The sequence below is a fragment of the Gadus macrocephalus genome, chromosome 23, assembly GCF_031168955.1.
Source record: "Gadus macrocephalus chromosome 23, ASM3116895v1".
Taxonomy (NCBI): Eukaryota; Metazoa; Chordata; class Actinopteri; order Gadiformes; family Gadidae; genus Gadus; species Gadus macrocephalus.
Window position 1 is genome coordinate 6,723,022 of NC_082404.1, and position 72,089 is coordinate 6,795,110.

Here is a 72,089-nt window from a genome sequence, read left to right on the forward strand (position 1 = left end):
AAAGGTTGCGCTGCAGGAGGCTGTGACACCGATCCCATGTGACCCACATCCTGTTCCAGGTGGATTTAGATTCTTGTGTTTCAAAATTGTGTTTTAATGTATTTTCCGTCTCTCTCTATCTCTCTTGATTCATATCTCCTTCTCTTTCTCTCTCTTGCTCTCCCCCTCTTTTCCCTTCTCTCCCGCTCCCTCTCCTGCCTAATGCCTTTCTGTCCACTCGCCCCTGTGTGTCTCTCTCGCTGTTTCTCCACTCTCTCCTTATGTCTCTCTCTCTCTCTCTCTCTCTCTACTCTCTCTCTCCACTCTACCCCTATGTCTCTCTCCCCTCCAGGTTCACACTGGCTTCAGAGCTCCATCCAGACTGGATGCTGCTGCTGTTCTTCACCCACACCCACCTCACCGTCACGGTCACGCTAGGCCTGCTGCTTGTCCCCAAGGTACTCCTCCTCCACCAGCACCCCCACGCAGAGTAACAGCTCCCCCTTCACTCACCTGCTCTTCTAAGGCCAGCCTCACTTCATCAAATGTGGGCACACCTTCGCACAGACAACTCAACTTTTTTGCTCTGAAAATACTGTATAAGATATATGTTTTAGATATTCTATTTACTTCATTGAATAACCAGACAGGTCCCACGTTCAGAAAGTTGTCCTGCTATTGACTATTTGGTAATTTAGTAGACACTTTTATCCAAAGCAACTAACAGAGATTTATTTTAGATCCATTCCATTCAGGGAGTGTGAGGGGGTAGCTGGCTCTAGGATGCCTACATGTAGACCGCAGACTTTACGGTGTGAACCCAGAAACCCTTCAGCCTCTCATCCATCATGTCTCCTCCTCTCAGTTCCTGTTCACCGTGAGCCACCTGAGAGACGACATCGCCTCTGAGGCCTACGAGGACGAGATGGACATGGGTCGCTCCGGGTCCTACCTCAACAGCAGCATCACGTCGGCCTGGAGCGAGCACAGCCTGGACCCCGAGGACATACGGGTAAGCATCCCCAACCCCTCACCCCCATCATTCCTGACCCCCCCTCGTACCCCCTGATCCTTTACCCATGTCTTGTCGACTACCCTTTCCGATGTATAACCCTTTGGTGATAACCTCACTTCACGGCTGTGAGGCCCACAATGCACTTTTTTCGATTGCAGACGCCGGACGAACCGGTCCATCTCAGTGCTATTATTGGCTGTGGTGGTGGTGGTGGTGGAGGTGGTGGTGGTGGTGGTGGTGGGGGCGTAAGGTCTTGCGACAGGCATTGGGAAAAGCGTACCAACGTGAGCGGACGTGTCTGTTTGTCTGTTCAGCGCTGAACAAGTCTCTCTCTACCCTCAGAAAGTTTTGCCGAGGTTATGCCCGAGGCTTCTTTCACTTTGTTTACCTGAAGGACTGATTAGATGAGTCCATAAACTGCACAATCTTATGAGCGGGCGAGGGACGCTAAAAAGAGGATAAATGAAGTAGCAGAGCTATGAGGCTGTTTCAGACCTAATGTGAACGTTAACCCACACTCACGTTTCCTTATTTTGACGCTGTTCCAGAACCGTCTTGTCTGTCCTTGGCTTTCGATATACCGCCCATGCCGCATCATCGAGTCACTCTTGCAGTCATACACATGCTGCATGTCTCTGTGCAATCAATGTGGGCTTTTTTTGTATTAATGTGTATTGTTTATAAACATGCATCTCAAACATCTCAAAGAAGATTCATCTATCCTCAATTGATCAATGACCACACTGTTTCTGCTTACTATCCTCTATCCCATCCCCTGCTATTTCTCCCCCACCCCCCCAAAAAAATATCAAGGAGGAGCTGAAGAAGCTGTACTCCCAGTTGGAGATCTACAAGCGGAAGAAGATGCTGGCCAACAACCCTCACCTGCAGAAGAAGCGGAGCTCCAAGAAGGGTCTGGGCCGCTCCCTGATGCGGCGCATCACCGAGATCCCCGAGTCGGTGCACCGGCAGTGCAGCCGCGACGACAAGGAGTCGGGGGAGCATGGCAGCAACCGCAACAGCATCTGCCAGCTGAGGAAGAACCCCTTCGACCCGGCTCTCCAGCCGGGCAAGACCACCCAAGTCAAGGAGGAGCCCCTGAAGAACAAGGTCTTCTCCCTGAAGAAGTCCCACAGCAGCTATGACCACGTCCGGGACCCCGGCGAGGACTCCAACGGCTCCGCCATGGACAAGATGGAGGTCTCCGAGGCCGAAGGCTCGCTCCTGGACACCCTCATGGGCAAGAAGCTGGTCCGGAAGAATTCTGACGAGAAAGTGGACGCCGCCAGTGAATCCACCGAGTCGGTTCCTTTGGTGTGCAAGTCGGCCAGTGCGCATAACCTAACGGCGGACAAGAAGCCACTCCACCCGAGGACGTCCATGCTGCAGAAGTCACTAAGTGTCATCGCGAGTGCCAAGGAAAAGACGATGGGCTTGGCGGGGAAGAGTGTGGAGGACAGCAGCAAGAGGAGCCAGCCAAAGAGCAAAGACACAAAGACGTCGGCCCTCGACCCGGAGGACGAGTGTCAGCCCAAGATGATCAACAGCCAATCGGTGGAGTACAAGCAGACGACGGCCAAAGGCGGCATCATGAAGCAGCAGGTAAGCGGCAGCCAGCCGTCCATCTGCTCCGACCCGACCAAGAGCAAGGAGCTCTACGACCTGTCCGAGGTGTGTCCCTGGGAGGTGGAGGACCTCCCAACCCCGTCTGAGAACAAGGTGCAGAAGCACGTGTCCATTGCGCCGAAGGAGACCACAACGCACCATGGCGCAGGAACCAAAGCGGTGAAGCCCCAGCAGCAGCAGAAGCAGCAGAAGGCTTCGGACCTGTCCCCGTCCAACCCCAGGAACTCTAAAGAAATCCCCAGAAATACTGTGGAACGAGCCGATGTATGTCCATGGGAAGAAGGGGTTGGAGGTGAGGTTGGCCATTCGGAAGAATCAAAACCCTCTGGTCAGACTAGAAAGCCTGGACAGCCTGCCCCGAGCCCTCAACCTCAAACCTCTCGGGTGGATGTTTGCCCCTGGGACGCTGAGGAAGCTCAAGTCCCAGACGATTCGGCGCACCCGCAGGACACATCAAAACAGAGGAAGTCCACGACGCAAGCCGATGGGGGCAAGGGTAAAAGTGGCCATTTGGACCCCTCCAAAACAGCCAGCTCTCTGCAGACCTCGATAGCAAGAGCTGATGTTTGTCCCTGGGATTCGACGGCAAGAGCAGACGTGTGTCCCTGGGAATCTGACGCCGATCCCTCCGAGTCTGTGAATACCGAGAGGCCGGCGAGGTCGCCAACGGCTCCCATGGTTACGGAATCCCCTTTAAGTAAGAAGCTCCCAGCGGCGTCTTCAAGAACGGCAGAGACAGACAGGGCGAGGGAGAGGTCGAAATACCCAGACGACGAGAGAATCCGAACGAAAGCCAAGGAAAAAGGCAAATCCTCTTTGGAGAAACACGCGAGCAAGCCGAAGGTGGTTGAGGTTTGTCCATGGGAAGCGGAGGTGCAGCAATCACAAGCAGTGGAGAAACTGAGAAGCGTCAACATTGGCGCGGCAACGGTGAAACCGGCTGAAGTCTGCCCATGGGACTTTGATGAGGCGGCCGGTCAGAAAGACTTGAGCGATCCAACAGCGAGGAAGACCAGCCCGAAGTCCAGAGGGAAGGTGTCAGGCAGCCCAAAGAAGGCAGATGTTTGTCCTTGGGACTTTGAGGACGGCACAGCGTGACCTTCAAACCGAAATGGACGATTGAACATGTAGTTCTTGTGTGTCTGTTTACTTTTTTTTTTTTTACTTCTGAATCCCAAAATATTAATTTTTACAATTAGTAGGATGACTTGGAAGAAAAAGATTATGAAACTCCACAAGTTGCCTTCCTTTCTGTGGTTTTGGATTGAAGTTGTTGTCTATTTTGAGAGAAAAAAGGGTCAATATAAAAGAAAAATATAACAATAAGCATTCCAGTTTATAGTATCGATGGAGGTGGTTCGTAGTCTATACTTATGCAACTTTCCATCCATCAAATTTTTATTTGACAGTCAATGCCCAAAAACATTTCTATATTGTCAACCGTTTCTTTCTTTTTTTACATTTCCAAGACCATCCAAGCTTGGTTTGGAACATGACACGAAAACAATGAAAGGAAAGTGGATTTTTTTTCCATGTATAACCAGAAACGACAGCAAAATACTGCTAATATGCGGGTTGGGGTGGGGGGAGGGAAACTCCAAAGCGCCAAAGAAAAGAGGTAAAGAGGAAAGAGCGTTGTGTCCGCTCAGATGGACTCTGGTCGGGGAGTCGATGGTTTATCCAGCAGTGCGCACTGTTTTGTAGAGGAAGCGGCCTCTAGCACTTTAGCAACACCTGCTAAACGGTATTGAGTGTAGGCGGGGGATAGCATCACCTAGCAGTTAGATCATCCTGATTGCTCTCTGTTGCATCCTTAGCATGACATTACCCGTTGTGAAAATCGACGTGGGAAATGGTTTTGTCTTTTGAGTTCAACCTAATTTAACTGTATTTCTCAACTAATGCTTCCAAGTCTGCAGAGATGTACTTCTGTATGTGCCTACCTAACTAGAAAGGTCTTGTAATCGGTCTGTTTGTACAGTAGTCCGGGCTAGTAGAGGGTATATACACAGCATGCAGAGCCCGGCAGCCAGAGAAGTCCTACTGCTTGCTCAGCTCAGACTTAGTACTCCATGCTTTGACGAATGCGTTCACATGTGTATTCTAACCAATTCTAATCACTTTCACTTCCTCATGCCTGTAAAATCATCCTTTGCTTCTTGTTCCCATATCACTAAAGACTTGTTTGGTCCGGGTGGGCGAATATATTTCTTACATGGGGACAGTGCACTGTAATGGCAATCCGTCGCAGTACACGCTCAGTAAAAAGAGTCACCTACGTCACTTTTGTACATGAATCCAACGTAGAGTGTCTGTGTGTGAGTGTGTGTGTGGGGGGGGGGGGGTTGTGTGTGTGTATGAAATGCGTGTACATGTCTTTCTGTGTACTCTACATTAAGATGTTGTCAATCTCTGGTAACGTGTGTTAGGCTGCACTAGGTGCAGTCTTCGCTGTTTGCTGTTCCCGTACTCAAGATGTCATGCATGGTAGCTGTAAGAGCCATGTTCTAATCCAGCAGAGGGGTTCTAGTTAACCAAAATATCTAGTTTCCGAACTATTTGTGGAGTTTGTCGGTACACTAATATTTGAATAATATGAGTTGTGTAACAACTAGCACTAAGCCTAGTCCCCGATCTTCACCCGACTAGAATCTTAATCGTGTAGCTTTCAACTTAACCCTAATGTTTACCCAACCATACTACAAACGTTTACCCCCAGCCGAAGCTCAAAAGCAACAACACAATCACATACATCAATATAACATTCCGATATATTTCATTTAAATCTTTGAGACAAACAAACCCCATCCAAACGTTTTGTAGTCTTCAATTTGGGCTTAACCAAATAATAAATAAGCACATAAAAATAGTACAAAAAGGAAGAAAGTAACATACATACACAGGTCAATATATCCGCCATGGCGACGCTAAACATGATTTAGAGGTTGCGAGTAATGGCCGCTGCAGCTGAGTTATTTGTCCTATTGACCCAGCGAGGATGCTGGGAAATATTTCATACTTGGCAGCAGTGGCCCTTAAGACTGCCACATTTGTCTCGGCTCCTGGAGTATGAGCCCCTGGGGGACGGGGGTCCGCGGCAGCGCAGCTCCCTGCCTGGATGATATATATGCTCCAGACCGGTCACATGCATTGTGACGGCGGAGGGTCCCCTAGCGTCCAATATTAAGACAACGCAGCCACTCCCCCTCCTCCACTCTTAACATGACCCCCCCATCGACTCAGGAATTGGCTCTTCTTAGTTCTGGCCTTAATGTTGGATCAATAAAGGACCATAAACATATCTCATAATGTTTTGAACCAAATCACATCAATGTTTACCTATTTAGTGCTCAGTTAAGATAATAACCTACCAAGGGCCTACCAAGGCAATTACATAATATAGATTTATACATACATGAAGAAAACAGAATTATTTTCCTCCATAATTTTTTTCCTGATTAGGCCACAAAGGGCCAGATAGATGAATACAAACAATCCATGATATATATCTACTAAACTTCAGAAAAATGGATCTTACTTTTACCAATACAATTATGAGTCAATGGTTTACTTAAATAAATGACCCCTGGTTCTAAAGCCTTTCACCCAGTCTCTCGGTGTGCGGCTGTCTCCCTGTTGAATAGTGTGTACACAGCGATACGCGTCTTTGTCTGTCTCTCTGTACCTCATCGTACTTTGCTCGAGTCATAAGCGAAAACATGTAAAAAAACAGTTATTACTGTTTTTCCGACTGTACAGCAACAATTCTGTGCCCGTTGCTCATTCTCCAAACCAGTCGTTTACTGTCTGATTTTTCATGCTGAGTGACCAACTTTGTATTTCAATAATCAATCTAAAACCTGACAACTCTGGAGTCAAATTACATCAAGTACTACGACCAATATAACTAGTACCACTAATTGTACTACTATTACTGCTACTTCTATTACTAACAGGTACCACTAACGTTACTACAATACTACTTAATGCTGTTAAGTTGTTGCTCTTGTGGCTTCTGCATGATTTGAAGAAATTAGTAGGACTGATGTTTCACTGCCCTTGACTGAACAAAGACAGAAAAAGTTTAAAAGAGAAAAAAAGAAATACGAAAAAAAATACACAGACCGAATCTTTTATGGACTGTTACAAGTTGTATAGTGTGTGATACTGTACCTAACCCACTGTATTGCGTGCTTGTTAAACCTACTGCTTAATAACAGAGCAACTAACTAACATATATGAATATTTGTTAGATTTATATATTGTGTTATATTGTGTTAGCATGTACATAAAACATACCTCCACTGCAATAAATATTTATATGAAATGGACCAAACCAGTTATTTGATTTGATATTCCAAAACATTCAAACAATTACACATGTGAACCCACTGAATGAATATGTGATCATATTTTGTTAAAACCAAAGTATTATCTCCCCATGCAGCACTTGCTGGGTGTTAACTTAAACATTTAAAGCTTTAGTTAAACTGACATGTCAGTAACAGTATGGTGTGATCTGTGGTAAAGCAGTGCATCATGGGAAAGAAACGGAAAGTGCCAGAACAAAGCATGTGCACCCCCCCCCCCCCCCCCCCCCCCCCCGCTCTGTGTTGGGTGGGTTGCCTGGCGTTGTTTCAGGTCGGTCGAGTTACTGTTGTCTCGCTGCAGACTCTCAGATGGGGAAAATGGGCGCCTCCTAAAAGCTCCCTGATTCATAACCACTTTAGGACGTGCGCCTTGGCTCCAATCCTGAAATGCTTTTTACGGCTTGTTGTGCTCCTGGACAGAAATCATTGGCAGCCACGCAGAAAACAAGACAAAAGATGGTATCAATGCTAGCTAGCCCTGATGCAGCAAAAAAGACACATAAAACCTAATATTTTTTTAATAATTCCTGAAGCTAGTGGCTATTAGCTAAGCAAACGCATGACTTTGAGGGCCTAATGCTTATTACCTTGAATGGCTTTGATTATTTAACCCACATAACAAAGTAACCCCACAAATACCAAATGATGAGTTCATTTTTTAAGGAAGAACATATATTGCAATGCACCGTAGACAATGTATGGGGACTTTAATTAGGCCACTGCTCAGTGCTCGGGCCTGTAAGCATAGTAGTCAGGGAACTATTATGTAAACAACACATGTTAGCATTAATTACTATTTTGAAGAGCAATTTTGGAGACGATCAGGAGATCGATAAAGGCCAATGCAGAGAACCAAAATAGAAACATGTCAGGGAAGGAAACCGAGAAATGAAACCCATGTGAGAAATTAGCTTATGATCCGATACTTATTGATTTCCTGTTGATTTTAAATAACAATGGGCTGCTACAGAGGTTGAGTAAACAAAATATGTCATGTTTGCTATTAAGAGAGAACCGTTTTTGAATATTAACCTTTGAGATTTGATGTATCACATATTTTAACTAACCTAAACTGTATATCAATACCATGTATCATCTTGAGATTACAGATAAATAGCTGAACATTTTGGATAGAGCCAGTATTCCAATCTTTATAATATAAATATTATTATATATATCATATTGATATTATTATATTTGACAATTTTATCAATGCATCTTACGGGGATACGTCAATAATGAGCAGGTAGGTGTCAGGGAATCTTGTTCTACTATGCTACATGTAGACGGCCGAATTTGGGGATCAAACCCAGTAACTATAGGTAAACACAGCAATAAAATAAAATTGATTATTGTTAGCCTAGAGAATGTTAATGGAGCGCTACTTGTATTGATCCGACAACAATATCAAACAACTTCCAATAGTTGATTATCTCACTATCTCTTTCAGAGATAAAATAACAAAAAAGAGCTGTCCGCCTGTAGAGGAACCAAGTGCTCTGTGATTGGTTAATTTATTAACCCTGTCATCACCTAATCAGAGAGGTGATACAGGTTAGCTGACCTCAACTGGTCAATAGGCTGGGAGGATTTTTAATCATATTCTATCACATTATAAACGGTCATAGTCCTATAATAGTGTATCATGGGCAGATGAGTCTAGTCTAGTGGCTAGCTCAAAATGTTCTGGGTTCAAAGTCTACCTGTATAGTTAGGCATCTTGGGCATCTGTAAAGAGAAATACGCCTTATCCCTGATGTCAGATACAGTCGTCCTACTGGGGGAAGATTGCTGAGTGCCTGGAGGGTGAAACGCCCTATTCACCCAGATTTGTCTGCTTAGTGAGACCCTAACCCCTACCTTCTTCTTACTGACGTGTATCTCAGGGGCCACTCACACTAGGGCCGTTTGCCTGTCCCGTGCTGCAGGAAGATTCATCACGATTCCCCCCCTCCCCACTCCCCCCGCTGGCCCGTGGTCACTGGTCACACTGCTCCCAAAGGCCGTGGCCTGGGCACGATTGCTCCTTTATACGTACATCATCACGTCGTAATACGATAAATACATCATCACCAAGCGTCCTCGCCGCCATAACAACAATGGAGAACAACAACGTGAATGCTGTCGTCGGCCCAAATTTCAAGTAAACCCTCGACTTCACTATCGCACCAACGTAAACCCACTCGTGAACCGCTTGCCGCCATTGTTTAAAATGATTGTTGTGGGGAAGAAGGGCATTGACCTATAAAGAAAGAAGGGTCGCGCAAGGACTACGTCATCCCGCTCACGTTGCGTAGCCGCGCGTGTGCGCGTGTCATCTCATTAGCATCTGTACATTAGCCACGGCACACCTCTCCCAAGTGTGCCGTGGCCAAGGGGCTGTTCCGTGCTGGAATACGGATGGCGTGGTCACACTAGACAAACGTTCTCGACTTTAGTATGCAAATGAGCTCGGGCACGGGGCCGTGGCCCGAGCGTGTGTGGCCCCTCAATTCAAGTCAGTCACTTTGAATTGAACCATATGCTACATCAGTTATGGTGGAATATTAGTCATGAAAAAGCACTGATCTACACGACAATGAATTGATTTCCATCTGTAGAAAGTAGCCCAGGTTTGCTGGATGAATGGATAAAAGCGTCTAAACTAAATGACAGTAAGTAATTGCATCATACTGTGATCCCCAGACTGCATGTCGTAGCTGGTCTCCACAGGGTGCCAGATGTTCTCCCGGTTCTCCCTGGGGCTATTTATAAACCTCCCCGCCCCCAGCTGCACCCGTTGGTGGGGGAGACTGAGCTGGGCGGTGTGTGTGTGTGTGTGGTATGTGTATGAAGTTGTGCTTCTGTGTGTCTTACACTTCCACCAGTCTCTTGTTCTCATCTAGTCCTAGTTCCAATATCCTCACAAACAGAGGCAAACAAGGCCAGAGAGAGAGAGGGAGACAGAGAGAGATAGCATTATGAAATCAGTCTGTGATGCAACACATTCCACCGGACCAAAGTGCCGGTTGATAGGCGGGGAGTCTGAAGACTCAGGGGGGGCAGGGGTCACACCCTGGATCACCTGGAGCTCCTGTTCACCTCCTCCTCCTCCTCCTCATCACAGGTTCACCTCCTCCTGCACCTCCTCATCACAGGTTCACCTCCTCCTCCTCCTCATCACAGGTTCACCTCCTCCTCCTCATCACAGGTTCACCTCCTCCTGCACCTCCTCATCACAGCTTCACCTCCTCCTCCTCCTCATCACAGGTTCACCTCCTCCTCCTCCTGCACCTCCTCATCACAGGTTCCTTTCCTCCTGCACCTCCTCATCACAGGTTCACCTCTTCCTCCTCCTCCTCCTGCACCTCCTCATCACAGGTTCACCTCCTCCTCCTGCACCTCCTCATCACAGGTTCACCTCTTCCTCCTCCTCCTCCTGCACCTCCTCATCACAGGTTCACCTCCTCCTCCTCCTGCACCTCCTCATCACAGGTTCACCTCCTCCTCCTGCACCTCCTCATCACTGGCTCCTTTCCCCCTGCACCTCCTCATCAGATGTCCTCCTCCACCTCCTTGTGGCTCAGTAGCACATAAACTCACACACATAGATACATCATGCATACACAAAAACACAAATAACAGACCTACAAACACATAACACACGCAACATAAACACACACCGAAAGAAATATGTAATAATTCCATGCATGGCTTGGCTATGGCGTCTTCACTGAGTGATGGATTTATAGCGTGATGACTTATTTCAATAACACCTTATTAATGCATGAATAAATTCCGATCACTGTCATTCATATCGTAGCTACAACATTCGGTAACCTTGGCTCTTCTTACATGTCTGTAGGCCCAGGTTTATTTTAGGTGAGCTGTTATGAACCCATCAGAGGAGGAGGAGGCGCATGGATTGTGAGTTGAGTTTCAGTTTGAAACCGACACCGCTCTAAAAGCCACGCTACGCTAACAAATGAACTGCTTATTGGTAATCAATGTCATGATTAGAGATTCTGAAACCCGAGGCGCGCTTAATCCCACGGCGACTCCCAGGCAGTCCAGAGGACCGCCGTTACTTATTTATGAGAGCAAGAAGATCCGTCTGCAACGGCTTTAATCAAATGATTAAACCTGGAAACACACGCTCCTCCGTTCAGACTTCATTGTTATATTTGTATGCTAATTGGCGTCGGAGAATCTTTTGTTTTTCCCTGCTCCAGATAATCAGTCTTCTTCGACTCTCCCAGCATCTCTCTGCAGCTGTGATTAAGTGAAGCACTGCCATGACACTTCTCTCCCAATTAGAGGAGCCCTTCGGCTTCTCCTTCCTACGGCGTCCACTGTGACCGTTTATCTAAGAAGTCCCCTTTCTTTGTTTCCCTGTTTTAAAGATGCATTGTCTGCCTGGTTGTGTGTGTGTGTGTGTGTGTGTGTGTGTGTGTGTGTGTGTGTGTGTGTGTGTGTGTGTGTGTGTGTGTGTGTGTGTGTGTGTGTGTGTGTGTGTGTGTGTGTGTGTGTGTGTGTGTGTGTGTGTGTGTGTGTGTGTGCGTGTGTCTGTTTGTGTGTGTGTCTGAGAGTGTGTGAGAGGATGGAGTTATAGGTCCATGCTGTTGTTCAGCCCTCGCAGCTCACCACTGCCCCCTCGTGGCCAGAGCAAGCAATGCTCTTAATTACGCGACATATAGGGTCATTCCTGTTAAGTTTATGGCGTCGGTCGTATTAAACTAGTAACTCCGTCTCTTCTCTCTGAGTCACCTTTCATATAGTTGCTATTTGAAAGGTGACAGAGAGGTAGGAGTGTCTCTTGCTGTATCAATTGTTCTGTGTCTTTCTCTCTCTCTCTACCCCTCTCTGTCTCCCTCTCTCTCTCTACTCCTCTCTGTCTAGCTCCCTCTCTACCCCTCTCTACTTCTCTCTCTACCCCCTTCTGTCTGCCTCTCTCTCTCTACCCCCTCTCTGTCTACTCCTCTCTCTCTACCCCTCTCTACTTCTCTCTCTACCCCCTTCTGTCTGCCTCTCTCTCTCTACTTCTCTCTCTCTACCCCCTCTCTGTCTACTCCTCTCTCTACCCTTCTGTCTCCCTCTCTCTCTCTACTCCTCTCTGTCTAGCTCCCTCTCTCTACCCCTCTCTACTTCTCTCTCTACCCCCTTCTGTCTGCCTCTCTCTCTCTACTTCTCTCTCTCTACCCCCTCTCTGTCTACTCCTCTCTCTCCACCCCTCTCTGTCTACCTCTCTCTATCATGTATAGGACGTTTCCAGATCTTGTCCCAAGCTCTCAGCGCCCAGCAGGACCATCTGTTGCGAGTTTAGGAGAACGTTGACTTTGAATCCTTTGAATTAATTCACACTAGAACAGGAAGTCGCCAGGTGTTGAATGGTCATGTGACTTCGGGGTAGGAGATGTGCGACTTGGAGAAGAGGTAGAAGAGGAGTATGTCTACAACCTTGTCAGATCCGAACGCCAGATGGCTACAGCCCGGTCCTCTTACCCAGAATGCCTTGCAAGCCCGCCTATGGTTACAGCAACAGGAATACTAAATATGGCCCTCTAAACGTGGACCCTATACGTGTTAGTGACCCGTTAATGTATGCAATGTGTCAAGATTAACTCATTGTAAATATATAATTTAATGTCCTAGTCGACGACACCATAGATGCCTGTATGGATCGTCTCAGTATCATAACGAAACCCATTACCACGATATATGTGTTGTGTTGGGTAGATATCCCCTCCGGTTACTATTAGAAACTATTTTTAAAAACACAACGGGTCTTTCAGTGGCGCCTGAAAACATCATAGGTGTAGCTGAATCTATGCTATATGATTTACTATCCAAAACCTATGTTATGGATAAATTGGACGAGATAAGCAGAAAGTATGTGGCCCCTGAACACCAGAGTAAGATAATTGAAGCAACACGGTTGTGGCGTCGTACATTGGAGTGGCGTTGTGCGTTACAAGCTGTAATTTACAATAATATGATTTATTTTGCTTATGATGTGTTTAGTGAGTCTGTTTCGATGTATAGTAAAGTAGAAAATGATGCTTTTATCAATCATAATACTCAGACGTGTGTATAAGGATTGCAATGAGTTGGTCATAAAATTCTCATATGATATGCCCTCAGATTTAATGTTATCTGCTTTAACCGTTCCTCTGGTGGTAGGTGTTTTACCGTCGCTCATGTCATGTGTGTGTGTGTGCATTTGTATCTGATGTCTTAAAGTTAAATAAGGATAAAAAAGCAGTGTCTAAGGACGACTCGAATTGTATCTGGTAAAATGGTCCAGAAAAATAAAACTGTCTGCAAGTTGTATCTCGACATTGTCAAGAGAAGGTGGAAGTTTTAAATCAAAAAGGTGTAAACTCACACTGATCAGTGTGTCAGTATTCAGTTTGTCACCGGCAGACGATATGGATATACTGCTTTCTAAAACTTATTATGACCCCGCCGGACCTGGGGGTTACGGAGGGATTAATAAACTGCGAACGGCCCTCAGGCATAGTGAGCAGATAGACGGAGCATTGGCTGCTGGGACGCGAGAAATACGGCCGCCATCTTGGAGTGGTCAACCGGGAGCAGCAACAGCAGCAGAAACAGGATGCCGGGCTGTTGTTCAGCGTATTCCTGCTCAAATCGGCGGACAATCCATAATAGGAATCGGGGGATTACTTTTCACAAGCAAGATTTAACATTACCGTACTATTGCTATAATTAGTATCGAATAATAAAACACGCCAAACCATGTGGCCTTTATCATAGCTACACGTATGACAAAAAACGCATGAAAATCAGTGGTATTCAGTGAGGTATGATTAATTAAATGCGCTGACAGTTCATTGCTCCAGCCAAACGGATTACACTGAGTGGAGCGGATGACCACTCCAAGATGGCGGCCCCGCGTCTCGTCAGCGCCAGTAGGCGGTAGCATTCGATGCTCCGTCTATCATATAAGATGTCTATGATAGTGAGGGGCAGGTACAAAATATTGCTAAGTTCTTCAGGGAAAGAGGGGTCGAATCCAAAGGAATAGCTTTAAAGAGACTTTATTTGTATAAAGTATTTTCGGTATGGTAAACTGATGCTCTGAAGTAAAGAGAGATTGAAGATGTGCCTTAGCACGTGCAAGAGTATTCTCCCAGCTGATCCAAAACATAAACCCACGTATGTCCTATCGCTGCCTGGAGAGTTCTGAAGTCAATGTGGGTCTGTAGGCTGTTATGATCTGATCAGCGCGGTCCGGAAGTAGTGGGGGGAACCGATGTGAGATAATCTTCGGTATTTTCTCGCCTGGTCTGTGATGCTGCCTTCTGTGGCTAAAGTATTTATTACAGTCTTCAGTAGGGTCTTGCTCCCCTTGTGGCTATGTATGGTATTTACGGCTTATATGTTTGGTCCTGCATCATTGGAGCTATGTGTAGGTAGCTTAGATTCTTAAAATACGTAACAATATGTAAAGAAATGGCTGCTGAAGCTGAAGCAGGACGCATATACCCTGCACACTCCGGCTCCGATACATTTCCGTAGAAATAGAGTGTTGGTTAGTGGAATAGTTCCAGGCTGAACTAGGAGACATGGTCGAGTACTCGCCGAAAACGACGGCGTGCGTTTTCTGTTGACGTGTATCGATGTGTTTTCAAAATACGCATGGCTTCGCTCTATATACCATCCAAGAGTGCTATCGACGTCAGTACAGCTTTTGGAGATATTATCAATGATGGCAACCCCCGAGAAACTTCAGACTGACGCTGGACAATTATTTAACACCAAGAACTTTCAGCGTCTGTTAGAGCGGCACGATATTAAACATTTCTCTACATCTAACGAGACCAAGGCCAGTATAGTGTATATTGTGTTCCAATATCCATACTATTCATACTTACTAGCCTTAGTTTGAGTACGTAGGGCGTTCCAATTCAGATCGGCCGAAAATAAGTGTACTGAAAACGGTCAAATCGCGAAGGGTGTGGCGATGTACACTTTTCGTACTCAACGGCAGCCATCGTACGTAGCGGAAGAGGGCGGAGCCAGGCTGAGCCAAAGTCGGCGCATTTTCCACATAACCTGCATTAATAGTAATTTTGTAGTTTTTATAGCTTTTTATAGCTGCTAGGCGTAAAGAGTTCACCATTCAAAGCGGGATGTTTATTGCGGAAAAGCCGCAAATTGTGTGGTAAAATTTTTAATTGCACACTGCATTCGTTTAATCGATGAAAAATGTACGTAATCGACAAAATTCTTAACGATCAATTAGTCGATCGTCGATTAATCATACCCATCCCTAATGACCATGCCGCTGCCACACGGACCGTGGCAGAAAATAGGAGCACATATTTGCAAACAAGCTGGTAAACAATATCTTGTAGTGGTGGATTATTATTCACGGGACATTGAAATTGCACATCTGCCTACCATGAGTAGCCAGCAAGTTATTTCTCGGTTAAAGAGCATGTTTGTCAGGTGGGGGATCCCACTCGAGCTGGTATCAGATAACGGTACCCAGTTCACTTCGGCAGAGTTCAGGCAATTCAGCGAAATGTATAACTTTGGGCATGTAACATCCAGCCCCCACTATCCACAGTTTAATGGGGCGGCGGAAAGGGCTGTTGCCACAGCTAAAAGAATCCTGCGTCAGCCTGATCCTCACCTGGCTCTGATGAGCTACCGAGCCACCCCCGATCACTGCAACAGGTCTGAGCCCTGCCCAACTTATGAGCAGTCGTAAGATCAGGACGACAGTCCCCATGCTGCCTAAGCAGTTGCATCCAAGTCCTATTGACCACGAAGCTGTTGAACTCAGAGATGAGCAGACAAAGAATGCCTATCGCTTCTTCTACAGCAGGCGTCACTCAGCACGACCTTTGGCTACTCTCCAGCCGGGTCAGAGTGTCAACGTCAAACTGGATGGAGAAGAAGCCTGGAAGACTCCGGCTAGAGTCATTGGAAAAGCACCGGAGCCCAGGTCCTACTACGTGCGAACTGAGGAGGGCACGGTCGCCCGCAGGAACAGGAGACATATCCAGGAGGTCCCACAGTCATAAGTGCCATTTACATCACAAGGGACTAGTGACCTAAACCATGACTCTTCTTGTGACACGGGTTCCACTCCCACGTCTCCTGTTGCCCCTGACACACAGCTACGGTAGTACCCATCAGCCCGCGGTTTTCTCCTAGGAGAACCTTTGCAGGGAGAGAGGTTAAGGAACCTGTCCGGTTCAAGGACTATGTTTCAAAGTAGAGACGTTATCTCCTTTGTTGTGAATGTGCAGCATGTTGACATTTTTTTTTCTCCGGTTTAATGCAACACCCTCTTAAGAAAAAAAAAAAAAGGAGGAAAGTGAGGGGTGTGAGAGACAATATTGGTTATAAGAAATACGGAAAATAATACAGTTGTAAAGCAATACATGATGTAATTGTGTTTAAACATTGCAACGATTTCCAATTGTTATTACACTTGACTTATGTTAAGAAGTGGCATCATTATGTTTGTTATTAAGCCTGTTGGGCAAACTAACTAAGGGGGGAGATGAAATGGCTATTTCTATGTTAGCCACTAGAGGGTGCTACAGCCTCGTGGATGGGAGTTCAAAGGTTAGTGACCTACGTGTTGGAGTCACATGATGTAGCTCAGTATGCAATGTCCGTGTATGACTTTGAACCGAAATATTAAACAGTCAACTCTTCAGCATGAGTTCCTGAGTTAATCATAACCACAGAGTTAGGACTCATGACATTATCCAAGTATTCTGACTTTATTATCAGAATGCTGAATTTTATCTCACAATTCAGACTTTATTAGCCTATTCGATTTCTGAATTAAAATTCTTCTGATGAATAATCTACATTTGTTCAGTCGATGTGCAGCACTCTAATTCCCGTTAACTTTTTTTTCTAACACCAGCACTTCCACAACTATGCCCATGTTCCTGACTGCTATATATAAATCCTATTTTTCGGCTGGGTAGCGATAGTCGCCCTAAATGCAGCTTTAATGTGGGCTCTGATTCTGAATGAATGCCGCTGCTGAACTGTGTGAATAAATAAAGGGAACTGAAATCTAAAGAAGACACATGGTTTTGATGTACCGGTGAATTCCAGCTAAAAGTGGAACATTGCTGCCAATATGGGAAATTAATGTAGCCTAGGCCGATTGTAAGTAGCTTTCAATTCCTTGTTCCTTTGTTGAACTTATCCATTTGGACAATATAAACTGAATATTTCTTCATGTGGAGAACCGCTCTAGATTCCCCCACCCCCACACAGATTTTGTCCTGTAGAAACCTATGGTGGACCGATACGCCCTCTCAACCACAAAATGTTGGGATACCATGTGGGGTCATTTCAGACTCCTTCGCTTGCTAAGACCTTGTGAGTTCCCTGGGTACACCAGCTGATGGGTCTGTGTTTGGGCATTTGATTCTCGTTTCAGAAACAGAAATATATTAAACGAGTGGTAATTATGATTTGTTTTAACATTCAAAAAGGTATATACACTGTGTTTTTCTTCTAAAGTAAAAAAGGGGCAAACTGATCTAAAATAATGATTGTTAAACGTATAGAGAATCATCAGGGGATTAGTAACTTATACTTCCATGGTCGGTAAACAATGCGACTGCGATCGCTCAGACCTCTCGCTTATAATGCTACAATGCTAACGATGCTAAAAAACAAGAATATTTCTGCATCCGGTACGCCCTATGAAGTGGCTAGGCTCCCGAGATGCGGAAGAATATCTCTCCTTGATGTTACCCTGCGCCATTGAGCAGTTTACATTGGAATAAATGGGCGCCATTTTGGAATCCGTTGTCCATTTTATAATATGTCCATGGAGGCCCCCGGCCTACTTAAGCCTGCCGGTGGCTACTGTGCAGAGTTTGGGAGCTGGTAGCACGTTAAAGACAGTAAGTGGCATCTGTACGAACCTAGTGGATTGTATGAAGACAGCTTGGGTGTGAAGGACTTCAAAGCGGATAAACTCACTATAGCCATTGTATTGATATCAACCAAGTCCCAGAGTAGGATAGTTTAATTCTATCTTTGGGCCCATTTGTCCTGGGTTCAAACTTCTCGCCTTCCTTATCTTATCTGCACCTCATTTGTAAACATCCATAAACATCCTGGTTGTAGAACTTGCTCCTGAATGACATATCTGCTCCTGAATGACCTGCTCCTTAAAGATCTGTATCTCCTCCTCTGTGACCTATATCTGCTCCTCAATGATTTATATCTGCCCCTCGATTACATATCTGCTCCTGTATGTCCTATATCTCCTCCTGTTTTACCTTTTATCTGCTCCTAAAGGACCCTATCCATACTTTGTAGCTACTGTAAAGAACTTGGGGTCATATCTCAGGCTGGTATGCCCTACCAAACATAACTCATCCGCATCATTGTGACACATTATTTACAGAGACAGCTGCACTGACACCCAGCAAGCTCGAAGCCTGGCGCTACCGGGCCGGTGAGTCGCCGCCTCCAGCGGCTGAATCAGCTCCTCTCCAACGCGCACCTCACGGTTCTTTAAACCTCTAAAGGGAGCATACCGTGTGTGTTTAATCTCTCTCTCTCTACCTCCTCCTCTCCTCCTCCTCATCATTGTCATCATCAACCTGCTCCTAGTCAAAATCTTCCCCCCCCCCCTTCTTTTCCACCCTCCACCTCCTCCTCTTACTCCTTCTCCTCCTCCTAACCCTCCTCCTCCCCTTCCCTCCTTCTCTTCCCTCCTCCACCTTCTCCTCCCCCTTCTCCTTCTCCTCCACCTACTCCTCCTTCTCCTCCACCTACTCCTCCTTCTCCTCCACCTACTCCTCTTCCTCCCTCCACCTCCTCCTCGCCTCCCTCTGCTGATCCTTGTCCTCCTCCTCACTTCCCTCTTCCCTCTTTTCCGCACCTCCTCCTGAACTCCCTTCGCCTCGTCCTCATCCTCCTCCTCCTCATCCTCCTCCTCCTTTCCCCCTCCTCCTCTTCCTCTTTCTTCTCCACACGCCTCCTCCTCTTCTTGCTGCTGCAACACCTGTGTATTCTTATTCTTAGGTAAACGGGTTGAAAAAGTACTAAAGTACGTAGAATTGGTGGTGCACAAAGAAATAGTGAACTGCATTGATGAGTATGTTTTGGAGCAAAGTATCACTCTATTCTTCCCTTCACCTGCAAGTCATTCTCATCTCTTTCTCTATCTCTGAGCTGAGGGGTTGGCGGCCTTCTTCAGCGGGGGGGAGGGTGTGTGCGGATTCCGCACAAACCAGCAGATGTCACACACAGCGGACACAAAGAGGCATGTCTAAGCTGAAAAAGTTCTCAACCACAGATTTATTAACACAGTTGTATTTAGTGTCTAATTGTAGTTTCACTTCACAAAAAATGACGTCATAGCTGGTTACGGGTTCCACCTCATTCCCACACCACTGTATGACTCAATCAGCCTCAAATGAAGGCCCATTAGGTCAGGACGGGCTTGGAGTGTGGCCAAAAACTAGTGACACTGCTGTTAAGGATACATATCATGGATAAGTCAGCGTTGCAAAAAAAACAGCAGCCAAACCCAAATCTAAAAACGTGTTTATGTGTAAATGATGAACACTACGACCAGCTCAATATGCAACTATAGGGGAGAGCTTAATCGGCAATACCAGAATATATACCTTCCCGATCAAACTCCCGACAAAAGCCCCGGAAACCCTCTTACATCATCATAGAGCTGTATCCCTCACTACGACACAAAGGAGACATCAGGGCCGGACTTTCACTGGTTGTGATTCGTCCAGGGGAAGAAGATGCTGTATTGCAGACCTAGGCAGACAGGTGGAGGAGAGGAGTCAGAAATGAAGAACAGCTGAACTGACAGATCAATACTACTGACCACTCAATAGGCCGACTGGTTATATACCTGCCTCAATGCAAATTGAAGAGCAATTACAGGATTCAAATTAGATGTTTATTTTCTATTTATTTATTAATAAATAAAAAATAAAAAAAGATCTACAATCGCCAACAATATTGTTTTTGTCTTTATTATTGTGTCCAGGCAAAATTAAAGATTACAGCCGACTCTTCGGCTAATAATAAGAAAAAAGGTTTATGGACATTAAAGACCTCAAGAATGTTTTATTTATATCTTGTTTATAGGTTTACGGTAAGTTCCGCCACTAGTGTGTGCATGAGTTCGCCTCCTGCCATGTTTATCTGGCAGCACATTGACACCATGCAGCGATGGCCTGCGAATAAACCGCCTTTGGTGTCTCTCACGGCCACCAGGGGGCTATAAGATCTCAGCTTTGCGTCCAGCTTGGTCTCTACGCGGAGGAACAGGTAGAGACACGAAGGACAATGATGATGATTTTGCAAGGCGATTTAACCTGAAATTGTAATCAGTGGTCATGACCTGCGTGAAGTTGGCACCCCATGTGTAAAAAAAACATGTACAACTATTTCAGATCGTTTGTGCTTCGTTTGTGCACGTTTGTGCACGACAAATGAAAATTTGTGCTCATACCGTTTTTGAGATATCAAACATTACATTTTGTAAACATATGACGTCACTCAGCACCCCAATATTGTCCGAATCGGTTCAAATGTGTCTCAATCATTTGTGCATCGTTTGTGCACGTTTGTGCACGACAAATAAACATTTGTGCTCTTTTAATTTTTAAGTTATTAAGGTTTCATTTTTTTCCACTCAGCACCCCAATAATGTCAGAATTGGTTCAAATTGGTCTCATTCGTTTGTGCATCGTTTGTGCACGTTTGTGCACGACAAATAAACATTTGTGCTCTTTTAATTTTTAAGTTATTAAGGTTTCATTTTTTTCACTCAGCACCCCAATAATGTCAGAATTGGTTCAAATTGGTCTCATTCGTTTGTGCATCGTTTGTGCACGTTTGTGCACGACAAATGAACATTTGTGCTCATACCGTTTTTGAGATATCAAACATTACATTTTGTAAACATATGACGTCACTCAGCACCCCAATATTGTCCGAATCGGTTCAAATGTGTCTCAATCATTTGTGCATCGTTTGTGCACGTTTGTGCACGACAAATAAACATTTGTGCTCTTTTAATTTTTATGTTATTAAGGTTTCATTTTTTTCACTCAGCACCCCAATAATGTCAGAATTGGTTCAAATTGGTCTCATTCGTTTGTGCATCGTTTGTGCACGTTTGTGCACGACAAATAAACATTTTTGCTCTTTTAATTTTTAAGTTATTAAGGTTTCATTTTTTTCACTCAGCACCCCAATAATGTCAGAATTGGTTCAAATTGGTCTCATTCGTTTGTGCATCGTTTGTGCACGTTTGTGCACGACAAATAAACATTTGTGCTCTTTTAATTTTTAAGTTATTAAGGTTTCATTTTTTTCACTCAGCACCCCAATAATGGCAGAATTGGTTCAAATTGGTCTCATTCGTTTGTGCATCGTTTGTGCACGTTGAGGTTGAGACACATTTGAACCGATTCGGACAATATTGGGGTGCTGAGTGACGTCATATGTTTACAAAATGTAATGTTTGATATCTCAAAAACGGTATGAGCACAAATTTTCATTTGTCGTGCACAAACGTGCACAAACGAAGCACAAACGATCTGAAATAGTTTTACATGTTTTTTTTACACATGGGGTGCCAACTTCACGCAGGTGTGGTCATGGAGCGGAAATGTTTGTTAATGTTGGGCAGGAAAGCTGAGTGGAGTTATGGTCAGTAGACCATCGCTACTTATGGTCAGTAGACCATCTCTCTATGGTCAGTAGACCATAACTCCACTAAGCTATCCGGTTGTCCATTAGACTCTACTCTAATGGATCTGAGTTGGAGCCCAAATGTCAACAACCGGTAGCATATTGAGGAAGATGACCCCTTATCCCTACCTGCTCCTTAATGACATTTAATCACAGTTCACTGTGCATTATTTGTTTTAAAGTGTCGTAAAATATCGTAAAATAGTAGCTCCGAAGGGTCTGTTTGATAATCGTGGTTGCCATGGTATCTTGTATCTTACATTATGGGTCTCTCTCTCTCTCTCACACTCTCACACTCTCTCTCTCTCTCTCTCTCACACTCACACTCACACTCACTCACTCTCTCTCTCTCTCTCTCTCTCTCTCTCTCTCTCTCTCTCTCTCTCTCTCTCTCTCTCTCTCTCTCTCTCTCTCTCTCTCTCTCTCTCTCTCTCTCTCTCTCTCTCTCTCCCTCCATCCCTCTCTCATGCAGGTCCTCTACAAAGGATCCCTGGGTCTCGTTCCCGTTCTGGCTGCGAGTCAAACCGGGCCCATGTCAGCCAGGGGAAACTAAGGACACTAGTACTATACAAACACAGACACAGACATTAAACCAAAGCTCAGTGGTGAACAGTCCGCACAACACGTTGCCCTCACGCGGTTTAGCACCCTCACTTCCGTTAGCTATTGGATTTGTGATTATAGTCAGCCATTGGTCCCACATTTAGACTCATGGAATCCGGCCAATCAGAGCTCAGACCTGGCCCAGTGGCCTGTCCAAACGGTTAGGGTGTCCTTCCAGGCTGCATTATACGAAGTGTCACATGAGAAACTAGATTAAACGGGTTTGTGGACCAAACTCTGTATTTGACTCTGCCCTTTAGTGATAAGTTATCTTTCAGCCTTTGTGTGTCAGTGATGACTATGGGCACATTTTTGCATACAAATACCTTCAGGTGGCGAGAAGTGTGAACAGGAACACACACACACACACACACACACACACACACACACACACACACACACACACACACACGCGCACGCACGCACGCACGCACGCACGCACGCACGCACGCACGCACGCACGCACTCGCGCGCACACACACACACACACACACACACACACACACACACACACACACACACACACACACACACACACACACACACACACACACACACACAGAAAGCCTGTGGTTGTTTCATAATATATAATATATGACACACACACACATACAAACATAAACACACACACAGAACCGACCAATGAGCGGGGGCTGAGGAGGGCTGCTCAGGTCAGTTTAGTTATTATAACTGAGCACACAAAGCAGTTGCCTACTTGTTATTAAAAGTATAGCAGGTCTTCTCACTGTAATGCACATCAGACAAGCAATACAGAAAACTAAGTAGACATTTGAGAAGTTAGTTTGTAAGTTAGTTTGAATCAGTTTGCTCAGTCTTGTCAAGGGCGCCTGTCGAGATTATAATAATACAAAGTGATGAAATAAATGTAGAATGTCACTGATAAATTAGTCAATTGTATCATCAATTCGTATCGGATGTCTTTAGCATCAACCCCCATGTTTTGTCTCAAACATTGAAATTACGTTAGAAGCAAGGGAATGTGGTGCACAGTAAATGGTTAATTTGACGCTTGACGCACTCCTTCGCCCCCGACCTGCGTGATGACGTCTGACACTGATTTCCCCCCCCCCAGCTGAGCGCCTCTCTTGGACGGACCCGCACCACAACCAGCGCCGCTACACAACTTTGACCAGCGCCGTACTTCTACCGCTACAACAACCCGACAAAACTCAAAATGGGAAACTGCCAAGTGGGTAACATTATTAACCTTTCTACACAGCTATATAAATTGCTTAGCGATGAGGATATCTTAGTAGATCCAGATCCTTCTACACCCAGGACAGGGCTTTCTAGGGTGTTTATTGTAACGTTAGGCCAACCGGTTATTTCATGAAGGTAACGGGGCGGGGATGGGAACAACCGATTGCCTTAAGACTCTAGATCAGTAGCCTATACTGATCTGGAGTCTTAAGGTTTTATCATAGTATATAGTATTTTTTTTTTTTTTTAAGGTATCGCCAGTATTCCACCGTGGCACTATTTTTGTATTGGAATAACCCGTAACAATGCAAGCCTACAACCGTGGCTATAGGAAGAGTTTCATTTCAAGGTCCCTTTAATCGTCGTGTATGATACGGTTCATAACAGAAGTGTTTCAATGTTAAAAGGCTGTTTGTATTCCGTTATGGTGCGTGTCTACATCTGACGTGGTGCATTTGTGATCTACAAAGTGCTTAGGCTCCGTGGCAGGGGACCGGCCACTCCCCTGCGGAACCCGTACGGCTCCGTTGCATGAGTCTGGGTCAATAGTGAGGAGAGAAGGGAGGGAGGGAGAGATAGAGGGAGAGGGGGAGGGAGGCCTTTTGACGAGGGCCCAACTCATGGGCCCCTTTCCCTGCACCCAACCAAGTTTGTTTTAGGGTAGACAGCAGCAGCTGAGGCCGACCAAACACTGGGCTATTTGGTCACTCAACACGACCATAACCCACATGCCTGCTGGTCTACCATATAATGTGTACCACATCACATAACAGGCCGAGGTGATTCAAACTAATAATATGGATGACACTTTTGTAAATATTGTATTCATCAAGTATTTCTTGTTTTCTTTGCTTGAGTAGCCCACCGTCTTCCCCTGTGAGGACTTTGATGTCATGGCCGACATCAAGGGAATTCGTAAAGCGTGCAAAGGCTTTGGTAAGACTTTTCTGGAAGTATTTTACTGTATGAGTATATCCCAATCTGTTTTGTGTTTGTATGGGTTTAGTAGACTACCATTACAGCGTTTTTTTTTTATCTTTTGGGAACCAATTAGCCAGCTGACTCATTTTAAACCAATCCGATTCTTTGGCTGAATGGACTGGGTGTGTTTGTGGTTCCAAGAATAAAATCTAAACCTCATGACACACTTCAGTCAGTACAGCCTGGCTCGGTAGGAAACAACCACAGGCTTTCTGTGTGTGTGTGTGTGTGTGTGTGTGTGTGTGTGTGTGTGTGTGTGTGTGTGTGTGTGTGTGTGTGTGTGTGTGTGTGTGTGTGTGTGTGTGTGTGTGTGTGTGTGTGTGTGTGTGTGTGTGTGTGTGCGCGCGGTATTCGGTTAGGCGTCAATGGCTCTATAAGTGTTTGTCTATAGATTTGTATCTATAAATATTAGACAGATTATGTTAATATTTCACTAGTTCAGCTAGATATATAATCTTCCAGCTTTATTACACCCCGTACAGTTCAGTTATCAAAGATATGCGCACAGTTATCAAAAACGTGTTAGAAGATATCATTTTGTCTCCGCTTTATCCCAGGCACCGATGAGCAGGCTATCATCGACATCCTGGCCAACCGCAGCGCCGACCAGCGGCAGGAGATCAAACAGGCGTACTTTGAGAAGTACGACGATGTGAGTCAACCTTTCACACCATATCTCTACCTTTATTTTCACCTTTCGTTATCGTCTATTCTCTATTGCTGCGGCTGGCTTTGCCAGATCTCTGGATTTATTGTTTGAATTCAGTTTAAAGATTCAATTGAAACCTCCAATAAGATAAAATAACATTATATTTAACTCTCATTCAGTGTTTCTCTGCTGCTCTAACTCTGACTCACATTTCCAGGCGTATTTCAAAAAATCCTCTCCATTCTGCATCCCATTTTCTTTGGTGTTTCCCTCCCCTCATTTTCCTTTCTCTCTATCCCTGTCCATTGGTTGTGTCTGTCTCTCTCTCGCCCCCGGGTTCGGAACAGGAGCTGGTGGAGGTGTTGCAGAAGGAGCTGGCGGGGAACTTTGAGAACGCCATCTTGGCGATGCTGGACCTGCCGGTGATCTACGCCGTGAAGGAGCTGAGGAAGGCCATGAAGGGGGCGGGTACCGACGAGGACGTCCTGGTGGAGATCCTGTGTACTGCCACCAACGCTGTGAGCCCTAAACTGTTACTGCTACTCTGTTGTTCTATATCGAAGCTTTATCTACTGTGAGCTGCTCAACTGTTACTGTTACTGTCTTATTATTTATAGAATCTTTGTCTACTGTGAGGAGCTAAACAGTCTCTTGCTTTCTTTCAGCTTTATATACCAATGGCGACTTATTCTCTGTTGTAGTGGCAAATTAATTATATTCCGGGTGATAAACTGAGTTAATTTAATCGGATATAATCTAGACTTGATTTAGTCACTGTTTTTCAGGACCACCCTGCTAAGCATGCTATATAACTTGCTAGGTACCGTAACATTCTAAGTATCCTAACATCCAAGGTACCCTACTGTGCTAAGTACACCAATATGTGTCTCTGTAGATGTCGGAGGACATGTTAGCTCTGATAGATGGATAAACTCTGTAGAATATAATGTTTTTCAACAATTACCGTCAGCAATATAACCCTGATTTGTGTTTTCTTATTCGTGTTACCTTGCAGGACGTTCACATGTTCAAAGAATGCTATTTCCAGGGTGAGTAATCTGCAAGGGTTCAAAGGACTCTAATATGCTTTACAAACTATGACAATCTTAAGTTTCATCATGTTCATGGGTCATTTCGACAGGACATATCCGCCACCACACTAAAACATTAGTACAACATTGAGTCCGCTTCCTCAGATTATGAACTTTGAAGGAAGTTCAAGCCTTGAGTCAGTTGTTCCGGGCAATGACCGGGTCTTGTGTTTACGCTTTGTTAGCGACAGCCAATGAGATCTTCCCAACCTGGCACTACTTCCTGTTGATCGCCCCTTCAAGCCCCTGATTTTCCATGACGTTGACTAAACACAGTCTTCAGTCAACGCTGTGTTCTCTACACATCCCATGTAACATGTAACAGCACATTATGTCTTTACAGTAAATAGAAAACGTCATACTGTATGTTATTTAGATATTTGATATTCAAAATAACAGTCTTACTAATAATACCTTTTGGAAATAGTCTTAACTAGAAAATGTAACTTTCAAACAGTTTTTGCCCATTTCAGTTACAATCCAGCTGAACAAGAATATCGAATATCTCTAAATGGCTTTGAAATGCTATTTTTCTTTTGAAGGACCTTTTCAGCTCAGTCTAACTCCATATTCCTTAATGTTTGTTTGTCTTTGTTAATATAGTCCACGAGCGTGACCTTGAGGAGGACATTGACGGAGACACCAGTGGGGACGTGAGGAACCTGCTCACAGCTCTGCTCCAGGTACAGTCCTTCTGGGGTAGGAAGGGGCTATGGAAGTGAACTCACCATGTCTACGGTACTGAAGCCCACGCTTCTGACCTGCATTGAGCCCCTAACCATCCCTCATCCTGCATTTATATAATATATTTAGTCATACATTCAGACCTACATTTAGCTACATATTTATCTGTTTAGTCATACATTTATTTAACTATACATTTAGTCATAGATTCAGTTCCATATTTTTTCATACATTTGGCCATGCATTTATTTAGCTATACATCTACCCATACATTTTGGCTATACATTTAATCATACGTTTAGTTCTATATTTAGTGGCAAATTGAATGGACACTTTACAAGTGAGGCTGAAAAACAATCGAGCATACAAGGTTACGATCCATAATGGAGCAACTCATTAAATTCTGAGTGCTGCATGACCGAACAACACTACTATTACACTGAGGCTGTAACGAATCGTGTATTTTGGGACTCAAGTCAAGCTCCTAGCAGCCTCATTTTCGCTCTTGACAAACCGCCAAGCACTCACATACGTGCACACATTCAGACGCACACATGTACACACACGCATGGTCACAGTCGCATTTGCAAACATACAAACACACTCCAGCCTACACACACAGGTATAAACGCATGCACTCGCTTATACACACACACACCCACACTCACATTCTCTTCCATGTAAATACCCTCATTGTCTTCTCTCTCACATATGCACGCACGCACGCACGCACGCACGCACGCACGCACGCACACACACACACACACACACACACACACACACACACACACACACACACACACACACACACACACACACACACACACACACACACACACACACGCACGCACAGGTATAATAAGGTACACACAAAAACACACACCCAAACACATACACACACACAAACACAGACTTGCCCTCTCTGTCTCTGGCAGCTTTCCAGGTACATATCCATTAGTAAGGTGGGGTGAGGATAGGGTGACTCCAGGCAGACAGAGGAACCTCACATCAGCATGCAACTGACCGCTCTCCCCCCCTCGCTCCCACAATCTCTCTCCCCTCCTCTCCCTTTTATCTCTCCTTTTTTTTCTCCCTCTCCTTTTATTCTATTCCCCTCCTCTTTTTAATCTGTTTGCTTGCTCTCTCCACTCGTTCCTCTCTCTCTCTCTCACTCTCACTCTCACTCTCTCTCACTCTTCCCCTCCCCCACAGGGTACCCGGGATGAGAGCTATGAGGTGGACGAGGAGTTGGCTGAACAGGACGCCACCGCGCTGTTTGAGGTAGAATGACATCAATGTGATGGCACAAAATCGTTTTTTTTAAATCCAATCCAAACCAATAGGCTTCCCCTATGGAATATTAGCAGTGTCGTGGTTACTTAGCGATGTCAGAGCGTGAATCAAAGGTTTGTATAGACAGTACACCCCATCTCCCGGTAGGCTGGCGAGGGATGCTTCGGGACAGATGAGTCCACCTTCAGCTTCGTCCTGGCAAACAGGAACTACCTCCAGCTGCAGTCTACCTTCAAGGCCTATGAGCAGGTAGGACAAACAATGTAGTAATAATATAGTAGTAATAATAATAATAATAATAATAATGCTATCTAAACGAATAATAATGCTATATAAACCAGCAAGAACATCAAAATAGCTGAATATATATATATTTAATATGCCATTTACTGGACGCATTTATGCAAAGTGTTTCACAATAACTTATGTGAATACATTCTTAGCATTGGGTATTCCCAGTGGGAATCAGACTGGATGCCGTGTTCTAATATAACATAATTAATGAGGATAGAAGTAATTGCTATGCATGGCAGTTTGGGAGAAGCATCTGACGATGCCTTAACTTAGCTAATCGTTAAGTCTAGTGTTGTGATTTAAGTGTTGTCTTCTCTCCGTAGCTGTCGGGAACAGAGATCCTGGACGCCATCGAGAACGAGACAGGGGGAACTCTGAAGAAGTGCTACGTCGCTCTCGGTCTGTATGACGTTTAAATGCCCTCTCACTTACGGAATTACAGTCAATATTGAATTAAGAAATAGTAACACAATTGCTGCTATTGCATTATTTGAATACATTTCATGCATAAATACCTATCTAGAGATGTATTCAATATGAATTATTATACTATGTTTGACATTCAAAAACATTTTTTTGGAGTAATATCAATAAAGTAATTAAATTGCAATGCTGCATCTGCCAATAGATTATTTGTATGCGTTGGATTGATTTTTTTATTATAAAATATTATATTATATTTATTTACAATCAACAAGACTATCTTCTTCCTGTTGTCTCATGTCACGTGACAACGATGGGCCAATCACACGCTGTCGTTCCCCCCTCCTCCCCGCAGTGCGAGCGGCTAAGAACCCCCAGCTGTACTTCGCCAGGAGGCTCAACAAGGCCATGAAGGGGGTTGGCACCGACGACGACACGCTCATACGCATCATCGTCACACGCTCGGAGGTAACGCTTTACCATACCATACCACTAATATATATGTATATATATATATATATATATATATATATTATGTTATACTACTATACTGTACTATACTATACCACTAATATATATATATATGTTATACTACTGTACTGTACTACACTTTACTATACTATACAACTAATATATATATATATACTATATGTTATACTGTACTACACTTTACTATCATCATCATCAACTGCTCCGAGGTAACGAGATACTATACTATAACACTAATATATATACTAAATGTTGTATGACTGTACTATACTACTCTATATTATCATCAAGCGCTATTGCTAGACTACTATAGTATATGTATATATATATTTGTACATATATACTATACTACTGTACCGTACTGTACTGTACTACACTATAGGTAAAGGTAACAGAACTATAATACTATATTATACTGTACTGCACTAAACTATACTATCTGTCAACTTTTGTGGCTCCCGAAATGATTGCATTAGGAAGAGGTGGTGGCTGAATTATAATAATATTTTTAATAATAACGTGCTATTATCCGTGGGCAGTACGACCTGGAGACCATCAAAGACATGTACCTGGAGAAGTACGATGTGTCCCTGAAGGACGCCATCAGGGACGAGTGCAGCGGGGACTACAAACGCCTGCTGCTGGCCCTCTGCCACTAAACACACACACTCACACGCTCACACACAGACACACACAGACAGACGGACGGACGGACGGACGGACGGACAGGGGGAGAGACAAAAAGACAGACAGACTGGCAGGGAGACAGACAGACAGTGAGACAGAAAATCTGTGGGGCACACAGACAGTGAGACAGACAGACGGACAGTGGGTCACACAGACAGTGAGACAGACAGACGGACAGTGGGTCACACAGACATTCGGACAGACAGACAGACAGACTGATGGAGCCAGTAGGTGGTCCTGACTGGGCTACGGGTTCTGCTGCAACTGAACTAACACTATTTACAATCGGTCCAAACTTCAAACTCCGGAACTTTCTGTTGGGGCGAGCGGGAGGGAGAGAAAGATGGAGAGGGTTAATAACAGCTAGCGACAGAACTCAGAGAGGCTACGTTTGTTAGCGCTGAATCTGGTTGTGTTTGTGTTTTGTTACCACTATACACCTATTTTCCTGTAGCATGAAATGCAAATCAACAATCTCCCGAAATCCAATTCCACCGTGTAGGGTTTCTCGTCGTCAGTATTGTATTTAAGTTTAGTTCAGTGGGTCAATGTTTTGGCTCCTGCTGATGAAACTCTACAGCTAGATAACATGATAACCAGTATTGACATGGATATCCCTGGCCCTAGTAGTTATTAATACTCAGTCTGCTGCCCTCACTGACTGTAGCGTCCAGTTTAGCAACTTGCTTTCAATGTGGCATGAACACAGCATTTTGACAGTCTGGTCGGTCTACAGTACGCCTTGATTATATAAATGATTATATATTACCACTGTGTGCGCCGTGCAAAGCCCTGTCTTTTCACTGTTATGGGAATCAGAGGGAGTTAGGGGACTCAACTTGAATACAAAAACAAACATTTAAGGGTCAGTATCTTTGGCTAGGTGCACCAACACTGAATGTTCAGTGAATGTTTAGTTTTACCGCTAATGCTAAATGCTATGCAACTGTTGTACGCCGCATGTCGTAATTTTTGTTGTATGAAGAAAGAGATCTGTTGGATGATGATGATGATGATGATGATGATGATGGTAATAACGATCTATAAATATATATGAAGGAAATGAAATGTTGACATTAAGGACTTTTTTGATCACAACTGTTCCACAATGGAGACTTTCTATTTTTGTGAGTGTCTTTTGAAAGTTGTGTATTGATTGATGCTGTTTTTAACCCAATGTGCACAAAGAAAACCCAGTTTGGATCAGTCCACAAGTACCTCGTCGTGTGCTATTTTTTCATTACCAGACTAACGCAGTATAGCCTATTAAAACTAAAAATTGTATTTAGTGTAGGATTGTAGATGTGTTAACCTTTGTGCAAACATATTCTTTATTTAGGTGGTCTTAATATGTGACACAAGATGACCTAATCAGAAACTGCCAACCTCATTTAATGACACTTGTTTGTGTATTCTAAAATGGCAGCTGTATTTTAACCTATTGAACACTCAAAATGTTAGTATTGTGAACATTGTTAAACATTGCCACTGAAATTGGAAGAAAGATGACATGATATGTAATGGTGCAAGTGTAATGGTATTAATATTGTAATATCTAATATATATACTTCGGCCTGGTTAGTTATGAAATGGGACCAATAACTGTCTCAATTGAGCCAAAGAACTTAAATCTAACTCGAAAAAAATACATAAAATAAAGAGTCCTAAGAAAAAATATCATTGTCGGTTTTATTTGCACCCTATGGTTATTATGTTATGCATATTATGCACCAAGGCACGTCAAAAATGCATTTCCTTCTAACCAGCCTTTCTATTGTCTTTACGTTAACATGTTGATGATTAAACTTTGTCCTGAAATTCGTCCTTTCCAGGACTGTTTCCTGGTTGGTTAATAATTAATGCTGTTGGATGAATGATTCTCTCTCTCTGCTGGAGGAGCGGTGCCTGTGGGAGACAAAGCGGTTCTCTAGCGCCACCCCCCCCCACCACAGGCGTGTTGGTGTCCCCACTATCCCCGATGGTCACCGCTTTCAGGAAGACAATCGGTTTAAATATCTAAATCTGGGGTAACGTTCAACGCAGTGCGGTGCAGACAGAGAGGAGGACGCGTTTCGTCACGGTTGAGTAGTGGAAAGGTAAATATGAAAGCATCGTTCGGTGGTTATTTTCCAAGCCGGTGAATTATTGAAGCTCATAGCTTCCATTTTGCTAGCCGAAAGCAATTATAGTTAAACGATCATGCACTATAACCGACACTACGAATAGCGCTCGCTATAAGCGCATATAAGATGATATGTAGGCGTATATGTTATTAAATATCTTTTATATGTGTGTGGTTATGCTAACTGTCGCTCTTACGTTGTAAGGTGCACGTTAATCCACGCTAAGTGGTTGGCTTGCAACCATGATGGAGGTGTTGTGGTCCGCCTGGGTACCATTTCCATGGAAACATGAAGTGATGATGAATGATGCACTACGTCCGGTCTGGTCCCTCCCTTCATCGAGACAATCTGACGTCTCAGCTCTTAGTTTTGTATTGAATCCTCCTCTGCTCCTTTATTGTCCCTGAACAGCTTTCCGGGGAACCATGTCGTCTCTATGGCAGACATCCTCGTACTCCCCGAGTGGGGCTCTCCCCGAGATAGACTCCAGCTCGGTCCGGCTTGGAGACCACCGGGCCCTGAACCCGGCCTGGCCCAAGCAGGAGCAGGACGAGCTGAGCATCATCAAGTGGGAGAACCTACACACGGGGGGGAACGGACCCGATGTCGTGCAGGACAACACGCCCAGTAGCGCCATGTCATGTAAGAAACCCAAAGACTTAAAATAATTAGATACTGTTGTTTTAGGCTATTCATTCTATTTGTGTGTTTATTGCGTAAATTAACTCTAAATAATTAAATTAAGAGCTTTATTGGCATGTTAAAACACATTTACGGTGCACAAAGCACAACGTATATACGTATATATATATTTTTTATACAAACCCATACACATATTTGGTTAACCCATCCATCCATTAGTGAGACATTTATTTGCACAGTAGAGAGTGCAGAATTATTTTGTAAATGTAATGTACACCTGCTCTTTCAAGGCGGGTTTCCCTCAGCAGGTAAACATACAGAATAGCCCAACTTGATAACGGCTGCAACTTAGCAACTCTGCCTTTAATTCTCTCTCTCTCTCTCTCTCTCTCTCTCTCTCTCTCTCTCTCTCTCTCTCTCTCTCTCTCTCTCTCTCTCTCTCTCTCTCTCTCTCTCTCTTCCCCCCCCCCCCCCCCCCCCCCAGCGGGCTCTGCCACTGAGGGTCTCCCGCCCAGGGTCCTGATGACCATCACCAAGCTGCAGTGTTTGTTGGAGCGGAAGCAGGACCGCATCGCTGCCCTGGAGCGGCAGGTGGAGGACCTGATGCAGGACAGGAAGTTCCTGCGCAGCCAGATCGAGAACCTCACCAGCAACCGCCCGTCGGCTGCCTACGCGCCGCCCAGCCAGCCCGCTGCTGCCGCCGCCACGGCCACCACCGCCGCCGCCGCTGAAGGTCGGTCACCCTGTTGTCACTCTCCTGTCGGTCACTCTCCGGTCGGTCACTCTCCGGTCGGTCACTCTCCTGGCGGTCACTCTCCGGTCGGTCACTCTCCGGTCGGTCACTCTGGTCGGTCACTCTCCGGTCGGTTACTCTCCTGGCGGTCACTCTCCTGGCGGTCACTCTGGTCGGTCACTCTCCTGGCGGTCACTCTGGTCGGTCACTCTCCGGTCGGTCACTCTCCTGGCGGTCACTCTCCTGGCGGTCACTCTGGTCGGTCACTCTCCGGTCGGTCACTCTCCTGTCGGTCACTCTCCGGTCGGTCACTCTCCGGTCGGTCACTCTGGTCGGTCACTCTCCGGTCGGTCACTCTCCTGGCGGTCACTCTCCTGGCGGTCACTCTGGTCGGTCACTCTCCTGTCGGTCACTCTCCTGGCGGTCACTCTGGTCGGTCACTCTCCGGTCAGTCACTCTCCTGTCGGTCACTCTCCGGTCGGTCACTCTCCGGTCGGTCACTCTCTGGTCGGTTACCCTCCTGTCGGTCACTCTCTGCTAACCGTAGGTCACATGACATATTGTTGAAAGTAAGGAGATAATCTGACCAATAATGCCCCTGAATGTGTGTCATTATGTCGGTCAGGGGATGATCCTTGAATATATTTGCCAAAAATTGCCACTGAAAATGTGACATTCAGTAACGCTGTTTGACTAGTGGCTGTGGTGTGCAAATCCTTGCCAAAGAGGCCTAGGTTCGATTCCCCCCCCCCCATGTGTGCAAACTAACTGTAGGCATCCTCAAGCCCTGCCTCACTTTGGATAAACCAAAGATTATCGTCATAAATGGAAAGGAATCTTCTCAATGCAATAAACCAAAATATAACCCTGAAAAAACAATCCTGGTCGTCCTCGGCCCGCAGGTCCTAAACCGCCGCACGTGGAGGCCCGGTCCCGTAAGAGAGAGCGGGAGCGCGTGGGGTCCAGCGACTCCCTCAGCAACGACAGCGACTCGGATGTGTCCATCTCGACAGACGTTTCCATGGCGACCAGCGAGCACCGCAGGAAGCGACGCAGCAAGGACAGGAAGAGAGGGAAGAGAGGAAAGGACTACAGCAGGAAGAGAGGTGAGAGCACAATGATTATGATTGTTATAACTTATTATTCATCATTAATAAATGATTCTATGAGCATCATTATCATCACAAAGGGATGCATCATTACCACTTTTTACTGCACCAAATACAGGTGGCAGTTCTTACTTGAGTTCTATTTGAGAAGAGAATTTTAGTTGCATCTTATTTTCTGTTTAGCTAATCTCCTGCTCTCTTCCCTCTCCAAGCCACGGGCATCCAGTACGTCATCCACCGCTACAAGCAGGTCCTCGCCGCCTACAACAAGAAGAAGAACATGACCAAGGCCTTCCGCCACTACGGCATCGACCGCAACACCATCGCCAACACGGCGTCCATCGCAGAGCTCCACCTGGCCTGCAAGGACACCGCCGCCCTGGTGGGCACCTTCCGCCACGGCGAGGAGACTCTGGTAAACTACGCCCAGCGCTGCGCCCTCTGCATCGACTGTGACGCGGACCTGTCGAGGAGGATAGACCTGATGAAGACCAATGGAGAGCTGCTGCCCATCTCGGTGAAGAGGGGCCGCGGGGTGCAGCCTCACTTCCAGCCACTGGGGGGCGACATCGAGAGCATTGTGCTGAGTTAAGGAGCGACGGTAGCAGGAAATACAAGCGGCCGTCTGTCTGTCGCTCTGATGTGCAGGATCATTTTCGGGCTACCTCGGTCACACAGACCCACGGCAAAGCTAGGCTGGCTTTCCAACGCTGACTTATCATTCTATTTTTAGAAGAAACACTGTGATGTGTAGCCTATTTGTTAATTCTTCCCCGGGTTCTAAAGGTCGTGTTTATGTAATAACGCTACCGTAGCCTTGTTTTTAAGTAATATTATCCTTGAAATGGACACTTCGAATTGATTATATATGTTTTTTAATATACTTTATTTAATTAACAATCACTACTGGTATCTTTGTATGGTATTTCCATTACTGGAGTTTATGTGCATAGCCGTACAGACTGTTTTGGTAGCAGCTGAGAACTATTTTAAGTTTGTGCAGAGTAGCAAATAGACGCAACATACATGAGGTCAGAAAATAGCTTCCAAGGTCCAATGTTCTACCTATTTTTCTCACATATTTTGAATGCTTTTATTATGTAAAGGAGGTGGAAATCTACTAAAGCATATGCTGTATAGGCCTATGCACACTAACTTTGTTAAAGTCTAACGATTTTCAGTAGGTCACAAATGAATGGGTCCTTTTAAATAGCCAGGTTTTTCTGCATGTCTGCAAGACCCTAAATGTAATATAGCCTAAAAGTTTTATCCCAGATATTTTGAATGTTTAACAGGTGTGGATCTTTTTTTTTCTGAAATTGATATTTAAGTGCTATGATGAAGATTTCCACACGATGGCAGTGCTGACCTATACAAACCCATTTAAAGTCAAATAGTGAACTTTTCGTTTTGATTTACAATTTAACATCCCCTTTGTCGTTATTTGCACCATACATTTTCTATAATGTCGGCTATTCCTAAACTATTGGGTAAGTGTACAATGAGAAACTGTTGTCTTTACAACTGTTTTCGTGGACAACCTTGAAGATTAATATTACTCTGAAATAGTCCTACTCAACAGTATTGCCCTAAATACAAATTCTTCACCTGTGGGATTCTTTTCATGATCACTTTTGTATAAAATTGGATAGGCCTATACGTTAAAAACATATTTTTTACCGTTCAATGAAAATGACTTGGAAAACATAGAAACCATGTCTATGAATTAGTAGTGGGCTTCATATAAGCTTACAAGGAAGGTAGGCCGACCCTTTATTATGTAAGGGCCATCGCATCACTGCTATAATGTGTATTTCTCTCACTCTCTGTCTCTTGAATTCCAAATGAAATCCAAGTGACATTAACAGAGTTAGTTTAACAGCCTCCCCATTGCTGTTCTGGTTTCACACCGAGTGACAAATTGCTTTTACAAAGCTAGAGGTTGTTTTTCTCTCTCGCTCTCTCTAAGCCTGTCTCTCACGATCTCTTTAAATTATCCTGTTTTTCTTGTAGCCGGCCTAGTCCTACTCTTTATCCATTTCGTGACCTCTTTTAAATGGATGATGCTTATTTTCATAGGCTTTAAACATTTTATTCCCGGCTACCAAAAAAATCTCCATGACAAAGGCCTATAGATATATGTCTAATAGGGCCTGACGCAACGCAGTGTTGCCTGTCGCTAGCCTGCGATATCAATCACACCGGCAGGGGGCGACCCTCGGCCTTGGGTCTGGCTCTTCGGCCTGAAGGGACAGGTGCACCGTGCACGGCAAAGTCGTGAGTGGTGAGGGTGGGCTGGGTTAGGGGTGGTCACGTCCCCCCGCTCTGCCAGACCGCATCAACCTTCCCGCCTCATACGGGGCAAACAAAATGTCACCTCTGCTCCTCCCGGCGACAGCGGACATGGAGGTTTTTCTCACGTGTCCCCCTGATTAAATATCAGCGATGCAGTTGTTGACAGAAGAGGATCTGACTGCATAAACGGGGATTCTTTTTTTATTGCTGAGATTTGGCTTACTTTTTTTTTTTTTTGTGATTCACATCAGCACCTAAACCTCCCCCATCACTATCTCAACCATGTCCTCCAGTCCAGACCAATCCACCACCACTGCCTCCGCTGCCACCCACCACCTGCTGATGGCTGTGGTGGCCGGTTGGCGGCTGGGGTTCTAGCAGTCGATGAGCAGGGGGAGGGGGGGGGGGGGGGGGGGGGGTGATGGAGCAAAGAGCTGGAGATGGCCGATCGAAACGTGGGTCTAATCGAGCCTGAAGCGATGTCCCCCACCCCTGCTGTCCAGACACTGGCACACTCTCGCACGCAGCTGGGACTCCGTTTTGTGTCGCCATTCTCTCCGTCCTTTCAAACTGCCGGAGTGGCAGCAGGTGCCGAGTCATCGGCGTGCGCCAGGGGCCCAAGGGGCATGATGGGTAGAGAGTTCGTATTCTCTTTTTGTGGGAGTCCTCGGCTTTGGAAGCAGCATCTGGAGGCTCTTACCAAACGGGAAACATCCCCTCTCCGTCCTCTCCTTCCTCTCCTGTAATTGGCTGTAGTTTTCCACCACTTGGATAGTAACATTCAAGTTAAGTAATGATCCTGCTGTTGTAACAATCTTTCTAGTTTTTCTGAAAAGGCCCAGAATCTCCAGCAGTAATAATCTCCTTCGGTCGTTAATATTGTCTGACTGATTTCCCAGCTGTTGTATAACAGTGCCCCACTTGATATGTGCTGAGGTTCGGGTTGAGGCAGCACTTAATGTGCACACCTACAAGAGCACAAAGGGTCCAGGTTCAGGAACTAAACCACCTGCCCTTCCGTCAACACCCCTGGGTAGGGGGGGCTTATTAGCAAATTTGCCTCGGCTGACCCAAGGAGACACTTTGGCCTGCAGTCTGAAAACCACAATGCAACACAATTTATTCCACCCTCACTGTTTGTTTACTATTTAAATACAATTAGTATTTAGCTTTTTTTCTGTATAACAGTGAATGCAGGTACATGTCATTCATCAGCAGGTAGGGCATTAGGGCTTCTTGCCTAGGGCATGATGTCTGCAGCTAAGATGCAGACTGTGAGGAATTCAGCCAGCACCCTTCAGCTGGGAGTCAAACCCCCTGGCCATTGAGTGAATGGATGTGTGGGAATCGTCAGCTGGTCAGACCATACCCCCGAGTCTGTGGCTAGCAACCGTTCACCTCATCCATGTCCCCGCAGACATCCCAGTAATGACATCCCAGAATAACCTCACTATCCAAAAGTAGGTCAGTGCACCGAGCCGTTGCTCGATTCAACACAAAAGAACAAAGCATTGCATTGTGGGTGACCCCCCCGAACCCTTATTGGAATTAAGGAGTTGAAAAGGAGGAGGGGGGGGGGCTGGAATCTACAGTGACGGTGCCAAAGATGTTGTTTTCCTGCTCGAGGACATGAGATACAAGAACATGTTTCTCTCCACGTCATCAGTAGTGAGAGTGGGTGGGGGCTGTTGCGGACCCCCAACCCGCACTGCTCGGGGCCAGTGGCGTCAGACTGCTGTCAGGTCCTTTTGGTTCTGACAGGGGACGACCACACTCTGGCTCTCCAGACGCACCCAGCTCCTCCACGGGCGTCGAAACTCCGTCTGAGGAGGATTGCAGGGACTGGATTCATCCTCACGTCCTCACATGGTCGAAACTCGCAATGTGTGTGAAATGGGAAAGAACAGCAGACATTCAAATAAAAATAAACATTGAATAGGATAGATCTATCCTTTTGTCGTAGGATCAATAATCCCTCGATCACTGTCGATCCTTCTTTCCCAGCCAGGTCCAGGTCCTGATCACGACCGCAAATCAACACACAAACATGCACAATTTAATCACGGGCATTCGATTGCGTTGGCATATTCAAGAATGAAAAAAAAGAGAAAAAAAAAGGCATGAAAATAAGATGCTAATTTGGAATCACAGCATCTCGCTTGCGTGAGCATTTTAGCTAGCAGCATCATTCCATCAACGAGCCTTGAGGTATTGACGGGCGCTGGCTCACGCTCCAGCTGGCCAACGCTGATAAGAAACTTCCCAAGGGCTGCTGGGTAGAGTAGCAGGCTTAAGAGCAGGGGGCATAATGTATTCTGGAGGAAGAGGACGGAGGGAAGGGGAGGGCTAGGCCGCAGTGTTACCCCAACACCCAACTCTCTCTCTCTCTCTCTCTCTCTCTCTCTCTCTCTCTCTCTCTCTCTCTCTCTCTCTCTCTCTCTCTCTCTCTCAGTCAGGCCCTAAAAAAACACACACACACACACACACACACACACACACACACACACACACACACACACACCCACGGACAGACAGACAGACAGACAGACAGACAGACACACTCTCAGGCAGGGGAAGGGCCATGTGTGTGTGTTTGTGTGTGTGCGTGTTTGTGTGTGTGTGCATGTGCGCACGTGCATGTGTTTATTTTTGTGTACAATTGTCTGAATGTGTGTGCGTGTATATCTTCCTGAATGTGTGGGTGTGAGTGTCTGTGTTATGGAATTTGACATCCTCTCACAGTCATGGTCAGAAGATGGCAGCATTCATCTCTGCTAACATGCTAATCCGAGGATCGGGGCCAATGCATAAATACATACATCCAGGACAATAGTATCCCCATGATTAGAGGCAGGATACATGTTTACATTACTGTCTCACTGACACCTCTGGTTGAGCCTGTGCCTTTGGTGTGTTAGGGGAGAGCTATTTATGGGCCATAATGATGCGTTGACCTCTATTTTCAGGGTCACCAGCCCCGCTCCAGCCCCCTTCCCCCAGGTGTTCTTGGTATGATAGAGGGGGCTTGTGTCTGAATGCAATCACACCAATTCAGGAGGCTTTTTGTTGTGGTTTTTGTAATGTCAAATGTGTTGTTTAAATACTATTTCCTGTTATCTGTCATTAGCATTATTATAACACATTATATGGTACATGTTTACTCATATAAATATTCAGTTAAACGTTGGAATGAGCTTGGTATAAACATGGGGTTTTGAGCTGATAGTATACCTTGCATCAAATACATGGCTACATTTCTTTTCTCAGTGTCAACGCCATACTTCGACTAGATTTGCTCCCTAAAACATACTAATGTGGATACGAGAAGGGGTGGGTGGGTTTCTGCTTCTACGTCATTACATGGGGATTTTTGATGTCCATTTAATATGGCAGAGTGACGGAGGCGCGCCCAGTCTCTCCGGCTCTCCTGTTGGCTGTGAATACCGTGACGCAGGACCAACGTGACATCCTTCCCCTCGTCACTGAGAGCGGGGTTTATGCGACCAGACATATATTTTCCGACCGCTCTTTCCTTTGCCTACATCTCCAAAACACTCAGTCTGTTTCACCGTAGGCTTGCATGTTTGCCTCTGCAGATGTGCTTAAGGTTGTTTACGGCACTGTCCGCGATCCCTCGTCCACATGGGCTGATCGTAACAGAAGGAAGAGGTCACATGGCCCTGTGGACGCAGTGTAGGAGCTCGCGTGTGTGTTCTGCATGAATCAGCCCGAGGCCTCCGGTAGATAACTGTGTTCACCTTCCAGCCCCCGTCCATGTCCAGCGGATAAGATGACACACAGGGAGGATAAAACATTCAAGTATTCAGGGGGTGGGGGTCCAAATGCTACCGGCCATTAAACACCAATCAGAGCTGTCGTATTATCTGGGAACACAGATAGATGAGGGGCTGTGCCAGAGACCAAGCTGTCTATGTCTGCTGGTGATAAGAGCCACCGCCGTGCGATTTGTCCGGTCGCGGGCGGGGGTGAGCTGGGGAGCAGTTCCCAGTGATCCCTTGTTCCCAGTAGGCTGCAATCTAGCGAGGCAGCTTGCGTCACTTCTAGTACAGAACCTTCATATTATTATGTGGGATAATATATATTCCTGGGTTGCAGCGACAGCCAGTGACCTAGTGAGAAAGAAATAATGTTTACAATTTAATTATAAATTATTTCAGGATTTTAGATTTATTATTGATTTATTATTGAGTTATAAGCGCTATCCCAGATGATGCAAGTTCCCGCTGTGATTCAATTCATATTCTCTACAGATAATAGAATATTTCAGATTTCCTAGAAGCCAGCCTCTGTATGTTATAGATTTTTGTTTGAAATATTGTGAAATTGCTTATCAAATCTCCCTGTCATAATGTGCATGAACATTCCATACGACTTTAAGTCGGTATGCCTTGAATGTCAGGCTGAGGTTGTGTTGTGAAATTCCCATAAAGTTTGGGAACCACTGATCTAGCAAATAGTGCCTCTTCGTCATAAGCCGTCATAAGACGTCAGAGTGACTTGGCAGCCTGTGGTCTTTTGTTTTAAACAGAGGGGTTGCTCTGTTGAATCAACCGAAGTGGGGCTCCTCTCTGTGCCTCTCCCTCCTCTGCGTCTTTGCCCTTCATTAATGATAACAGCTGCTAATTACACAGTCCTGGGTTTTCCAATCAATGGGTCTCTCTGCTGCCTTTCACACTGTGCAGCCTCACAAACGCAAAATGGATTCGGTCTCTGATTCAGAAGAGATGCCTTCTGGGAGGGTTTCACTGAGACATAACTTTGAACTGAATCTGTCTTCTCTATTGTCATAAGATAAGGCCAAAAATGACACATCAAAATAAGACACACAAATCTTCAGCTATAAAAGAAATGATAAAGCTTTACAGTAAAGGTACATTATTAACCATTAATTAACATTAGATAACACAGTATGGGCATTATTATGCATTGGCATAGAGGTTGGGGTTTTGGTTAGATAAGGGTTAGTAGAGTTAGGGTTAACCCAAACCCTATTCAATATTGTATCAAGTAATCATTTAGTTAACATTATGTTAGTTAATGCTTACATTACTGCATAAACTATGGTTAATTAATGGTTCATTCATGTACCTTTATTGTATAGTGTGAACAAATTAACAGTCCAGTACGAAATAAGCCATGCATACAGCACAAGTGCATAAATGAATATAAGAGGAAGTCCACTGAGTAGAAAAGCACTGCTTGGTCCGTTGAGTCATTGGCTTCTAGGGTGTTATTGAATCCACTATGCAAATACTGTTTCTAGGTGATAAGGACACAGCAACTGCATCTGCTTCTTAACTCGTCGACCCTCCATAAAATAACTCATTACAGTTCACAAAACGAAACTCTAACTCATAATACTGTACTAATTTGCATTTCACACAATCCTGACCATTGTTTCGACTGGAAGTGAGCTTTTCTTGTTGAAAGCCAGTCGTCGTTTGACCTTTGTAGAAACCCAATTCCATCTCAGCCAATAGAAACTGCTCATGGCTTTTAGGTCCACAGATGAAAAAGACAGAGAAAGCTGTGTTCAAATGTCAAACAGAAGCAAGTTGATCCTTGCGGGCGGCCATTATTATTATTTACCCGGGAATCAAAGACGTAGTCGTATCATGTGCTCGAAAGACATCAAATAAGCCACGGAGCACGGTTCATTAACTTGGCCTTAAAAAAAGCTACTATTATGATAATGTTTCCGTAATCCTGATGTATTTTCGGAACATTTAATTAAATTTGACGCTAGTCATGATTCGCTGTGTCTGTCGCTAGCTGAATTAGCATGTTATGTAAGCGTCCTAGCAGGCATCGCTCACTGCACTGTCCTCAGATATAACAAATTAGAGATAAATAGTGAATATGAAAAGTAAGCCTATTTGTTTTTCTCTCTCTTCAACTGAACAAGTACAAGTAAAAAATTGCAGGCCATTAGTTGTGGCATTTGGTTGGCCCTCTCCCTCAAATAACACAAAATTAGAGGTCAAATTATAAGCCTATCTTTAGTTCAAGAATACCAGAGTAAGTAGACCTAGTCAAAGTGGTTTTAGTTTGTGTTAGTTTTTACCTTCACACAATAAAATATATGATTAGATTAGATTAGATTAGATTAGATAAACTTTATTGTCTGTTTACACAAGATCAAATCCTTACATTAAACAGCCCGGGCACACGCATTGTCAATGATAGCCAAAAGTCAATTTAGCAAGCTAATAATTATCTTTTTCCGTTTTTAGTGGCTCTTGATAGCCTGTAAGGACACAGCTGTGGACGCCATGCACCAGTGGCTCCAGACAATGGCATCCGCCAGTCAGCTCATGGTGGCGGCTGCGGCGGAAGCCATCTTGTCAGGCATTCACGCCACTCATGCAGTGTCCACAACAATGGCCCCATCATTAGCCTCATTCACTCAACCTTCACAGCTATAGGACGTACATTTGCCACGGTGCCTCCCCCTAGCCCATCTCCTCCTCCTCCTTCTCCTCCTCCACCTCCTCCTCCACCTCCTCCTCGCCCTCAGTCTGGCTGCAGACAATCACAGCATGTCTGTTTAAATCTACTTAAAGACGTCCCTGATTGCTGGCTGATTGGCCAATTAGGGGCTGTGGAACTGTGCTGGCCAGGGAGCGTGGTTCATTAATTGTCTTTGAATTAGTATTATGGGAAAAGGAGTTCAATGGAGACGTACTATAGCCAGAGCTGGCTGATGTTATGAATGTGTTTGGGTTTACTCTTAAGGGATGTACAGACACAATCATATATTCAGCATACACATTTCTCTAGGCACATTACAAAGTGATGTTGATTGTTGACTGACTCAAAACAGCTTCTACTCTTTGATGAACTCAAAGACAACATCCACCCTGTCATCGACTGCTAGGAAGAAGTGTGTTTGATTGCCTATTGATTCAGACATGTGTACACACACACACACACACACACACACACACACACACACACACACACACACACACACGAACATTGACATACACACAAACATACACAAATGCACACGCACACACACACACACAAATACAAAGAAACACAAAAACCGATGGAGTCAATCAATGTAGTCATTAATCAATCAAGCTTTTTCAATCAAGCAATTCTAACCACAGTGGCAGCCAAATGCAGTCAAAAGCATTTACATAAAAGTGTGTCTCGTCAAAGGTCATGTCGATATTTATTTACTTCTGAAAACGAGTTGGGTTTTGGTTCCGGCCTGCAAGTAAACTGCTTTTATCTGGTTGTAAACAAGGAGACAAGACTTTTGATTGGCTGCAAAGCCCATGGTTTATAGGCTGGTGTTCAGAACTAACTTTCACACTAAAATACTGTTTTTTGTTAGCTGTATATAATAATACAACTACTAAAACTTCTCTTTCGGTACGGCATTAAACAATAAGAAAAAAAGGAGGATTATTTATTAAAAAAAAATGATGCTAGGCTAAACAACACAAAATCCGGTCAAGGTTCAACAATGTTAAGTCTCCAGCCACTGTTGCAAGACACCTGACTTTAGCTCCAGCAGATACCAGCGATTACCTTCATGGCTTTGTTTTTACTAACTATCAGATGACTCAGGTGTGGATGGGAGTTTATGTAAGATGCTCGTAGCAGATTCGTAACAGTTGCTGACTAATCCATTAACGTGCATGTAGCAAGCACTTACAGGAATGAGTGTATGTTTGAGTGGGCAGCGTTCAACAAAGAACAGGTATTTTTTATTTATTTATTTCTAGTGCCGATGCCTCTAACAGCAACAACATAATTGCGTTGAGAGCCTTTCCAGAGCTATGTTATGAAACATTTTCTGTTGCTGACACATGAGGATGAGACGCATTCTGAAAAGTAGACACATCTCTAACTGGTAAGAATTGTTTTACATAATTTTATTTTCTCTTTTTAAATATTAATTGTATAGAATGTCTTGTACTTAATTTGTTATCTGTGTGTGTGTGTGTGTGTGTGTGTGTGTGTGTGTGTGTGTGTGTGTGTGTGTGTGTGTGTGTTGTGTGTGTGTGTGTGTGTGTGTGTGTGTGTGTGTGTGGCTGAGAGACACATGTTAACACATGAGACTAGTTGCTAAGATATTTTGTGTTTACTGCGTTCGCATTTTACATTTTATTCAACTTTTTTACCCCAGTGGAAGATTATTGGGAGATGAGATATTTCAGATCTCTAATCCTTCGCTGTCAGAACACGGTGACTCACCAAAATGTCATATTTTTTCAGCAGTGTGTGAGACTCTAGGGATTTAGTACAGAACCATCTAGGTTACCCGTTATGAAATAAATCCTATTAACTCGGAGCTTGCGTGAAATATCTCACATTTTGTTGCCTAAAATAGCTACTGTATGCGCCACATGAACCAAGGCAGCTCTTGACTTATTTGTTTCTGTATTAAGTTGTAGGAGGTTGGGATGAGTGTAATTCTTAAGCCTCTGGAATCGTGGTTTCGTGGCTAGGTATGAAGAGGTGTAAAGGTTCAACAAAATAGTTTATTCAGAGGTACAAGGTTAACGGACATGCACTCTGGAGTTGGTTCATGAAGCATCTGCTGAATCCAGGTAAATCTTCTGTCTGTATTGGTATTGGCAGAATGGTAAAAAAGTCAACTATACAACAGAAACTAGAGCTGGAGCTGGTGGCATTATGAATAGGTGGTCAAATTAGGTACTTATATTAGCTCTAAAATCGCAGGGGTCTATTAAGCTAATGCAAGAAACGTATTCAGTTGGTCAACCTCATTATTATTTAAAAAAATCATATTATTTATTTTAGCATTTTTATGCTTTATTATAGAGTGAGATAGACAGGAAAGTATGAGGGATGAAGGGGAGGACATCCAGCAAAGGACCACTGGCAGAAATCGAAACCCGGGTTGCTGCGATCAAGACTGAGGGCCCTATTTTAACGGTCTGAAACGCAAGTGAAAAGAGCCAAATAGCTTTGTGGGCGGTTCCAGGGTGATGTTGCTATTTTACCGGTGGATAAATGACTCTTGCGCCCGGCGAAAATCTAAAAAGGGTTACCCTGAAGTAGCCTAATTAACCGTAGGTGTGGTTTGGGCGTAACGTGCAATAAACAATTGAGAGTGCCATCTCCCATCCCCTTTAAGAGCCATGAGCGCATTTGAATCTGACGAGTTGATATTTTGACAGCACATTTGCAGTCTCCAATGAGACAGATGCATGACCACATGAAATTTAAACATCAAATGGCTCAGTTTATGGCCAAATAATATGGCCTAATTCAGATATGGAATAGCGTTTTCATCCACAACTTCAGAAATACTTAGTCCTCAAACAAATTTCAGCAAAGAAAACTTAACACATATGATATGCGGTAACTGTGGTTCTATTTAATGATATAGGCTACGCAATACATTAACAAACATTGTTTCTTACCAGTATTGTATGCATTATCGTTATCGACTTGTGTTCCTAATATGCATGTGTCCCCCCGTTAATATACATTGCCATGGACTGTATAATGCGTTACGTGTTTAGTTTGCGTGTGTTTAAACTAGAGCTGTCAAGCGATTAAAATATTTAATCGTGATTAATCGCATTAATGTCATAGTTAACTTACGATTAATCGCGATTAATCGCAAATTCTTTTTCTATGCTAAATATCCCTTGATTTTTTTGTCCCATAATTCTTCTCATTTTAATTCTCTTATCAACATGGTGAAGTGCATCGGCTTGCCTTGTGCAAATGATTTTTTATTGATAACAACATTGGCATATACTGATCAAAACAGGACGATACAAAAAAAGAGCCTATAGTGCAATTCCATTTGTATTTTTTTTTTTTTTTATAAAATAATTACATTAATCGTGCAATAAAATTTTTAACGCCGTTAAATTTGGTTTGCGTTAACGCCGTTAATAACGCGTTTAACTGACAGCTCTAGTTTAAACAGATTGATGCACACAAGCACGTCCGCATTCATTAATTATTTTACACATACACACACGCGCGCCCGCATTCGTTCATTCTTTTAAACACTCACTCGCGGTAAAACTACTCATCAATCCTAAAAGTTATGGGCTCGTACACGATGTCTGTTTGAAGAAAATATGTGTTTGCTGTACTGTGTTTGCAGATGCATTGATTTAAAAGTACAATTTATTAGCTATATCAGCTGTTCTTTCCCAAATAATTTACCAAGAATGTGTGGCTAGGTAGATGAGAGAAGCGATGTGTATGCGCGAGGTGCACAAGCAACATTATGCATGCACCCTTAAAATAGCATCTGAACAATGCGCCACTGACTTTAAACCAGGTATTTCCTGGTTTGTGGCGGAATTGTTTTCTGAAACTGCAAAATAGCACCAGGGAACGTTTGCACCAGAACAAGCCGCCTCCTTTCGCGGAACCGCCTCTTGGGGCGCAAGATCATTCCCTAATTTAGCAACGCGTGCCTGTGGAGGGAAAAGAACGCTCCACGCCAGTTGCAAACTAGCAACAAAACATGCGTTGTGTAGAAAGTCAATTGCGCTGGATGCAAGGTAGGGCCCTGAGCCTTAATGATACGCATCCTACCCGATTAGCCACCGGAACTTGCCTTGATCTCAGTTTTGATACAATTTGTAAAAGCAGGTAGGGTAGCTCATCCATCAACTAGATGGATTAGCTGGTTACCTCAACTAACCCTAACCGAAGTGTCCTGAGTGAAAGCCATACCTGTTGTTAAGGAGCTAGTCCTCACCTAACATGTTCCACTACAACGCCATCGGTGTAGGCATGCACAGGTGAATGAAAGTGGCTGTAGTGGTCAGGAAGAGCGTCTAATATAAGAATAATATTCTTATATTCAATACTATTGTCTAGCACCTGTGGATTACCTTTGGATGTGCGCATCACACCTCTTTTTAAGAGCGCCCCAATACAACCATAAAATGCTGTCCATTTATGAGGGGCGGCATTAGCGCTGTAGCACCTAGCGACGGCCTGCCACCACCTGTTGTTTATGGCGGCTGCTAAGAGCTGTCAGACACCAGGATCCTCGGAGGTCGGTCTCCGGCAATGTACCCTCATCCCGCTCCTGTCGTGTGGCCATTATGACCGCCAGACCGTCACCTAGCGTGGATCACCGTGGATACCAGGATAGTGGCGTTGGAGGCCGGCGGGGCTCGGTTTCCAACGTGCCATTTGTGAGGCAGTGTAGCGTGAAATGAGGTCGACTCGTCGGCCAACCCTGAAAGGGACTCGCTCGAGGGGAGGGGCTTTTCAAGGCGGGCCTACCTTCAGAAAATTGGGATGCAGTGGGTATTTGGCTGAAGTGTGGATGAGGCGGGGGTGTGTTGGTGGTCGGTGAGGCTTGTGGGGACGTTGGGGAGAAGCCACAAAGGTCCTTTATCCTGGACAAAGACATCAACGCTTCATTGATTCGTCATTGGCAAATAAAAACACCATCTCTCTAACCCCCCCACCCACTCCTCCGCTAGCTGATTGATGACTTCTCCTGTGATCATCCATCGGCCCCTGCTGCTCGCCTGTAATTGCTGGGGATTGACGAGCATTAGCTGTTAGCGTACCTGTTTGATGAAGGGTTTGCAGGTTGTAGTTGAGCTACTCAGGGATTGGACATTATGTGTACATTGATTTGTACACTTGTAAGGGCAAGTAATCTTACTTGAAACCACGTTATCAGGAAACAATGTGATATTAGTAATAAAGATGACAGCGATAACTAGTACTTCCTAAATCTTCACGTTCCTGACTTCATGTTCCTAACTAGTACTTCCAAATTCCTCAAAGTGTACATGTTCTGGTTTGGTTAATCTGCAGCTCATTTTTGTGAATTTTCGAAATTTTCTACAGCCCGGAGATAGTTTTTGGCTTTGTATTATTACTCATTTTCACCTTTTAGGAGGAACACAGTTGTTTTAATACTAAAGATGCTAACCCACAGCAGCATATAGAGGAAGCTACTTTACCTCAGCAAGCTAGCTAGCTAGTTAATTACAACTAAGAATCAATATTTCAACCCCGGAAGTACTTTGTACCGACCAATGAGCTTCAACCTATGACTACACACACATTTCCCCCTAAAGTCTTGTGTTACTGTTGCTGAAGACAATGTTTTTGAGAGCTCCGCCGGGGAAAAAAACAGAGAGTTAATGTGTTTTTGAGGAGGTGAACTGGACACCACTAATAGGTTACTTTAGGTACTGGAGCAGATCAGGAGACGTCTAGAGTTCCCCAGAGGTATCGGGTCCCCTTAAGAAGCAATGACAATATGCAACTGACGATTTAACTCCTCTTCATCTTCGCTAGTCTTATTTTTCGGTACCTTATCTTACCATATCTTAACCAGTCTTACCTATCCCTATCTTATCTACAGGCAGATTTGATATCAGAATTCCAAATCAAGGATACATTTTTGGAGAAGACAAAATTGGTTAAGGGTATACATACAGTATGCAATGGCAGTTGCTTCAATTTGTAGAACATCTGAATGCATACACACACACGCAAGAAATACAAATAAAAAATACTAAAAGCATATGAAGCATATAGGCCGGATATTGGCGGTAACACTTTATAATAAGGTGTTACTAAATTGTTTACTAAAATATCTATTTGGCACAAGTTTTAATAGTTTTTCATCATTAATTAAATATTAGTTGTTTGCATAACCCTAACCCAACCCTAACACACAACCCTAACCCTAACACACGGCCCTAACCCTAACCCTAACAGACGGCCCTAACCCTCACACACAACCCTAACCCTAACCAGCGACACTCTGTGGTCAGTGAAAAAAAAGCGATTACCTTGCGCCAAATAGATATTTTAGTAACAATTAACAAATATTAACAAAGGGTTAGGTAATGACTAGTTTGCTATTTATAATGGCACCTTGTCATCAAGTATTACCATATTGGCAATTCATTATTTCATCAATTTCATAATTAAACGATCCTACTTATTATATACTATTGCATATTCATTGTATGACACATGCTATTCATATCCATGGGACACATTTCAGAATTTCGTATTGGAATTTCAAATAGACTTTTCCCACTTGGATGCGACACCTCTGCCCTGTTCATCCATCCCTTTTCCGGTTTCCATGTCCTGGCCTGGCAAGGTCTTTTCCCTGGCCGACTCTCCAGATCCGTAAGAGATCCCTGCCTCAGGTTTCAGGACACCCACTGGAGCCTCACCTCTCCTGCCCCCCTCAGCCTCCCCATGAACCGTCCAGGCAGCCTGTAAGACCAGCCTCTGAATCCTGCTCCCCCCTATCCTATCTTGTCATCGCCATGCCGGTTTACTTACGGGACCAGGCTTGCTGTTTTACCTTGACACATTAAACTAATTATCTGCCCCTAATAACTCTGCCCATAGCCGGGCAATATTATGTTCCTGAGGATGATCAATAATACATGGCCGGCCGGAGAAGTCATTCAGGGACTCCCAGGTGCTTTCGATTACAGTTGCCAACATCCAGAGGTGATTGTTCAGCATGTTGTCTCCCTCTTAGAGGCATCAGTGGGAGAGTAAACCATTTAGAGACACAGGGAGGCCTGAGGCACTGCTTTGTGAAGGGGGTTTGTGTGAATGTGTGCGTGCATGTGTGTGAGTGTGTCTTGAGTTGCCAACTCGGTGCATTTGTTTGTCTGTTGAACTGAAGGAAAGCCTGTGCGTCGGTAGTATTTGCATACTCTGGGAGTGGCTTGAGATGAGCGTTGTGTGTGTGTTTGTGTGTGTGTGTCGTGTGTGTGTTTGAGTCATAGTGTTTGTGTGTGTGTGTGCAGGGGAATCTATGTTTTGCTCGCAATATCGCTGTATTTATTGGTTTTATTTATGCAACACTCCACCACCAACCGCAGGTCAGTAAATAGTACAGGTTATAACTTTGTATTCTCTCTGCCTGCTATAGATTCTTTGCTAAATGTTGTCTATGAAAGTCAGGATGTGTTTTTGAGGCTAAGCTATAGTAGTTGTCCCTTGTGTTAAAGATTGTCTTATTTAGTTAAAGTTACCGGTTCTGTATATTATAAAGCTATTTTAGTTCAGTCACAAGTTGGTATTGATTGTGGTATGATCAGTCATATATTAGTGGATAATCATTGCAGTAAAGATCTAAGGGTTTACTCCTTTGTGAAAACACTTTATACAACTTGAATTATCCGAGTGGGATATTAGGGATGTATGCACAGACTATGACATAATTTCATAATTTCACGATGTCACAAGAAAAATCGGTATCAATTATATAAATAAATACTGTTGGTAACTTTAGACCAGAACGACCAGTCTCACACTGGTGTATGTGAAGTGATCTTTAGTACTGTTATCAGTCCTTCGTGAAAATATAGAAAAAACATACTTACTCAGACTGAGCTGCGATCGGTTGTCATATGAGCTGGGATGTGTTTGAACTGAAAGGTAAAGCCAAGTGAGGGCTTGTGGGATTAAGACATCCTGTCCGCATCTTATGTTTCAGTTTAAGTGGACAAAACCACTGTCCTTTTCAAACTCTCCTCAGACTCATACAGCACTGGATGGACACTCAAACCATACATATATATAACCATATACATTGTTAATCATATATACAGCCACACACACACACACACACACACACACACACACACACACACACACACACACACACACACACACACACACACACACACACACACACACACACACACACACACACACACACAGGGCCGTTGCACCAAGTCCTGGGCCCCTATACAAGAGGTACTGATGGGCCCCCCTGCGCTGAATTTTTGACGTGGGGGGTGGAGCAATTTTTGACGGGGGGACGGGGACGGGGACGGGGGGATGGATCAATTGTTGACGGGGGGGGGGTACTATGGGCTGGTAGGTAAGCCCCCTGGGCTGTGGGCCCCTAGAATCGTCATCACCTTTCACCCCTTTACGACGGCCCTGCACACACACACACACACACACACACACACACACACACACACACACACACACACACCAACACACACACACACACACACACACACACACACACACACACACACACACACACACACACACACACACACACACACACACGTAATGCTCTTAATTACATGCAGAGCATTAATAGCATGATATACAGACAGAATGTAGTATCTGTGTATCCCTGAAAGCTAACCAGTAGTGGCAGCTTGCCACTGGACTAGGGCTCATCCCAATTAGACTCTCTCTCTCTCTCTCTCTCTCTCTCTCTCTCTCTCTCTCTCTCTCTCTCTCTCTCTCTCTCTCTCTCTCTCTCTCTCTCTCTCTCTCTCTCTCTCTCTCTCTCTCTCTCCTTCCAGAGAGTGTGGGCTTGTGTGTCTCTGTATCTGCAAGTGTGTGTGGACGTGAGGTCTGTCTGTTTATGTGTGTGACCACGTGTATGTCAGTATGTGTGGTCCTGTTTGGGGCCTTAGGTTTCACCCTGGACTCTCCCGTGTCGCCGGTTGTTGTCACCCATAGTCCCGCTGGTGTATTATTGAACAAGTCTGCTGGTTAGGTAGCCACCGTCGTACATTGGGCCAACAAGTGCAATTACCTACACGACTTACCTCCTTGTATAGTACACTAATGGCTCGGAACATGCAATTAGGGATAAGATCGAGTCGTGGCTGTGCGGAATCACAGTTCTGGGCTCGTCTGAGCTCTGATATGAGTTATTAACATGCTCCCGCTGACAACAGCTCTAAAGATGCCCTAACATGTCAAGACAGAATTAATAGTAGTGGTAAAGTAACGGCAACCGATCTACATACGATTTAACAACGATAATGTCAATGGATAGCGTTTATGGAAGTGGTGTGTCATTTGCTATTTGAGCGACAGCTTCAACCCATCCATCAACATTGATGATGCTTACCAGATACAGGACACCCCCACAATGTGGGAAAGCTCTGAAGGCCTTTGCTAAGGCCCTGGCTACAGGCTTGCAAACACTTTGCAAACCAGCTTTACTCTGTGTATGAATGGGGAACCTATATGTGGAAGGGCTCTCGCTGCACCAGGGGCTAATTCCTGCTAATCCCGCGGCAGTGTCTCCTACCATTTACAGATCGTTTGCTCGTTGGCTGGCAGAATAGCTAGTGAGATTAGCTCACATTGGCTCCTCCTACTTTAGCCTTTCACATGCGCAGCCTTGCTAGCCTCTCACTACTTACATTCTAGTATGCTAGTATACACACAAATGGATTAATGCTCGTCAAAACCTCAACAAACAGGATGCAGGACAGGTTAGGCAGACAATGTAAGTTACTGGTGTTCTTTTAGTCCTTTTACTGTAATTTATTTGAGGTCATTTTGTGGTTTGAATCTTTGGATAGAGTAACAGGTTAGGGGTTACAAAGGTGCAAGCTTGCTCTCTAGGATCTATGCAAGGTGTGTTTGAAAAGCTGTGTGCTAGATGGTGTCTTCATCTTATACTACTTACGCTATTGGTTCTGTAGGCTACGAAATAACAAGTTGAAATTTTTTCACATGGGTCAACCATGGGTAAAAGTCCTTTATATTTATACCAACACAGCATTTATCTTAGGTTATTTTAAGTATGTGATTATCTTATATTGCACTGTAGGTCAAGCCCAATACAAACATGATTCACATACTCAAGCTGGGAGGAACAGTAGTGTTTGAACATCCACCCCCACCAAGAACATGATGGGGGTCAAAAAAGGCAAACAGTCAGACAGTAGCTGGCCTGAGGCCCAATGGAGTCAATGAGAGTGCAGAAGTAAAATATGACCTTCTACAAATGTTTTAACTTTTAAATGCAGCAAATGCCTTTTATTGAATCCAGAGAGTTTTAATGACTAAATTGTTTAATTATCATCATTTTATGTATTCACTATTGTGACAATGTCAGACTGTCTTAGACTGCTTCATTGACACCAACAAAATTAGCAGACAGACAATAAAACAGAGTTATGTCTGTTATAAACAAGGTTCCCAGACTGCATGGACAAAATGAGATGACACTAGCACCACAGACAGCTATGGACAGCTGATAATGGCACCTATGACCACAACAAATCAATCAATAATTATCAAATGTCACTACCCTAATACATATTCCCCCTATAAGTCCTATCCATTTTCATCTCTCTTGAAAATGCTCATAAACACAGGCACCATTTCAAAACCTAATCAAAGCCACAAAGGATTAAAGATTTCATCGTAGACTGGCTAAATCTGATCCTGACCCAAATATAATAGAAAGTGATTATCAGTCTCAGACTACAGAGTTAGCCCATGGTGTCCTCCATGTCCCATACACACCAGCTAACATGTAGCTAGCATATTACTAGCATGTAGCTAATATCCAGCTAATATTTATGAGCTATAACTAATGGCATTCTATTTGTCATAAATGGAGTGATATAGGTACATCTTCTCTATTTAATAATAAATAGGTGACTTTAAAGTGTAAGTGAACCCCTTTTTTGAGTTTGAATTTGAAGAATCAAGATTATTTCAGTTTCAGACCCACAGCAACAGAATCCTCTCTCGGAAGCAGCCGTCAACAACTGCTGCCCTGACGGAAATTCACAAATCCAAACACACCCCCAGTGGTGTCCCATAGTCATGACGTCAAAGAGTTTAATGAAAGGCACAGTTTACTATAAAGAATGTTACCTGATTTCGGAGTGGATCATTCACAAATGGCAGAGACGGCATAAACATAGTATTTTACTCTGTTTTTCTCTAAATTATAGGCTTATTTCAGTAACAGTGAAGTAGTTTGAGCGAGATATATAGACCTACCACTGTGTTGAAGATCATATAAAACCTAGAACCATGTACCAAACAATTTTGAGTTCACAGCCCATTTAAACTTTGTTTTGAATGGTTCTTGTTGGTGAGATTTTCTTTCACAATAAACAACCTACACAACAATGTCTAAGTGGTCATAAAAGGAAAACACATATTTCACATAGTTGAAACCACTATTTAATCAGCTCCTAATCACCACCATTCCCTAAGCTAAGCAGGGTTATCCAAGGTTATAAGGCTGGAAAGCACAGTCCTGTTTCAATTGGCATTTTCTCTCCATCAACAACACAGTGGTCTTCAATCTCGATTGTCAAAACTCTTTGCTATTTGAGTCAGATAATTAATTTTGTTGTTTTCGTAAACTAATAATCATAATATCGATTATAAATAGGATTTATCTCACTATTTTCGATCTGTAAAGTGAGTAAAATATTTGGTGACCTCAATGGCCTTTTCTTTTCGTTTTCAGGAGATCTCTCCTCAAGATGTTTCCACAAACAGGAAAATCAATCGTGTTTGATCACTTCCCCGATCCCACGGACACCTGGGACATCGTGGAGACCATTGGGAAGGGGACCTACGGCAAGGTCTACAAGGTGCTCAACAAACAGGATGGCAGCAAAGCAGCCGTGAAGATACTGGATCCCATCCACGTGAGCGCTCTCTCTAACTACCTTCAGAGTCTGGTCCGCTGTGTGTTTTATAGTATGAGCTGATTATTATAGCTTTACCATACAGTACTAAGAGTACCAGTTACAGAATTAACATAAATACTACTATTAATACTATATAATGCCAATATTAGCATCGACATAACTATCAATATTGATATTGGTACAAATAATAGTTAATAGCAATACTACTACTTATTCTACCAATCCTACTTATAATACTAGTACTGATAATCATAATGCATAATATCTATTCAAATACATAATCATAATAATAACTTCAAAATGGGCTCAGTAGAGCACATAGCTCAGCCAAAGAAGCTGCTTGACAGGGGAGCCTGGCTTGGAGGCAGCCCATCGGCTGATCTGAAATGAATCCGATGACACCCCACAAGGCCCCCTTTCTAAAGATTCTCAAGAAGTGGTGGGGGCTGGGAATGGTCACCAAACAATCATCATCAACCCTTGGCAAACCTTTCAGGATAATTTTGTGGTGTCGTTACGCAAATCGATGGGATGTTATGTACCATTTGGTGTAGATCCATGCTCAACCTTTAGAAACATCCCGCACAAAGACAGACACACGTCGGGGTTGAAAACATAACCTCCTTGGGGGAGTTAACAGTAATAATCATGTCAACACCAACAGCTGGGGTAGGAACTGGGCCAAGTCCTTTCATTTAGGGTATTACGATTAAATGGATCATGGGGAGTTTGAGCAGAACTGTGTGCTTTTGGTGGGAGCGGTTTATCCTCTGAAATCCCTCCTTGTGCCAAGAAATGTTTAGGGGTGGTGAATATATGTCAAATCCTTTTCTATTTAACCGCCTACTCCGGGGTCATCCCTATGTTCCCCGGGTCCTATGTTCCCCGGGTCCTATGTTCCCCGCTCGGGGAACATAGGACCCTTTTTAAAAAAAAAAGGTCCTATGTTCCCCGCTTTTCCCAAAAAGGGTCCTATGTTCCACTGTAGCCATACATACCGGGGAGCATAGGACCCTTTTTGGGAAAAGCGGGGAACATAGGACCCTTTTTTTAAAAAAGGGTCCTATGTTCCCCAGTCTCATACAAAGAGGGGAACATAGGACCCGGGGAACGTAGGACCCGGGGAACGTAGGACCCGGGGAACGTAGGACCCGGGGAACATAGACACGCCCCCGCCTACTCCTAGCCAAACGGAATTGTGTTCAATCTCCAGTGTCCACTGTCTACCTGTAGCCTTGTAACCTGTAGCCTTGAGCAAATGCCTCAAACTAACCCCGTCCTGCTCCCCGATGACATGTGGCTGAATGCACAGGACGTGTCTTTGGATGAAACCCTCTGCTAAATGATTAAGTAGTAAACAAGGAAGTGTAACAGGACTCTGCATTGAGCTGTGCTCGTGTGGGACATACAAAGTATGTTCTTGGATATTACCTGTAAATGTAACATGACCCATGCATGGAGCTCTGCTGGTGTGGTACATAGAAGTATGTTATGTCAACTGTCAATGTAACAGGACTCTGCATCGAGCTCTGGTAGTTTGGCACATGTAGGTTCTTGGATGTTACCTGTTAATGAAACATGACTCATGAGCTGGGGATGTGTGTGTGTGTGCGTGTGTGCGTGTGTGTGTTTGTCTGATGCATATGCATGTGTGTGTGTGTGTGTGTGTGTGTGTGTGTGTGTGTGTGTGTGTGTGTGTGTGTGTGTGCGGGGGGGGGGGATTCTGTGCGTGTGTGCATGCATATACGTCGGCGTGTAGATCTTATGACAGTACTCATCACCTTACTACACCCCAAACACATACACAATGGCCCATGCTCCCAAATAGTTCAAACCAAAATGATGAGATAATATTGCCTAAACGTATTTGTGGATATATGCCGATGCACCTTGTTTTTTTAGCTTAAATAATCTCAAAGTCATTGAGTAAACTTGCATGATGTAAAATGGTCTATCACCCTACAAGGATAATATTGATGTATTGATCTGAGTGGACTAATGCTGGTATTCACTCATCAATATTTACGTGTTGCAGGACATCGATGAGGAGATCGAGGCGGAGTACAACATCCTCAAGGCGCTCTCAGACCACGCCAACGTGGTCAAGTTCTACGGCATGTTCTACAAGAAGGACGCCAAGTGTGGAGACCAGCTGTGGCTAGTCCTAGAGGTAAGCTGTGGCTGCTGAACGATGCTACGTTCATACTGCTACGCTTACTCTCGGAGGAACCCAGGAGTATGGCTGCCTTTCATGCTTTTTGTAATTAATGAACTTCACTTATCTGTTCTTTAATGAGGAAAAGCTTTTCTGCCCCCAGCTACCTTCATTTAAGCTTTATTTTGTGTTTTTTGTGGTTTTGCTTGTTATTTGGCTTTCTTGCCGAAGTTAGCTTTCACCTCGCTTTCGCCTCACATACTGTTACGATCCTTTCATTTTGATCAGAAGGATTTGGATTTGAGGAACATTAGGTGGACCGGAATCCCCTGGTGGCTGACTTGAAAGCAGATAATCTTTAATGCAGGAGTTCAACTAGATTAAAGAAAGTACTTTCAGTTTGAATTACTTTTTTAAAGGTGATGCTTTATCATGCAAAAGCCCTAAAAAGGAAGTATTTAAAAAAATGGAATACAACATTATTGATGCTGTGTGTTCATGTGAAACAGGATGTTAGTGATGACTAACATCCTGTTAGTCATCATGACCATGGCCATTCATCATCCGAATAGGGGCAGCTGGAGCACTTTCAGGATGCCCCAACAGAGTTGACCATGTTATTTTTGGTTGAAACCTTGATCCCAGCCCTCTCTGACTTGGTGATTCAACCATCAAAACCTCTCTGTTGTAGAGGAAGGTACAGAGTTACATGGCATATGTAAAGCATGTCTAGGGTTCTAGGGTTACAATTATACAAAGGTCTAGCTCCTTTAGCTCCTCTAGCATAGGTCTAGCTCCTCTGCTAGAGCATGGTTTAAATTCTGCTAGGGTTAGTCGTTTGATTCCCTGTCTACCTCAACTGGCAGAGAAAGGCATTAACACTGCCAGGGTAAGAAGATTGATTCACAGTCTCACTCCACTGGTAGAGCAAGGCATTAACACAGCCAGGGTTTGGGGTTTAGTCCTCCCTCCTGCAACCCATGCTAAGTACCGTATGTTTGCACTCCCAGTATTGCAAGAAACTTTTAATTAAAGCATCCACCAATCAGCATGTACAACAAGCAATCTCAGTCAGTCTCATGCAGCTTCAAAATGTGGACCTCATCCCCTAACCAATCTTTACTAATGGGCAGAGAAACAGCCAATGGGATCAGACCCCGGTGGGAAACAGCCAATGGGATCAGACCCCAGTGGGAAACAGCCAATGGGATCAGACCCCTGTGGGAAACAGCCAATGGGATCAGACCCCTGTAGGAAACAGCCAATGGGATCAGACCCCTGTGGGAAACAGGAGGCATGAGAGGGGTTCTCCAGCTGCGACTGCCGTGGGTCTGACTGAGGCCATGTCTGTAGACGTAAACACAGCCTTCCTCTGTATGCCAAGCCAGGTATAAACGTAGCCACCTGCAGCCACATCCAGTATTATGTAACTGACTAAGCCACTGACTCTAGACAGTCTAGGCTAATTACTTCGTTAGTTATAGATCCCTTAGGGTGACATGCTGCCTCACCCCAACTTGGCTGCTTGGGAACTGAGCGGTACTGGTGGGCTTTCGATCATCCTCTAGAGACACAAGCAGAGGGGAGATTTCAGTTTTGTTTTTCAGTTGATTCAGTTAAGATGAAGCCAGTGACGCAAGGAGAGTTGGAGAGAAAGAGAGAGGGCCAGATATGAGACCTGTGATCTCAAATTGGTTGTGTGATGAGGGTCAAAAGAGACTTAGTCAACGTGAAGATGTTTGCTTTCACAGGAACTCCGCTACTTCTGGCGAGTTTAGCTTATTTTCTCACTGTCTTCTCTCGTTTGCTTTTTGCAGAGAGTACAATCTCTGAACCTCAAATTTATGTATGAATCTAAGCATGAACCTGAACCTGTTTTATTCATTTATGGACGCAACATCTGGTATTCAAAAGCAAAAACAGGCTCATCCAACGTTGCAGAGACGGAGGACAAATGTGACGTAATATTCAGTGCTTCAGAAGTTCAAGGGGACCTTGAAGCGTTTGCTCACGTTGTGGCCTTCCCTCCCACCCAGCCTCTCCCCCACCGCGCTTCCCCCCTAACTCCCCCGGAGCCCCAAGCCCCTTTTTGAAATGTCAAACTACAGACGGACGAGTAATGGGGGTCAGCTGAGTATTTGCCAGGCCCCCCATTGGTCCTTACAAACTGTGTTTTCCTCTGACCTCCATTACACACACTCACTGGACCCCGTAAGACTGGGACACGTGATACTGTGTGCGTCCCTGCTGTCTGTGTGATGTATGTGGGGAGTCCTTGATTTCAAGTGGACCGGCTTTGGTCCGAGAATGCACCACACCGTCACAGCTGTCCTTTGATGCCGCTTCTAGCGCTGTGAGTTTCTTTCTTATTCAGGGTGAGTTAGTTAGTTTGAATACTTTATCGAGCCAGAGGAAAATGACTTTGTCTGTCTATTAGTACAGAGATAAAGTTCACACATTCACAACCTTTTTGTGTGCATACACACGGGCAAGCTCTTTGGTTGCTTCCAATTACATTTTTGCACCATCTTTAAAAATCCAAGCTGCCTGTGTTTTTAGCTAGCCATTCATTATGCATGCCAAGGAAACTCAGCCGTCCTGTTCAACCCAGAGCAAGTTGTTTGAGGTGAGCGTGTTACATTACCAAACCTCTGACCGTCTGTCTCTTTGTTTAAACTTGGTTGCGTATCAACCGTTTCCATTGCTAACTGATACCACTTCAAAGGTGCCGAGGCCGATATTTCTCCCTGGTAATCCAAGCTCAACACAGCGCTGTGAGAAACGAAGCACAACGGCATTGCCAGCCCGGTGGATTGTCTTCCCACCTCTCTCTCCTGCTTCTCTTTCTCTTCACTGTCATGACTGTCCAGTTCGCTGACAGTTAGGAGATATAATGACCCTACTTGTTTTACCATTTCGTCACTTACCCTTTTAAGCAAAGTGTCTTCCAGTGATTTCAGGTACATTTCATTCATTGAGGAGTAGGTAGACATCTGGTTAAAGGATGCCTACTAATGATGAATGTTCATGCATTAGGGGTCTTTGGGCAAGCCTTGTTTGGGTTCAGTACAAAGCTGCTCAGTCTGAGGTAGTGTGCAGGTATCATTGGAACCACATTCCTGATTAATAAATAAAGGTAATCTCCTGTCTAACATGTTCTCACGGCATCTAGCTAAATTATTTCCAAAATAGATCCCCAGATTCACAGAAGGACATACGCCCTTTTGGTGGGGTTATCCACAATAGGTGAGTTTTACTGTATGCAAAAACGTCCTTCGCATGCAGAAGCCATAGGTGCAGCAATGTGTGTGTTTGTGTATCTGTGAATAGGTTAGCATGTGGATGTGTATAAGGGTGTGTTCACTTGTGTGTGTGCTTGTGTGTGCGTGTGTGTGTGTGTGGGTGTGTGTGTGTGTGTGTGTGTGTGTGTGTGTGTGTGTGTGTGTGTGTGTGTGTGTGTGTGTGTGTGTGCACGTAGAATGTGCATATTAATAAGTGTGTGTGATTACATTCGTGCATGTGTGTGTGTGTATCTGTATGTGTGTTTGTGTGTGTGTGTGTATCTGTGTGTGTACGTAGCAGTCGCATATTAATACGTTTGTGTGGTTACATTTGTGGATGTGTGTGTGTGCGTGTGTGTGTGTGTGTCTGTCTGTGTAGTTGTGTGTGTGTGTGTGTGTGTGTGTGTGTGTGTTGAGTGCACTCTAGTTTTGGCAGCAAGGAGGTCACCATGGTTACCGGGTCGGCCTTTTATGAACTGTAATTTTCAATCTTTTTTCGCTGTGATGAGGGGTTCATGTCTGTCCCTGGTACAGAGGGCTTGCCGCTCATTACGCACAGAGGAAAGCCAGACCGCGTCTTCCGTTTTGTGGCTTCTTCATGGGTACAATCATGATTCTGGATCCAGCTGTCGGTTGGCTACTTCGTTAAGAGCTCGCTAGCTAGCTAGCTTTCATCTCCAACTCCTCAACACAGCCTTGATAAAAACCACTCAATGTATTTCACAGAAAGAAGGAAAGAAGAATAAAATAGATGATTATAGAAGAAGAATATGAGAATGTTGCTCCAATAACAACGTATTTATTTTTGGGGGGGAATAAATAAATAATGCTATATAAATGAGAGATGATAGCGATGTTGGTGGGTTTGATCCATAATTGAAGGTGAAGGAACTGGCTACGGTTGGATTTATCCTCTGAAGAGGCTCTGGTAATTCGTCGGCACAGTTCCTCGTTTTGTTTAGAGTCATGTTGATTACAAGGAGCAAAGAAAACAAAAAATGTCGGGCATGCAAAATGTGCGAGCCACATCATTGTTGTTTGTCTTCATACTGTTAACAGCAGAGCTTGTTACAACAAACACAGACACACAGTTCTTCCCCATCCACCTTCTCAAAACCTGTAACTTTATGTTTAGCCAGTGAACAGAACACCTAGGACCACTTACTGCACCTTTGACCAATATAACCAGATATTAATAAAGAATAGCGCTATCAGTCTTACTCTGGGGTCTGGTGTTCCAACGTCATTATTATAGTTTTGTGGGCTGTCTTTGTGTTCCGTGGCAGTGTGTCCTCGCCACTCCTCTCCTGGACATCAATTGCAAATGAGCTCTAACCCGGGATAGTTAGTTGGGCTGGACACAGTGACTGGCAGCAGGAACACGATACCTTGAGCCATTAGGGCTCGTCAGACGTAAGGTCACCTGCAAGGAGGAGAGAAACTACCAACACCCTCAACTCTCTCTGTCTCCTTACCTTATACTCTCTCTCTCTGTCTCCTTACCTTACAGTCTCTCTCTCCTCTCTCTGTCTCCGTACCTTACAGTCTCTCTCTCCTCTCTCTGTCTCCTTATCTTATTCTCTCACTCTCTGTCTCCTTACCTTACAGTCTGTCTCTGTCTCCTGACCTTATTCTCTCTCTCTCGCTGTCTATTTTCCATATGTGTAGGTGCTCTCTCCGGTTTTACAAACCTACCAAGGAGCTGCATCTGCTAAGATTAACTGGGAGAAATGTTCTTCCTTTTTAATTGGAGACTGGCAGGACTCGACACCACGGTATTGCCACAACGTTGTGTCTGGAATTTGGATGGTTTTAAGTTTTTGGGGGTATATCTAGGAACTGTTGCATATATGGATAAAAACTGGGAGGGAATGGAAGAGAAAATAGCAGGTCGGTTGCAACGGTTGAGGTGGATATTACCACAGCTCTCGTATAGAGGGCGGGTACTGGTGGTCAATTACCTGGCGGCGTCGATGTTGTGGTACAGAGCGATCATACTTGACCCCCCTGTCTCCCTCCTCTGTAGGCTCCAGGAGACTTTTGTAAACTTATTTTGGGACGGGTATCATTGGCTGGCCCCGGGGGTTTTGTGCCTGCCCGTGGCTGAAGGAGGGCAGGGACTGATTCACCTAGCAAGTAAGGTCGCTTCTATGAGACTACAGACGGCCCAATGTCTCCTCTATGCGCCCGACAGTGTGCTTTGGGTTACCTTTGCGCGGTCAGTGATGCATGGCATTGGGGCTTTTTCTCTGGACAGACTTTTTTTTCTTACGACGAACAATCGATGGATACAAGGGTTTCATCCCCTTTTTTTTCTCAAATCTGTCCTGGAAGCATGGAATATAGTAACTGTGTCAAAAAAAACCAGATGAACATTATGGTACAGAAGAGCCCCTTTTTTTAATTGTCTCATGCCCAACCAAGAGAGTGTCGGGGATAGCTTGATCTCTGCTTTCCTGGGAGCAGGTATGACCAAGTTGGGTCACCTGCTAGACCATGAGAACGGAAGGTGGAAGTTGGCACTGGAGGTCAGTGCCCAGACTGGACTGAGGTCTCTGCGCCTGGTGGCTGACCTGTTGGGCAGGCTCAGAGTCTCCCTCCCGACCAGGCTCAGTGCTGCAGCAAGCAGCGTGGTTGCTGGAATACAAGAACGTGTGGTTTTCCCTGATCTTTGGATATCTCTTAAGTGCGTATCTAGAGGACAGGGACACCTGCTGACCTTTAATGGTCTTACTGATTTAGTTTTTGCCTCAGTTGACCTAAAGTCACGCTATCATATATGCAGAAAATCCCTGTTTTTCAAGCAGCTGGCCAGTCGTCCAGACACCAAGTGGGGGCAACATGGACAGGTTCCACCAAACCTCTCTCCCACATGGCGGTTGCTGTACAAGCCTCCCATCCCCAAAAGAGTGGGGGACTTGCAGTGGCGCGTCCTTCACTTGGCCATCCCCACTAATCGTTTTGTCTCAAGGTTCAACCCCAACGTCATGGCAACCTGCCCTTTCTGCCCAGCCCCAGACACGGTTTTTCATTTTTTTTCCTCAATGCTCCAGATTGTTACCTTTGTTTTCTCTTCTGCAGACATTGTTGGGGAAACTTGGGTTTCCATTTAATCAGAATTTGTTAGTATTTTCAGTGCGGTACAGTGAGGAGAGAAAGGGAAATGTACACTGGCAAATTTCCTTCTCGGTCAGGCAAAGCTAGCCATCTATAAAACCTACAAGACTGAGAAGGAGGAGGGCAATGGGAAGGATATAGTGGGGGTGTTTAAAGTGATGGTCAGGACCAGGGTGGCAGCTGATTTTGCATACTATACAATGACTGATGAGTTTTTCTGTTTCCACCAGCGGTGGTGCATTGGTGGTGTCATATGCTTAGTGGACTCCACTGATGGAATCTCTTTCCAGTTTTAAGACAATGTTTTTATTTTTTGTTCCTTTTGGTTTGACTGAAGAAAAGGGGAAAGATGATGTATGTTTTTTGAGTTTACACATGGCCGAGTATAAGTATTTTTAAAAGTCAAAAGTCTCTCTCTCTCTCTCTCTCTCTCTCTCTCTCTCTCTCTCTCTCTCTCTCTCTCTCTCTCTCTCTCTCTCTCTCTCTCTCTCTCTCTCTCTCTCTCCTTAGACTCTTCTTTCTCTCTGTCTCCTTTCCTTATTCCCTCTCTGTCTCTTTTTCTGTACCTTACTCTCTCTCTCTCTCAGTCTCCTTACCTTATACTCACTGTCTCTTTGTATCCTTACCTTAAACTCTTGATGTCTCTGTCTCCTTTCCTTATACTCTCTCTCCCTCTCTGTCTCCTTTCCTTATACTTTCTCTCTCTCTCTCTCTCTCTCTCTCTCTCTCTCTCTCTCTCTCTCTCTCTCTCTCTCTCTCTCTCTCTCTCTCTCTCTCTCTCTCTCTCTCTCTCTCTCTCTCTCTGTCTCCTTTCCTCATTGTCTCATTTGCTCTCTTTGCTCTCTTTCCTTATCCTTTCTCTCTATGTCTCTGTCTCCTTAGTTTATAACATATTTTTCCCTTTCTCTCTCACACTCTATCTTGCTTTTCCCTCTCTCTGTCCTTATATTCTCATTCCATCTTTCTCTCCTCTCTCTGTCTACATCATTATACTCTCATTCTCTCTCTGTCTACGTCCTCATACTCTCGTTATCTCTCTCTCACTCAATCTTTGTCTCCTTTCCTTTCCTATCTCTCGCTCTCTCTATCTATGCATCTTACGCACAGACTAGTACACACACACACACACACACACACACACACACACACACACACACACACACACACACACACACACACACACACACACACACTTTCTCACTCACACTCTCTTTATGTTTTTCACTCTCTCCCACTTGTAGAATAAATGCAAATACAAATAAAGGGGTTTAAAAATCTCCATGCTGAGTTATTTCTGTTTCATGTCTTTGATCGTCTCCTTTTCATACACTCGAACAAACAAGCAGCACTGATTTAGTATCAGGTAATATTCCTATGCATATTCAACATATTCACTTTAGATTTGATTAGCTAGCTAGGCTAAGCACACTTGATAGACAGTATGCTGACTTCTCTGCTAGCTTTGTTGGCTAATTTAGCGTAGCTCTTTTCATCAACATACAAACAATGTTTGTACCCATCTACTGCACTTATTTTTAAAAGTCAAACAGATGCTTTGAATAAGAAGACACCCTTATTACGGCGCTAGCTATTGTCATTCAAATGATTTGCTTTATGCTAGCTGCTAATAGATAGACGGCACTTTGAAAGGCAACATCTAACGCAGGGCGAAGAAAGAGCCGGAGATGGTAGCAAATTAATTTGGCTTTGACTTTTATCTTCAAACGCTATTTAACATGACGAAGACGCCGTTCTCACAGCTGGCAAAGCAAGCTTAAGATATTCCCAAATTCAGAGTTCTGGAAGGCTATTGGCAGATATAAAGTGAACACATTTGCCCTCGTCGATCCTGGCTCTAGCAAAACTGCAATGAATAGTTGTAGTTTCAGCATTTTAAATAATCAGCATCACGTCTTCAAATACTGATTTGCTCAGAAGGAAAAGACCTCTTCCCATAATCTGTAATAATGAATGAGAGGCTCAGGTTAACCAAAATGTATTAGTATTTAGCTCGACCAATCTGAGGGCAACCAGCACTCATCTGTATGGATCAGTCTGCCTGGCTAATGATGGCAGCTGATCATGCCCTTGTCTGAGAACTGTCCCGACATGCTCTGTTTAACCATTGCTTTGTCTGCCTGTCTGGAGACGTCTTCGGTGAAGTCTATCTGAATCAGAGGAATCAGATAGGCCTAATCCATTGAAGCACAGCCCTCTGGGTATCTGAATGACTGATATATCGATGCTGAGAGGTAGAACAACATTACAATTGTGTGTGAAATATCTGGCAATGTCAAAGCTAGCGTTAGAGAGTCTATTATTAATTCTGTTATTATTATTCTGTTGTTTTCACTTTCCTATTCACAAAAGGCATTTATTGTAATCTCTCTTTGGATGTATGAGCGGTTATTATGACCAAATCATGCTGATTTCACCTCTATTCCCAGTGACCTATATGTTATCCATTAAAGGCCACTAACATCTACATTCGGTGTGCAGTGTGTGATATAAGCTGTAAGTGAAAGAGGCAATTTATACAGCTTCCTGCGGCTCACTTAATTAACTCTGTAAATAGAATTTACACAGGGCCAATCGAAGAGAGCGTCGACTGCGACAGCCCTTTGGGTGGAATAATAATGAGAAGACAAACTGGAACCGGTCACTGACTTCTCACGCTAGCAAGCATTGCAGTGATTCTGTACTGAGTGATACTGTTATTCTGAATATTTGATGGGAATACCATGTCTTGTCTTTTATGTTGTCGTTTTCTCAAGTATTTATTAAGGAACTGATATGTGTTGTACAAGCGCCTACGCGTCGCAGCAGGGGGTCCAACCCTCACGCTCTGTCAGCAAACAACACTGAGCGTAGCTTGGCTCATCTAGCTAATCATCTCAATTAGCAAGAGTGGCAAATGACTCTGATTATGAAGGAACAAATGTTTAGTTGCATGAATAGATATAAAGATCAAAAATGTGTATTTCGAGTGTATGTGGGGGGATGGGGGTTATGTGTAAGATATTTTTGTTTATCCCACAATTCCCATTTCGATTCAATATAGTATTGTCTTTGCCAATAACATCGTATGTTGTTGGCATTTACAATAATTAAGAATGCATGTTATAATACATTCATATTATATTGATCATATGTATGTGATGTTGACTTTATAACATAAGATTCTTCCTTTTCCAAACATACTTATTTCTGCTAGCCTATGCCTACAGGCTGCTCATTTCGAGTTACCTTTTTGCCAAACAAAGAAAAGGCCAAATTATAGGTTATTATTGTTGCTAGGCAACCTGCAGAGTCATTTTCTCTAAATTGCTATTGATGGTACTGCGGCGCTCATATCCAAATACACACACACAAAGACACACACAGACAAACACACACACACACACACACACACACACACACACACACGCACGCATGCACGCACGCACGCACGCACGCACGCACGCACGCACGCACGCACGCACGCACGCACGCATACAGACACAGACACAGACACACACACACACACACACACACACACACACACACACACATACACACACACACACACACACACACAAACACAGGCATCCGTACGTATACACACATGCCAAAATAACCTCTCAACAAATTATAGAAAGACTGACTATAAATACCAGTGTGTATTCCATTAATAACATATCCTAATCACACACACAAAGCCCCAATCCTTAATAAGATTGTGAAGTAAAATGATTGCCAATAATTTCATCACTGTATCTAGGATCTAAGTGAATCATATCAATTATATTTGCCTCAAATTCTGAGGATTGCAGCTCCAGTGCATAAATATGATATTATTATACGTAATGTTTGATTATAGATCCTGTTTTTCTTCTGCCAAACTCCCCACAGGCATTTATAGCGGTATCTACCACAAGTAATGTTTGAAATATTTTGAATTTGTATTTCTGAAAACAATAATTCAATCAAAATGTTGTATGAGCTCAATAGAGCCGGTGTATGATTGATAAAAAATTATAAGCATAACAACTTAACACAAATATCTGCAATATTTGACATTATGTTCTCCTCAATGTTCTTCCTGCTATAAATGCACCTTTTGAGAAATGCTAATGAAAAGAAAAATATTTCAGGAAGGGGGAGTGCATGATTTCAAATAGAAAGGGCTCAGAATATTTTATATCCATGTTCCTGTTCCCTCTGCTTAGTCATCAGTGGAGAGATTAAATCCTCCCTTTTTTCCTCGGCTTGCACAATCAACCCTGTCCCTGCCTCCCGCCGACAAAGGGAGGGAATGAGTCGCTTTAAATTCTCCTCAAACAATCTATCTTCACACACACCGGAAATCTCCACAATCGTCCCTGTGGTTCTGACCCTCTCTCTCTCCCCCTCTCTCTCTCTCCCCCTCTCTCCCCCTCTCTCTCTCCCCCTCTCTCATCTCTCTCTCTCTCTCTCTCTCTCTCTCTCTCTCTCTCTCTCTCTCTCTCTCTCTCTCTCTCTCTCTTCTCTCTCTCTCTCTCTCTCTCTCTCTCTCTCTCTCTCTCTCCTCGTCTCATCCCATAATCAGCTGACTCATGCTGTGTTTAACTTCTTTTCACTCTCTCTCATTTTATTTTTACTCTATAGGTCTAAGTAATTGTCTCCCTTCTGATTATGTGTTTGTGTGTGTGTGTGTGTGTGTGTGTGTGTGTGTGTGTGTGTGTGTGTGTGTGTGTGTGTGTGTGTGTGTGTGTGTGTGTTTCCCCCGCCTCTTGTGCAGCTGTGTAACGGGGGCTCGGTGACGGACCTGTCCAAGGGGATGCTGAAGCGGGGGGAGAGGATAGAAGAGTCCATCATTGCCTACATCCTGCACGAGGCCCTCATGGTGAGTGGCCCGCCCTGATTGGTTGAGGAGGAGATGCTGCCGTGTCTCGTACGGGTTCAGAGGTCACAGCCTTTGGGCAAGGCGCCGAGCCCACGTTGCAGTCATCATCTAAACATGATTGTGTTTGTGAGATATGTGTGTGACTGCATGGGCAAATATGTGTGACTATGACATTCTGAATGTGTGTGTGCGACTGTGTGTGATGATGTGTGTGACCGTGTTAATGTGTGCGAAGTTGTGTGGGATTCTGTGAATATTATAACCGTATGAATGCATACGTGACCATTATGAATGTGTGTGTGACTGACTGGATGACGCTGTGTGTGAGACAGTGTGGATGTGTGTGTGACTGACTGGATGACGCTGGTGTGTGAGACAGTAGGAATGTGTGTGTGTATGACCATGTGTGAGTGTGTGTGTGTAAATCCTCGTGTACAGAAGTGTACAGAGAGAAAGCCTCCATTATTAGAATCTAACATTACACCAGCGGTTCAGATCGCACCCTTGGGCTTCCATAACACCACCTTCCTCCCCTTGGTGAAGCCTGATCTGACCTGCACCCTGCGGTGGGCAGACAGGGGTGAGAGAGGGGCCCCTCTGAACCCCTTCTCCTGTCCCCTGGTCCCCAGGGTCTCCTGCACCTCCACGTCAACAAGACCATCCACCGGGACGTGAAGGGGAACAACATCCTGCTCACCACCCAGGGGGGAGTCAAGCTGGTGGACTTTGGTACGACATCTGCCCGCATGCGTGTGTGTGTGTGTGTGCGTGGCTTCAAACATGTGCTTGTTTGTGTGTGTTTGTGTGTGTGTGTGTGTGTGTGTGTGTGTGTGTGTGTGTGTGTGGTATTTGTACCTGTGTGTGTTTGTGTGTGTGTGTGTGTGTGTGTGTGTGTGTGTGTGTGTGTGTGTGTGTTTGTAAGTGTGTGTGTCTGTTTTTGAGAGAGAGTGAGAGAGAAAGTGTGTGTTTGTGTGTGTTTGTGTGTGTGTGTGTGTGTGTGTGTGTGTGTGTGTACAAGTGTATGTGTGTGCCAGTGTGTGTGTGTGTGTGTGTGTGTGTGTGTACATTCAAGTAATAAAGCCATTCTTTTGTGTGGTCTATCAATCTCCGAGAGCGAAGGTGTTTCTTCATAAAAATGTTGTTGAATTCTGTAAAGTGCCCCTGAAATCCATTACGTCCGCTGTCGTCGTCGTCGAGCGTTTCATTGGTTGAGTGCTTTCAACACATTCACACTCTTGGACGCTCAGAGACAACGCTGACATTTTAGTTGTTTTACCCATCATCCCCCTCCTCCCCCTCCTGGGGACGCTGTCGACATTCACCCATCCCACCCCTCCTAGACTTCACCTCTCCTCTTCACCTCCTCTCCTTCCCTCCTCCTCTCCTCTCCCCCCTCCACACCTTCATTCCTCCTCTCCTTATCCTCTTCTTCATTCCTCCTCTCCTTCCCTCCTCCTCACCTTCCCTCCTCCTCTCTTCCTCTCCTTCATTCCTCATTTCATCCTCTCCCCTTTCCTCTATTCCATTCCTCCTCTCCTCTCCTTCTCTCCTTCCTTTTCTTTGATTTCATCCATTGAGGATGGTGGTTGCATAGATGTAGAGAGATGGACAGAGGAGAAACAATAGTAATAATAATCATGTCTTACATTTATATAGTGCTCTTCAAGGCACCCAAAGCGCTTACAGTGAAGGGGGGGGGCCTCACTAACCACCGACCAGATGGAGAGAGGGTTGGAGGAGAGAGAGAGATTGGGTGGAGGAAAGAGAGGGTGGGTGGAGGAAAGAGAAGAGATTGGCTGGAGGAGCGTGACATGGGTTGCTGGTGAGAGGGAGGTGGAGCAGGGGGGGGGGGGGGGTGGAGGTGAGAAAGATTGGTGGAGGAGAGAGATTCTGGTGTGGAAGAGAGAGAGTGGTGTGGTGGAGGAGAGAGAGAGAGGGTGGGAGCTGAGGAGGGAGAGAGAGATGGGGTAGAGGAGAGAGAGATGGGGTGGAGGAGAGAGAGAGATGGGGTGGAGGAGGGAGAGAGATGGGGTGGAGGAGAGAGAGAGATGGGTGGAGGAGAGAGAGAGATGGGGTGGAGGAGAGAGAGAGATGGGGTGGAGGAGAGAGAGAGATGGGGTGGAGGAGAGAGAGAGATGGGGTGGAGGAGAGAGAGAGATGGGGTGGAGGAGAGAGAGAGATGGGGTGGAGGAGAGAGAGAGATGGGGTAGAGGAGAGAGAGAGAGGTGGGAAGCGGAGACAGAGAGATGGTGGGGTGGCGGAGGAGAGAGACAAAAAGTTGGGAGAAGGAGAAGGAAGAGGAGGTGGAGGGGGCGAGAGAAGGAGAAGTAAATGATTTGAGCTGTTTCCACCAGTGACGTCATTTCTTCTGCCGCTGAAAAAAAACAGCTGCCTCTTTTCATTATGAGTACATATGTGTGTGTCTTTGTGTGTGTTTCTGTTTGTGCGTGTGCGTAGTTCATTGAGTGTGCTGAGTGTGTGTGTTTAGTGCTTCTCTACCTGAGAATACAAAGCACAGCTCACTCTCTCTCTTTAATGCAGAGCTCAGTTAGGTTCGTCAACTCAGTATAAAAGCAGACCGTCCTGTCGACACCCACCCACCCACCCACCCACCCACCCACCCACCACCGCACGCACGCACGCACGCACGCGCACTGACGCGCACACAGCGCACACATGCACACACAGCACACACACACACACACACACACACACACACACACACACACACACACACACACACACACACAAACACACACACACACACACACACAAACACAAACTCACACACACACACACACACATAAACACACACTCACACACATAAACCACACACACACACACACACACACACACACACACACACACACACACACACACACACACACACACACAAGAATACACTTGTAATGTGTAAGGGTGCCTTGGTTTTGTGCTATAGCAATATGTCTGAAGGGCTCAGTATATATTTTATATCCCCTTTGACCCTTGTGGGTGTTAATACTAGCTAGTATCACCTGGTAATCTAGTTTATAGCCCTCAACTATTGAGGCATATTTCTGTTATGGAAACAGAAAAAGGCAGTGTAGTTTTCTCTATCTAGTGCTGGAGATGCTCTAGCTTTCATTAGTCCGTTTAGGAATTTCACGCTTTTGTTCCATGTCAGTATTATTTGCTAATTGTGGTTTATCC

The 72,089-nt window shown here is 44.6% G+C and overlaps 3 protein-coding genes across 4 annotated transcripts in view; all 3 read left to right on the plus strand.

Annotated features, from left to right (window-relative positions):
- Positions 1–6,956, plus strand: part of gpr158a (G protein-coupled receptor 158a) — a 51,515-nt gene extending 44,559 nt beyond the window's left edge. Inside the window, exons 9-11 of the mRNA XM_060044828.1 lie at positions 332–437; positions 845–991; positions 1,808–6,956. Of these exons, the coding sequence (XP_059900811.1) occupies positions 332–437; positions 845–991; positions 1,808–3,718 (2,164 nt within the window). The 3' untranslated portion in view covers positions 3,719–6,956. The remainder of the gene's footprint in view (positions 1–331; positions 438–844; positions 992–1,807) is intronic.
- A 16,417-nt stretch (positions 6,957–23,373) lies between these two features.
- On the plus strand, positions 23,374–31,352 carry anxa13 (annexin A13). 2 transcript variants are annotated; one of them, XM_060044666.1, is made up of 11 exons: positions 23,374–23,536; positions 24,408–24,483; positions 25,086–25,180; positions 25,525–25,695; positions 26,193–26,226; positions 26,872–26,951; positions 28,165–28,233; positions 28,393–28,494; positions 28,863–28,938; positions 29,318–29,430; positions 29,991–31,352. In XM_060044666.1, exons 1-11 carry the CDS (start codon positions 23,522–23,524, stop codon positions 30,108–30,110), a joined length of 951 nt encoding a protein of 316 aa, XP_059900649.1. In that variant the 5' UTR covers positions 23,374–23,521; the 3' UTR covers positions 30,111–31,352. The 2 variants fall into 2 exon arrangements, with proteins under 2 accessions (XP_059900649.1, XP_059900651.1); XM_060044668.1 differs by having other exon boundaries at positions 25,528–25,695.
- A 679-nt stretch (positions 31,353–32,031) lies between these two features.
- Positions 32,032–36,166, plus strand: zgc:174877 (uncharacterized protein LOC570025 homolog). Its single transcript, XM_060044665.1, has 5 exons — positions 32,032–32,234; positions 32,673–32,903; positions 33,388–33,636; positions 34,539–34,742; positions 34,958–36,166. Exons 2-5 carry the CDS (start codon positions 32,687–32,689, stop codon positions 35,335–35,337), a joined length of 1,050 nt encoding a protein of 349 aa, XP_059900648.1. The 5' UTR covers positions 32,032–32,234; positions 32,673–32,686; the 3' UTR covers positions 35,338–36,166.
- Positions 36,167–72,089: the final 35,923 nt, after the last annotated feature.

Coding starts and splice junctions, on each gene's coding strand:
- anxa13 (XM_060044666.1), top strand. Junction 25,696..26,192: donor TGTGTACTGCCACCAACGCT/GTGAGCCCTAAA, acceptor GTTACCTTGCAG/GACGTTCACATGTTCAAAGA. Junction 29,431..29,990: donor TCATCGTCACACGCTCGGAG/GTAACGCTTTAC, acceptor ATCCGTGGGCAG/TACGACCTGGAGACCATCAA.
- zgc:174877 (XM_060044665.1), top strand. CDS start 32,687: ATGTCGTCTCTATGGCAGACATCCTCGTACTCCCCGAGTGGGGCTCTC. Junction 33,637..34,538: donor CACCGCCGCCGCCGCTGAAG/GTCGGTCACCCT, acceptor CTCGGCCCGCAG/GTCCTAAACCGCCGCACGTG. Junction 34,743..34,957: donor GGACTACAGCAGGAAGAGAG/GTGAGAGCACAA, acceptor TCCCTCTCCAAG/CCACGGGCATCCAGTACGTC.